Source organism: Siniperca chuatsi, linkage group LG12, assembly GCF_020085105.1.
Source record: "Siniperca chuatsi isolate FFG_IHB_CAS linkage group LG12, ASM2008510v1, whole genome shotgun sequence".
Taxonomy (NCBI): domain Eukaryota; kingdom Metazoa; phylum Chordata; class Actinopteri; order Centrarchiformes; family Sinipercidae; genus Siniperca; species Siniperca chuatsi.
Genome location: NC_058053.1, coordinates 13,199,324 through 13,271,412, shown reverse-complemented (window position 1 = coordinate 13,271,412; position 72,089 = coordinate 13,199,324). Strand labels below are relative to the sequence as shown.

The 72,089-nt window shown below is 38.9% G+C and overlaps 2 protein-coding genes across 7 annotated transcripts in view; both read right to left on the bottom strand.

Moving 5' to 3' along the window:
• Positions 1-36,844: 36,844 nt before the first annotated feature.
• Positions 36,845-61,524, bottom strand: kcnj3a (potassium inwardly rectifying channel subfamily J member 3a). 2 transcript variants are annotated; one of them, XM_044217658.1, is made up of 3 exons: positions 59,916-61,507; positions 58,605-58,821; positions 36,845-38,697 (listed from the first exon to the last, which is right to left on the bottom strand). In XM_044217658.1, exons 1-3 carry the CDS (start codon positions 60,591-60,593, stop codon positions 38,102-38,104), a joined length of 1,491 nt encoding a protein of 496 aa, XP_044073593.1. In that variant the 5' UTR covers positions 60,594-61,507; the 3' UTR covers positions 36,845-38,101. The 2 variants fall into 2 exon arrangements, with proteins under 2 accessions (XP_044073593.1, XP_044073595.1); XM_044217660.1 differs by lacking the exon at positions 36,845-38,697 and adding an exon at positions 38,704-42,351 and having other exon boundaries at positions 59,916-61,524.
• Positions 61,525-68,476: 6,952 nt separating this feature from the next.
• Positions 68,477-72,089, bottom strand: part of galnt13 (UDP-N-acetyl-alpha-D-galactosamine:polypeptide N-acetylgalactosaminyltransferase 13) — a 38,416-nt gene continuing 34,803 nt past the window's right edge. For 3 of the 5 annotated variants that reach the window (XM_044217367.1, XM_044217365.1, XM_044217366.1), the window contains one exon: positions 71,615-71,750. Coding sequence is in view for 2 of the 5 variants with exons in the window: in XM_044217368.1 (XP_044073303.1) it covers positions 71,610-71,750 (141 nt within the window). In the remaining 3 variants the exon portion in view is untranslated. Of the gene's footprint in view, positions 71,751-72,089 lie in introns of all 5 variants that reach the window. The other 2 variants (XM_044217368.1, XM_044217369.1) reach the window with 1 other exon arrangement.

Here is a 72,089-nt window from a genome sequence, read left to right as displayed (position 1 = left end):
AATTATCACATTCATCTGCTTGCTGTTTCCAAACTGGGTTATAATGAAATGTGCTGTAATAGAGATTGCTCTTGGGGAGGCAAGCCGTTTATGAATCGCTAGAGGTGCAGCAGCTGCCTTCCCCCTTGAGAGATAGAAATTTATGCTGTATACCCCGCTGATTGTTGAGAAGGTAAAGAACCAATAGCAGCATGTTCAGAGGTTTAATTTAAAGTGTGTTTCTCACTAGGCTGCTCACAACACTTAATTAAACTCTGCTGTTTTGGCAATGACAAATGCTGTGGTGCAGGAGGAAGCTGGGCTGCTGTGACTGAGAGGCTTTTGTAATTTCTTTCATGTGCAGCGATGGCCAGATCCAGGTCAGAAACTGTAGAATTAAAGAACTAAACAAGATTTAGACATGGGGAATGGGAGGGCAAGGGGGTGGGTAGTTACAGTCATTTCTTTCTTCGGAATACATCTATTTTTCTCTCTTTTTTGTGTCCTCTTTCTCATTTTTGGAAAGTTTTGTCATAGATTTATGAGGGTTGAGCTTCTGTGCCTGGTTTTCTGCGCTTATTGCCTTTCACACTGTTGTTTCCTAAGACTCGTGTCTGCTTGATAGAAACTTCAACATTTTACTGAAAGGTATGATGACTAAAATGAATAGTAGGGTTCTGCACAGTATATTGTTTCTATTATTTCATAATGGTTTGATGTTTCTATTAAGTCTCTTAGCATGACTCTTGATTTGCCAAACCATATTTTCAAGGAAGCGTTAAGTTTAAAATATGCAAGGTTTAGCACACAAAAACATCAAATTCAAAGCAGTCAACAAACTGACAGGGGGTGACTAAAGCTTTTTTTCTGGGTACAAATCCAATTCATGCCAAACAAAAATCTTATTTTGTTTCTGTAATGGTATGACTGTATTACTGTGCATTTCATGAGATCCATTTAAAAGGTGGAGCCAGTCTAGCACATAGCCATTGCAAAGCCATGCCTGCTGCTGTGTTATAAAGTCGCAGAACTCTGGCTATACTACCAGGAAATAACCACAAAGATGCCTGCGAGGCATAAACAGGAGCTGGAGCATTTCATTCAATAATGTAATCCATACTTTTAAGTAAAAGACCTCAATTCTTATGTCCTTTTTTTATTACTTGAGCCAATGGTACCACACATTATTTTTCTGTCACATGCCAATCTTTTTGCACAGACTGTATAACTGTATAAATAAATAGTAGTTTTACTGGCTGTGTAGCCAAGAAAATAAAAGGTGTTTCCCCCAACACAATCACCAACACCATTTAAAAACATATTTTAAGGCTTACATTTGGTTTTATGTAATCTTTTATCACAGTTAACATTTCCTCTTGTCATAATCTAATAAATACACCTACTATTAAACAAAGGGGGCAGAGTTGGTTATTTCCATTGTACTAAACCAAATTGTGAACACTGATCAGAGCAAAACATTAATATAGATGAACAAAACAACTATAACAGTCTTCATTATCATGTAAAAACTTATCAATTAATTTTGAAATGTAGTAATTCCACTAGGTGCATTTTTTGGGGGGGCTAATCCTGAGCATTAAATAATAAAAACAGGAGCATATGCATACAAGGAAAAAAACAACAACATAGTATTTATCCTGTTTTATATAGGGGATGCAAACAGCTCTATATGTATTTTTGTGTTCTGTAAATGCCAGGGAGACACAGCAGCATCCGTTGGAGTTAACGGTGCAGCACTTTTGTGTTCAGTAGCACAAATCATTAATCATGAGGCCGGCCATATTCTTGTAGTGCCTGTGCTTTCATTACTGGGCCTAATTAAACAGTTCTGTGAACTGGAATCTCAGATTCCTCTGTTACAGATTATCATTAATTATGGTGAAAGTGCTCAGAGATGTTGGACTCAATTATATTCTGCTCAACCCTGGCAGCGGGGTGATTCATTGTTCTGAGCACTCCACAGCCATACTGTCTCTGCTTATCACCAACCTCCACTTTTGTAAATTGGGCTCTGCCAGCCGACAAACTAAGAATTATGTGCTGCTTTTTTCATTACAAACATGTTGGAGGAGCACAGACCAATTAAGGGTGGGATATTTTGTGTGGAGTGATGAGGCAGGCATTGGTGCAGGGAGATGGGGGTTGGATGGAGGGTACTATGGGAATGAGCTCACCATGCTGAAGTTGTGGCTTTATTACCATGTGTGGTGCAGCCCACCAAGTCTATTGACTGATTATGCTCAACATAGTTCCTCAATATCTCAAAGCTCTCAGTATTGTAACGGTGAAATTAGAATTTGGACTGAATATTATATTGATATTTCTGTGCAAGTACTGTATACACACAGATTTCCATTGTCCTGGGGGAGGGTTTAAATGGAGATTTCTATTGTACTGGCAGTTATGAGTGCGTATAGCTTGGAGGAAAGTGTTAACTTTTCATAATATTTGTGTATGACATGCAACTTTTTAATGCAGCTGAACAATGTCAATATTACTTCTATGGTCTTATGTAGGGTATGTGGGGGTCCATGATGGAAACAGTGTGTGAATGGGATTATTGGCCACCCTTTTAGGGTCAGAGAATCGAGAGGCAAAGCTGAATCAAAGAGAGGCAGAAGTTCCAATGGTAAGCTTAGGCCTTAGCGGTTTGCACAATTTCATATGCCACAGTAGGTAGTGATTTTAATATATATGAAAATCAGCCGGAGCTGTGTGCATGTGTCTCTTATAATATCACCGGTGGGAGCTTTTCACTGCCTTACAAAGCAGGACAGTTTTCGTTTCCCCTCACTACAGTGTTGTCTCAGTACGACTCACAATAAGATATCTGTCTCAGTTCCATTGCTTTCAAGAATTAACGCAGAAATGAAGCTTGCAGTAAAAGGGATACATGTGAAAGCTAAACAAAGCAAAATCTCCAAAATGTCTAAATTAAATTTTACAATATCTTTGTTTCTCTCATAGTTCCTTAAACTGGTGTAATCCCATAATTCCCATGGCAGAGGAGCAAGAAATGGGATTTTTCCTTCTAGTGACATTCCGGCAGCTCATTGGAAATGTAATACACTACTTCTAAGTCACAGGTCAGCTGGCAATCTGAATTTTAAAAGGACTGTGAATAATATTCTGTTTTATTTTGAAAATGAACTTTGTGGCCTCCATCATGAATCCAATATATGTCTTAATCTTCTGGGCTCTTGAAGCCCACAGCTCTGGAAGAAGGCCTTTGACTCCTGAACCTAATAAGGAAATCACTTGTTTTCTCATCCGTCTTCCCATTTTTATAGGGGCTGACACAAAACAGTCCTTTATTTTAAAAGTCATTGATGAAGCATAAAATATGTTATATAATATTAAGGTTTTTGGTCACCTTTTTTTTTTTTTTTTTACATACATTAAATGATTGTGTTATGCAAGAGGTCTGAAGCATTAATACAACAGAAACACACACACAAAAACATTATTAATTATTATTATTTCTATGCATTTGTATAGGTTTGTGTGCACAGTGTATCCTAAAGATGAAAAGATTAACAGCTGAGCATCTATTGTTATTCTGAACTGAACATGGCTGACAGTGGCAGTGAATTTAAGCGTTAATTACACACTAACCTTTTCAGAATGGATATTTAGACACGCTGTGTCCTGCGACTCTGAATGTTCAGGAAATGAAAACATCCAACGACCAATCAGTATCTACTCACATTAGCATAGTCTTTTAAAGCCCAATGCCCCAAAACATGCCACGGAAATCCTCTCCTATTTATCTTAAAATAGCCACTTAACTATGACTGACACTAATTCTTACTACATGAAACTGTAGAAACCCCTTCATTTCCCCCTTCTGTCTCTGTCAGAAAATTACAAAAGACAGAGTTTGTGATGTACCCAGTGTGCAAATCCCTTTATTCTGTCAGATTACAGCATTTGATATGACGTAGTGCGGCATTCTGGCCTCACATGCCTGGCAGAGAGAAGGGACCTGTCAGCAGCAGAGGAGAGCAGTGCAGATCATCACTCTGACTGATCCACAGGCCCAAAGACTGTCATCTCCTCTGACTGTACAAGTCAACACAAATAAAAGTGAGGAAGCAAAAGCCATAATGGCTGGGAGAGATCCAGGCTCATTGTGGCCATTACTTTTATTCAAACCTTACAGATGACATGATGTGAAAAATGAGCCTGTGTCTAGTCGGGTGCCCATTAGTGAGTGAGCACATTATCTCCCCTTTTTCACATTGAATCTCCTCCCTGCATGCAGTGGCAGATGCTCCCGAGGAGTCACTCACATTTATGGGCTTTTGACTGCCGTACTCTTTTAAATACAGGGGCCTGCACCAGGCAGAGATGACGTATGGCTGTCAGCGCTCTTTACCTCACTGACAGATGCCTTCAGTGGATCCCTCCTTAAACCTTCTGTCTAAAACTAAGGGGGACAGCTAACCTCTTCCCTCTCAGAGCAGACAAGCATGCATCAAATTGATTATTACAGCAAAGGGGGTGATTTCTAAAAATCTCTATTTCCAGGCAATTACAGTGCAATTTACTTAAGTACAGTCTAAAGGCAATCATGAAATACAATTCCCCCAAACCCATAAGAGTGATATTATACAGGGAATCTTAAAACTTCATAAATACTGAATTTATTATGAGGATTTTGGGGTATAGATGATTGTAGATTTGATCGTTGAGTACAGTATACATTCTAAAAAGTTAATTTTTCTGGAAGTTTTGATGTTAACAAACATCAAGTCCAGGGCCCCTTTTCCTCACACCTCTAATATTCGTTAAAACACCTCCCCCAGCTGATGAAGGAAAATCAATTACTTTGTCAAATCACTGTGTTCCTGTCACATTGTTGTGGCTGGAATTGACATGACGAACAAGTGCTTCCTCTGTGCATTGTCCATCTATCTAGAATGTGAGAAGTTCACATCACATTAAAAAAAATCTACTTGCACAGAGACATTTGAACTAATATTTTAAAACACCCATACAACACCCAGACTTACTTCCTGACACAACCCATAATACACAAAGCAAAACAAATTGACGACCACTTTGAGTTTGTCATCACTTTCTCTGACAACGTTTGATGAGTTAATATACTTCCATTTAGTCCCTTGCCAACAACATACATCTGATCTTTTCAATTGTTGTTGGGATCAAGGTTTAAAATCACCAAGCGGACTAATTGGAAATGCATGAGGATTAGGGTCAGTGGGAAATCAACATATAAAAAAAATCTAAAAAGTGAGAATCATGGGCAGTATATATAGCCTGTTCTTCATTCCCAACGGCCACAAATGCACCAGTGTACAGTGTGCCACAGTTAACAAATATTCAACAGTATGGAAACCCCCTAAGGAAGGTTGAGCCTATTTGAAAATAACATATTTTATTCTACAATTGGAAATAAATCTGGATGCAATAATACAGAGCAAAGCTCAGAGGTTGTGGTCAGTGACAGGGAGTCCTGGCTTCTCCCAGGCATGAGTATGAACCAGAGCCGCTTGGTTCAATCTAATCTCTGACAAGAAACAACAAGCCTTTGGGACACCCCTGAGGTCCACCTCTACGCCGCACAACATCATAAGCAGCTCAACTCAGGGGGTTTGATCTACTGTAGCTGTCAGGGGAGAAATATGTTTCCATTTTACAACTTCAGTGGCAGAGAAGACCATACAAATGCTCCTCTATTTCCCTCACTATTGCTCACTCGTTTGAATCTCTCGTCTGCTCCTGTCAGTTTTCCTTCAGTACACACACTCAAGGGGTTCCCTGGTGACTGCGTCCCATTACTATCCTGAGACTGCTGCACAACAGAGCTGCACCTCTGAGGTCCCCAGTGATACCACTCATATTCTCACATTGCCAAGTCAAGCAGTGTGTGCATGGCAAACAGGATTTGGTAGCCAGCACAGTTTTAACTCAACCTCTTCACTTCTGTCTTTTAAAAAACTTGTGAACTTTAAAAAGATGTAAAAGAGATATGTATGCACCATACGTAACTGACTACTGGAAGGTTTGGCTCTATATTTCAGATCATTTAGACAAGTTATTTTAGCGGCCAGGTTCAATACTGTTCCCAGACTTAACATAAAGATACAGATTCAATCAGAAATGTTTCAGTGAAATCTTTAATGATGCAAATTACTGGGTACGAAACACCATCACAATTTTGATTAAAAAGTCACCATACCAGTTAACTTTCATTTCAGCAGTAATTCCACAATGTTCTTGTAGAGCAAAGCTTCCAAAAATGTCAGTTTCTTTTAACCAAAATTACAGGTTAAGTATATTAAGTTATATAATCGTTTGACTTCTGTAGTTCAAATGCATTTTTTGTATTAATCAGTTTATTGTACCAGTTTGTATTCTGTATATCATTATATGCACGTCTATTCTTTAGAAAAATCAAAGTTTATGTAAAAAAATACTGAAATCACAACATCATCATAAACCCAGCAGCAGGCAGGATACAGTTTAAATGACTTAGATTCATCTGTGTGTATTAACGGTCCAGTGTGTAACATTTAGGAGGAGATACTGGCAGAAATGGAATATAATATTCATAAGTATGTTTTCATTAGTGTATAATCACCTGAAATTAAGAATTGTTGTGTTTTCATTTCCTTAGAATAAACCGTTTTTATCTACACAGGGAGCAATACACACCAGAGATTGTACTGTGAAATGGTTGTATGTAGCAATCGCTACAGTCTGTCTGCACTGCCAGTGTTTATCCAAATATACCAAGTTACTATGATACCACAAGGATCTCAGGCATGATTGTGCTAATCACCTGACACACCTGATTTCCCGATTTACTTTCTCCATTCATCTTGAGCAAATGTAGCGACAGCTTGCAATCTGTTTGTTTTGAGTTGTCAAAAAGGAACCAAAGGCATGTATCAACATGGAATAAATGCTACTGCAAGATGTCACCAGCTGCACATGATATGATGAATTACAATCATATGTTAATCAGCCGGAGTTGCAGTAATGGGTTATTTACACTGCGTTCCATCACAAACATTCCTGGACTGTTTTCTCATATACAGATACGGATTCTTGAACAGACAGGAGTATACCAACGTTTGCAATACTAATGAACAGATTTAAGTTTTTTGTTTTTATTCTTTTTAGTTTGTTTGTTTTCCAGCAGCATAGGAACAACTAAAAATGCATTGATAAAATAAAATGTGTCTTCAATGAAAAATTAACTGAGATTGTTCATGCATTTATAATTACTTTGTTTAAATCTGACCGCCTGTTTTTGTTGTTGTTGTTGTTATTATACATATTTGTAAGACAACTGCTACCAAGACTGCCTGACAATATTGTAAACCCAATACGGTTTTCATCCTTCATCACTCACTGTATTTCTCTCTGACATGCATGCAAAATCATATAATGTCTGTGTGGGTGTGTGTGTGTCTGTTGAGGAAGGTCGGCCACAGAACAAACAGCAGTAGGTCCACCAACAAGCTCAATACTAGCGTAAGTACCTTTTTATTTCCCCAGCCACCCACAGTGTTAGATCCTGCAGTTTGTCCAGCAAACTTACTAATGACTGGAATAGCCTCACTGCTTCACTATTGTTTTCCTTACCCATAGGTGGGTGAATGAGGAGGATCTAGCAAGTATTTACAGTAATTAATTGACACCTATATTAGAATACATACATGATCTGTAGCCTATTATCTAGATGAAAGGGATAAGAAAATCAATATTTAGGTTTAAAGAGTCTTAAAAGCTGTGAGGGTTCGATATTCCAGACCTGGTCTTTTTCAAAACATTTACAGAATTAATGGATTTTTTTCTCTCCAACAAGCTATACATTTATTTTAGAGAAGGGTTGCCACATTACAGTAAATTCATTAGATAACATTTGAATGATTTAATATTTGACTGTTCTCCTGACTACTTCTCCTTTATAAAACATTGTATATGACAATATCGGCAAATTAATTCTACTGTAATTGTAATTAAAAGTCTTTAAATACAAATCTGGACAGTGAACATTAATTAGCAGCAAACATTATCATGAATCTACATCCACAAATTCATATTAGACTAATTACACCTAGGTGATGTGGTAAAACTGTATATCATGATTGTATGCAAAATCACATGTAAATCAATCAAACCGGTGTTCAATGACCTGTGTTCCACTACTATGCATAACATTAGACAAACATGTGAAACAAAAAAATATATATAAAGAACACCTTTTGTTATTTATTATCTACGGTTTGTCTGGACAACACAATTTAGTGAAAAGGTAACATGATATGATCATACCACCATGACAAAATTTCAGTGAAAGACTATGCAATAATACTGAATTTTTGCCCAAACCAAAGGCAAATGTCCTGACAGCTTAAACAAAAAAGCATTATCCATCCAGTCATGTCCCAGTAAGCATTTAACTGGGTGGATTCAGAGTTCTTCACAAAAGAAACAACACACCACCTGACCCTTTTGGTGGTTACCTGCATCTTGTCAGAGTGGTATAACACAACCCTTCCTCTGTCATCTCAAACAAAGTATATTGAACATGAAGTATAATGGTAAAGGCACATGCAGTTTTCAAGTCTGAGCTAACTTGAGGACTTTGAGGACTTGATCAATGCTGCTCATTGAAAATAACAATATTCTCATAGGGATTTATTAAATAAGTGAAATTGCAAACAAGGTAATATTTTTAGGAAATTAGAAACAACAATATAACTAAAGTAATAATTACAGTATATGAAATTTGTGAAGGGAGGCTACTGTGTGTAAATAAATGAGAATCAAGAGTAAATAGAAACATCACAAGCACAGACACATTTATAAACTATGCTACAACTAAATTGCTTCCACACTCCATGGGCTCAATATGCGATTTAAAAGAGCCTGGCGGTGGCAATATTCCTCTGATATGGTGTTTAGTTTTAATAGGAACCCTCAGCTCAAATATGAGCTGACAAACACAGCAAGACAAACACAGTCTCTCTCCGGCAATGAAATATACACTATCAAATAGACCTGTACCTTTCTGAATCCACTGTGTGGGTGAAACTAAAGCGCAGAACAAACAGCATTCTGATATGGCTTTGAGGGTGATAACAGCGTCTGACAGGGTGGAGAGAGCAGGCTTTGGGCTCGGTGCGAAAACACAACCAGTGATTGACATGATTCCCTGGCCTTAGAGAAGTTTACCTTTTAATAAGAGCTCAGAGAGGCCCTCTCAACAACCTGGTCCACGCTCTCAGACAGCAGGCGACGGCTGGGGAGGTGTATGTGCATGTATTTATGTGCGTGTAGGGGGGGGGTTTGTGTATGTGCGTGCATGTGTGCGTGTATTTATGCACATGTGTGGATGTGCATGTGTGTCAATGCCCACTTGTAACAGATTTCAATCAAGGATTTCAGCCATGCCCAAATATCCCTTCTCTTTTGGGCCAAGTTGTTTGAAGAAAATGAGTGGACTCAGGATCAAGAGCCTTTCTGGAGGAATTTAAGTCTGTTTGAGGATTATGACTTCTTCATCCTGTACAAAGCCTGCAGAGAGAGCTATATGCTAACCCTTGGAGGCCGGGCTTACCAATGCATTCCAGACGGCGATATAGGAGTGATAAAACCCAGGAAAGACATCATAGTTATGGGCACAGATCTTCAAAATAAATAGGCACGTTGAAAACTTTCCAGTTTTACTCTAGAAGAGTAATTCTTTTATGGTTTAAGAATATATCCAAAGATATGATAAATAATCAAAACAATATTGTGGATTTGCAGTAATACATACTTGGTGAAATTCTGCAAACATTTCTCTGTACTTGTAATTCATGGTTTCCTGTTCCTGCCAGAGCTCGTTTCTCTGAATTCAACAAACTGCTGCAAAAGCCACACCTCCTTCACATCTGACTTATGAATTACAATTAGTAAACTAACACATCCCCTGCCAGGTCTGATCAACATCTTCAGGTTTCAACCAGACCTTCTGCATCGACAACATGCCTGATCTGTTTCTGAGAGCTGTCACCACTGACCGAGCCTTCATTGAAAAGCCGTAATGACTGTGATAGCCACTCTACAGAATCTTCATTAGTTATGAAGCTGATAAGTGAACTATATCAGCAGCGCAGCCAGCTAGGTGTGGATCATCTCTGAAGGCAGCTCGGATCAAATCTGTCATTATTTACCCTGTTTACAGCGTAAACTGAAAGCAAAACAAGAAATCAATAGAAAATGGGGACAAATTACTGTAAGTGTCAATATTTAAGACCGCTGAGAAAAAGGGCTCTCAGTCTGTAATAGATTCTTTCCATTTACCTTAAGCTTATCGAGCAAAGGGTTTGTCAATTGCTGATAAGACCATTAGTTAGTTGTTGATAAAACAATGTAATATCACTATAAATTTAAATATAACAAATTGAGCATATTTAACAGATAACATCAACATCCAGCAATGACACTGCCTACTCTATTACAGTATATTCTTTTTTTGCCCTTCCCTTTGACATAAACTTTAATGTAATTCCTGTAGCCTACCATCAGAAAGATTTAAGTATTTACGGTGTATGACACCAAATCCACCATGTAATGTAGGTGGGTCTATAAGCTTATTATGCAAGAAACAATCAGACACCAAGTTACCTACAACCCTTGGCATAATAGACTAGGAGCATTTAACCTTTTCTTAACTAGTCTGAATTTTGCTACTAAGAATCATAGATATCACCGGTAACTTTATTATATTGTTAAGCCCATGAAAGTGTTATATAAATGACTAAATGCCTGGAAATATTCAAGGCTAAAGTGTTGTTATGCAACATGCTATGGTACACAACACTTATTTAATTCAATACTTTTAAAAAGATGCAGACACACTGATCTCAGCTATCTCCCAACAATATGAGTCTCAAGACTCTTTGTTGAGAAGGTTATGGAACTTTGTTTGACCCCAGAGCAGTGTGACTCTTGGAACTGTGGCTCCGCTGTACTTCACACTTATATCTTTTGTTCTTGATGAAGTGCACCCACCCCCATACAAAATGCAGCCAAACAGACCGAGCGAGGCGATCATCCCGGGCAAAGGAAGCCATGAACGAGCAGGAGAGAGGAAGTAGCATCTCCTACAGACAGTCGCAGCAGGGGATGGACTAACTATAGCCACATCAATGACTAACTCTCACAGCAAGGACACCTCCCTCCACTTTGAAAAGAAAATAAATTAAACAACAAAGGGGGATACTGACATTCACTGCCTTTCAGTTTATTGCACCAAATAACTGCTCTTTGTACATCCAGCACAGGATCATTGTTGAGTTCAGCGGCCAGTAAGACAACAGTGAAATGAAAAAGCATTTTATGAACAAAGTTTCCTTCCCAGCAGGAATGATGATTGCTGTATATGGATTCATAGATGAAGCAGAAAAAGTTCTCTCATCTACTGGCCTAATATGGTCATTCCAACACAGGAGGAGACCCATCTTTGTACTTCTTCATGCATTACATACACAATCAATAATGGAAAAATATACACTGCGAAAGGCCTTAGTCGCATTGCCTACAAGCGGCATTGATAAATGATTTTGTGCCAGTTATGACAGCAAGGTGCATGCAGTGAAAAGAGTAGAAGGCCTTTTTAATAGTGCAAGGCGAGAATTAAATCAAACCCAGGAGGGCCTCCACTGGAAAGGAGAGATGCTGCATCTCTCTGCTCTAAATCACAGCTCTACTTAAGCCCAGCCCTCTCTTTCCCCATTTTTCTACATTATCAGAGGAAACCTGTCACTGCTGTCTATGGGAAAGTTTACAAATCATGATTTATCAGAGAGAGGATCTTTAAACACCTGTGTGAGAAAATAAGCATCCCCTGCATTATTATTTATAGGCCAAAAAGTTTTTTAGTCTTCCTTTAAGTTAAGAAAGTATCTAAAACGTTGTACATGTATTTTTACAATGTATTTAGATTTGTATACAGTACATACATGTTTGATGAATGTCTTAAAATCTAATAATATAGTAAACATGCTGATGATACACAAAATAATTGCCATTTTCCACTATGGCCTCTGTACCTATGTAATTCATGTGCAAACAATGCACTCCCTTAAAGTCCTCAGTGTGAAACCCTGTAGAACAAAGCTCCTTGTAAAAAAAAAAGTGAAAAGTTTCCAAAGGTCAAAAATTAATCAAACTCATTACCTGTGGAAGCGAAGGATTCTGGTTGCTGCTAACTCGTTTAGCAGATTTTTAACCTCTATTTTCTTTTCAAAGGGGTGAAGATTCCCAAAGGAGCAGACGTCCATGACTTCTCATTTACAACTGGATAAGTGAATCTTAATGGCCTAGGCCTGCTTCTGGAGACACAAACATTACAGTTCTTAAAAACAGAAAGAAAAAATTATTACAACTATCTCATATACTGTATATCTAGACAAACATTAAATCATACAGCACTTAGTTTAATACTGCATTACTTATTTTTAAATCTGAGACTTTATGCCTCAGGAACCCTAAACCACAACCCAGTTTCAAGGCACTTTTGCAGTACAAATAGGCAAAGCCACACCAGCTGGGGAATGAAAATCCTTCTTACTGGCCACCAAGGCCAGTTGCTACCACTTTATCCAGTAAATACTGCAGGAGAAATCAACAGAGCGAAAGCTGTATGAGGGGAAGAAGTGAACCTTGGGTGATGGGCTCTCAGTCCACTGTCTAGTCTCTGTTCCTAGTGCAGGACTTTCTCCAGGCAGGAGCACACACACGATGACAGACAGAGGCAGATGGTTGGATACATAAGTCTGAATAAGCAGAGCTTTTTATGTATTGGAAATATATTAAGTAATCATTATTGCAAATGCCTTAAAAATACTGAGCTGTCAATGTGGAGCAGTGTGTAAATAGATGTTGCTGAGTGGAGACTGACTGTGAAAATATGTGATTAACAAAAACAGTAATTAAACATAAAATACACATACAGAAAAGTGTACTGTACACGTGCATTAAACAGTAACAAGATTTAACATGTAAACATAATTTGCAGGAAAACGTCCAATGACATGTATGCATTTCTATTATTTATTTTTGTTCCCTTACCATTTCAGTTTCATATTTTACATTTCTATACATTTGTATAGATACAGTACTACTCTGAAATAGGAAGTTCAAATTAATTTATTCTAAAATCAGGATCAGTGTAAATTGTTTTCTCACAGGGAAAAAGATAGGAGACAGCATTTAGGGTAATTTCTCACGCATAAATAGCTATGAGCCTAATTTGAGCTGATCTGGGTTGTTAGGTTTATGGCCTAAACGTGCCGAATGTTTGACGGTAAAATTTTGACTGGCCACACACACAAAAGACACCATTCAGTTGGCCAAAAGTCCCCATATGATAACACTGTGAACTGGTCTTTAAATCTGATTAAACCTACATAAACAATTCACCTCCATCCCTCTCCCCATTAAAAAAAGTTGCTTTTATCATTTGAATGTTTATATTTAATAATTAAAATCAGTCTCTGATGTAAAAAAATTCAAATTTGTTTTAACAGTTACAAAAGTAAACTGCATTTTAACAGGTTAGGCCTAGACATTAAAAATACATTTGTATTAATTGTAGTAGTATTAAAAGATTTGTTTAACTCTTATTTTCCCCACAAGAAAAAAAAAATATCACAAAAAACAAGAAAATGGTTAATGCTCTAAGGGAAGTCCAGGCTGTAAATGTGCACAATATTCCACATTATATACATGTCATTTCAGAGTGCACTTCAAGTGACGCAGTGTCAAATCTGTGTGACAGATTTAGGTGAACGCTGGTGAAGGGAGCCCTGCGTGGGGAGAGCGGCTTAGGGCTGACTCAAGCAGCCAGAGCAAGATCTCCAGCAGGCAGAAAGGAGCCCTGCTCACCGCGGAGCCGCTGCCTGTCCAGCCCACCAACACTGACAGCCAAGCAATAACCTGACACCATTGCCATCTTCTGACTACAGTCACACATGACTCTTTGTGTCAGCTTCATACTAAGTTAGGAGGTGTTGCATTTGCTAAGAGATTGACAAGAACACAAAGAAAAGGCAAAATTTTAGAATGCTACAAGGGCCAGGGTCAAGAGTACTCCACAAATTTAAACAAAACAACAAACAAACATGAAAATATCTAATACTCTGCAGACTGATTTGGTCAATAAACTTATAGAGAGGTGAAGTGAAATGAGACACTGCATGAGACACATACAGTATGTGAAGGTTTCATATGTGAAGCTAATGTTTTTCTTTATCTTGTAATGTAATGTCCCCCTCTAGTGGTGCCTGCTGTAGAAAGAAAGAAGGAGACAGCAATTCCTGCTGGTGACAAGTAACAATCACCTTCACAGAGATCATAAATTCAAAATAGGAAGATTTTGATCATAGCAGCCCTATGATTGTATTTTGATAGAAACCTGTTCATCTGAATTTTTGTAACTCTCAGAATGATCAGTGTTTTTATGTATTAAGTGTATGTGGTGAAAACTGAATTTAAATATTCTATTGTTACCTAAAGTCACTGTGACATGGGGGCATTTTATTTTAACACGTGATGAGATGTCAGAGTTTTCGTTAGTTTACAATTATTTGATTAAATTAAAATTCAAAGCTATGATGTCACTGAGAGTATGATGTCACTGAGCGCTGGAAGATCATTCTCAAATTTGGGAGCTCCCTGACATCTAGTGGACGAAATCTAGACTGCTTCCGGAGTAGCACAGGCCAGGTCAAGTTTAAAAAGCCATGTATGACTCAAACATTCCTACAGACTACCAACATGGCCAAGATACCACTTATGGTAAGTGCTGAAATATGTTTTTGTGTAGTTTGGATAAACTGATTCTTAAATTGGATTCAAATACAGTAAAATGGCCTACAGTATTCATAAAGTACCATTCATAAAGTCAACTACAACTGGACTAGCAGTCTTCAAAGACAGGAAACTGTGCTTTGCTTTAAAAGGTCTGGTGTGTAACATTTGGGAGGAGCTATTGGCAGAAATGGAATATAATATTTATAAGTATGTTTTCATTAGTGTATAGTCACCTGAAAATAAGAATAGTTGTGTTTTCATTATCTTAGAATGAGCCGATTTGATCTACATAGGGAGCGGGTCCCCTTCCACGGAGGCCGCCATGTTGCACCGCCATGTATGTTTCTACAGTAGCCCAAACGGACAAACCAATCACTGGCTCTAGATAGGGCCATTCGCTTTTTTTCACAAGTTTCACATCCACCGTAGTTTTTCCTACACGCTTGGAAAGTGAGGTGAGTGGTATTCAAATGGTTGCAAACAGCAATTTCACCACTAGATGCCACTAAATCCAACACACTGCATTTTTAAATAGCATGAAAAGTATGCCTTATAGGCATTACATTATATCATCATACCTTTATAGTATATTATCTGGAGAAAACATGACATAAATAAGTCAGCTCTTTTGCAGGCTTGGGGAAACTCAAGCCCACCAGACAAGAGCCAGTGTTGCTAACTTGTGCTTGCAGAGGTTCAATACCAACATGAGTACTTGTTTAAAAAGCTGAAGATACCCCGTGCTCAGCAGCGCTTCTCACCTGGCTGCCAGCTGGTGCAGAGCAAACCACAGTAAACCACAGTTTAACCAAGACACAATTTTATTAACAGATTATGTCAAAATGGAGCAAACTACGCGTTTCGCATGTTACTTCATCAGATTCGCTTTGTGCTTAACTGCCATCAGATGTGTCTAAATAATTAGGTGCTGCTTAGCAGAGAGTCCAACAGGTTCACATTCCTCAATACAAGTGCACTTCAAAAAGTCAATAATAGGCAACAGCAATTATAATTCCACCACATAACATATGATATAAAAATACTATATAGGCATCTCCATAAGATAATGAGCTATAACAATGTAAATGTACAAACACTGGCTACTCCACCTTCAACACCAGAGGGTTAGCAGATCCATAATGCAAACATCTATGGTACTTGTTTGTTTAGGTTCTGTGGTGCCAAGAATTAGCAAAGTTACCATTGCACATAATAACAAGAAGAAGAAGAAGAAGAAGAAGAAGAAGAACCACAGGAAATGAATCTTAACTTTACTGTGCCATCCAAGATTTTGTAGTATGTGCGAGTTGTGTCCCCCTTCCCATAATGCCCAATAAACTAACCTAAACCAAACTGAACTTAGGCTAACACAAACTAGACTGAAACATTAATCAATCTCTGACAGGCTCGACAAAAAAATTTGACACGATAGGCTTTTACATAGGTAGTATCTAATGCAGAGAGATTTATCTGAATTGGATTATATCTATATTGTACAGATGCTGCTATTATTCTGTTCACATCTTTAGCTGACATAAAAACCTTAAGAAAACAAACAAATTAAAGACAGAAAGTCCAAACTGTTTTCCAATCTGTCTAGTAATATTCACAGTCAACATTGTTGAACACAGCCACAAAGCCAGGTCCAGTAGACCTACAACTGAAAGTGTGCCAGAATCAATACAAGAGCCTCAGTTTTGTGGGGCCTAATTCAAGACTGTAAATTGTGAAAGTAATTGAGGCCAAGAAGTTGCTAAATAGAGGTAGGTTTATACAGCAGGGGCCAATAATTGTTAATTACTGAGACATCCAGGTTATAGGCTTAATAAATGTAGTTTTCACAGCCTTTGGAAAATTACCTGAGAAAAGGGAGCAGAGCTGTTGGGTGCCAAGCAATTAAAAACATATTTTTAAAAAGCTCAGGCACAGTATCAAGGCAGCAGTTGAAGGTCTTGAATATAGTACACGACAGTAGCAAGAGTCTTGAAGGCAGTGGAATTAAAGTGTCAAATTCACCTAACCAGTTCAAGTTCAATATTTAGCTGAAAAGGCTTTTTTTAATAAAATAAAAATTTAATAAAGGAAATTCTGATTGATTGTTGAATTTTCTCAGCAAATTAAGACAACAAAGTCATACATGACTTATTATTACAAAGGGCTACTGGCACTTGAAAGTGGCAAATAATGTGTGTCAAATATAATTATTTTTCTTCAAGGATAAGATCAGAGTTTTTCAAATCTATTTTAATACAATACTCACATGCCTATATGTACATTGAAAGAGTTGTTGATCATTATTCCTCCTGTTCATACTGGCCGTAAAGAGATCCCTCCCTAGCTCCAGTGTAAGAGCCAGGAAAACAAAATCCACAGGCCTCCTCTCGTGCTAAAATGCATTCTTAAGTTCAGCTGAAGTTAATATAAAGGCACCAGCAGTCGGAGTTAAACAAATCAACTAGGTATCTTCCTAAATTTGTGTTTTTACTACAAAATTCCCTCTTTGTGTTTGTTGAAATTGTCTACATCAAAATCCCTAGTAGTGTTCTCACTGATATACTTTTTTTCATTTTATCTGATCAAATAAGGACACTGCAGTGATTTTCCAAAGAAAACATAGGGATGATCTGTTAAGTATTTAGTATTAGAACACCCTTAATAGAGCCAATCCAATGCAAAATATGCCTTTGCTGTTGATGGGATTAGATAAGGCTAACTTTATTAATCCCAGAGGGGAAACTAGTTTAGTCGCCCATGCACAGACACATAACAAAAGAGACACAAGTCAAACAGGTCACAGCAGACAACAAATGAAAGACACACATACTAACACATATTCCAAGTGGATATTGGTGTAGCTCAGGAGCATGCATAGCCACTGAATAAAAAAGTAATGTATATTTCATACAATCAATCAATTAATAAATAAAAGGCCTACCATAAGTGATACACCTGAAAGTAGCACCAATAAAACAGGCAATAAATATGAAAAGAAACCTTTAAAATGAATAATTGTAAAAACAATACATATGAAACAAAACATTCAACTAGGGCTGTAATGATTACTCCATCGGTCGATTGACATAAAATTAATAGGCAACTATCTTATTAATCGATTTGTCATTTCAGTCATTTTTAAAGCAAAACAAACATTCTCTGGTTCGAGCTTTTCAAATATGAGGATTTGCTGTTTTTCTTGGTCATATATGACAGTAAATTGAGTATCTTTAGGATTTGGACTGTTGGTCGGAAAATGAAAATAATCGTTAGTTGCAGTCCTACACTCAACACATTTTGATTTACCTTCAAATCTAAGTATAGTTTGAACTCTCCACCTTTTCTAAAGTATCAAGGGTCAAACCAATTATAGAACCAGCCTCATGTACCGTTTTACTGGTAATGATTGGTTAGCCCAACACACAACAGCATAAAACAAGGCACTGGCCACAAAACTCTCATATAAAACATTTAAAAGCTCCCTACTGACCTCCTGAGGAAAAATGCACCACAGCAACCTTACATAATGCTAGTTCATAAGAAATATCGAACATACCTTAAAACTTTGCACAAAGATGGTCTCAACAGGTAACGTTAGTTAAGGGTTAACGCTATAGGTCAGTTTGTGGTCATGGCGACATCGACTTCGCCATCACGTAACTAATATAAGCTAGCTACAACATTTATGATAACTACCTGATAACGTTAGTCCTTCTTAAGTCTTTTGCATTCAGTCACAGAGTCAAACACAAAACTAAATTTGCAAAACAAAGCAGGCCGTTTACAACACATACCGCTGTTTTTAACCACATTTCCAAGTTCCTCAAGGACTCTTCCTGTCAAGGTTCCTTATCCAGGTGGGAAAAGAAATATTCCGAAAAATGACTGTGACCAAGTTTGACCCGTTGCGACCCTGCCATTCAAATATCACAGCCGGAAGTGACATACATCTTTGTTATTCTTATAAAATGCGTCAACAAATTTTAAATTTAATTATCTGGCTAATTTACCTAGTCGTATTGTCATTTTTTTATTATATTACATACATTAATATTTTTCGCTTGTCTCTTTCTGCTGTCATCTTTGTTTGCTTTACTAAACGTGTCTTGTATACTAATTGCTAAACTATACTATGACAATTAGTAGCCTATGTAGTAAATACTGTATAGAATTAGTATGTACAGTAATATGGATTTGGGACACACACTGAATTTGTGTGAACTAGCTCCAGCACTTTCAGTTCAACAGAAATTTCAGCTGCTTTCATTACTAAACGTCAGCTAATAATTCAACTGCTTTTGTCTCTTTCTTTTCAACTGACAATTCAAATGCTTTCAGCACCTGCACTTCAATTGCTTTCAGTGTGTAAATGTAAACATGTAGAATTACACTTCAGCTGGTTTATTCTCTTTAACTTAAAGTTCAACCACTTTAACTGACATTGTAAAACACACTTCATTCAAACTAGACAGAAACAAAATAAAACTCACCAAAACCGTCTTTGTTAGTCTTTCCACTGTTCCAACAATGACCAACTCTGGTTTGGTTTAAATAATTCTTTATTTCACCGCGTTTGATGAGAAAAGAACCAGGCGTTATACCGCTCTCCTCACAGACAAACAGTTTCACACAGAGGGACTCACACGCACGCATGGCCAGTGTGGCTCTATGAACAAAGCACAGAGAAGCTGCGATAACACAGGAAGAGGGAGTGTGATGTCATTCTCTGCTCAGGACGCCATTACTCCACCATATCTTTACATAGCAAATAGTTGTTTGCCGCTACATTAATGTTCAGAATCACAGATACCGAACCTTTAACTACTGTCACATGCTGTTACATACCAACCGACACTTCACGCTTCTCCTGCACTTCTCTAATACTTCACTTTAAATTTTACAGACGCTTTCATCATTTGTGTCAGTTAACTGATATTTCAGCTACTTTCATTTCTTGCTCTTCAAATGACAATTGAACTGTTTTCATCTCTTTAAACTACTTTTTATTACTTTAAATTAATTTATCTTGTTATAGTTACTGTAATGCTAAGAGATAGTCAAGTGGTAAACCTTTGCTCCCCACAAGTTGAGGTCTACTCATCTAATTGCTAGGCTCACTTTCTCCTAATATCACACAGTTATATAAATACTGAAGGACATTTTCACACAAAACAATTGCTAGCACATATACTCCCATTGTAACACAGGTACAGCAGGGCAAAGGGACAGAAAGAAGTGAACAAAGGGACAGTTTATACATACAGCATGGGCCTACTCCCCAAACCAGGACAGGTGCCTTGATTTGGAGCTGTGAACACAGGAAATATAAGTCCAAAGTAAAACAAGATATAAGAAGATGATGCCTAAGATGGTAATTGACAAGTACCACCTACTGGGTTATAAAAATGATTAAGGAGGACCTACCGGTTGATGTGTGCTGTGTTAGGCTTCTTTAGCATGTCCAGTGAGTTGTCAGAGTAACACTTTCTTAAATATTCAACAAGATAATGAAGAATAAGTTAATAAATATTAACAACATTAAGTACACAGCTCTGCTGAACTACAAACAACATCAGCATTTCTAAATCTTATCATTCATGTTGCCTGTCTCTTTAATCTATGCCAAGGTCTCTCAGAATGGCACAGCTAAAAATGTCTGACTTTAATGTAAAGTCCATTGTCCATCCATCTCAAAAAAGTTCTGCAGTTCTCTAGTGCTCTATAAAAAGAACCTGATAACCTTTATGTGGACAGGAGGGCGCTGTCAGTCATACTACTACCTGTCTGGATTGATGGAGGCGAATAATGAACAGTGACATATGGACTGAAGCTAGCAAGGACCACATTCAGTAGACTACACGAGTCTGCTTCGTCTGCAACATGAAAGTGGCTGGGGAGAGTGAGATTTGAGGAGAGACCCTGGAGGATAGCAGGGGACATCATGCTGAGGTCACCAGCTGAGCATCCCCAACTGAAATGCCTCAAGGCCAGAGGGAGATGAAAAAAGAAAGCAAGATACAAAAACATGTGTGTTTGTTGACTGGCCTCCACTAATATTACAATATAAGTGGGAATTCTGCAGAGAGCAGGCATAGACACCAACAGCTTACTTTCACCTATAGATTGTACCATCCTATAGACTTTTCTTAATAAAGAAATACTACCTAAGCTGAAGTGCGTCTGCCAGTAATGTTTCTATAATTACAGAAACTGAAAATAATAATATTTCAACACAGTTCTTCAGTTTGAACTGTGCAGAGATGTTGACAATTCTCCTTCTGTGCATTAGATGGCACTATTGTCCTTATAATGTGGTGGTTAATCCTACAATCAAATCAGAATGTTCTCAAGTCAGCATTAATGAGGCAAGCAATCAGCATAACTGATAGCAACAAGTTGAAGACAGTTTCTATTTTAATCTCAGCACTGTGTATTGTGGTAGGCTTATAATATGGTTACAGTTTTGTTAATGCAAGTTTCAGTTGCGATGGATGGCATGTTCATATAATGACTTGACTGCAGAGCAAGTGAGAAATGCTGTCAACACCATGAAGATCCATTGAATACAATTGGTTTGGAACATGGTTGTCACATATCCTTTCAGCAAATTAGCATCTGGTTATTACAGTAATTAAAACAGTAAATCCTCCTGTGAAGATTATGAAACCGATATCAATAGATTATGTTGTTCATGTTCATAATTAACTCAGATGAAAAACACATCAAGGCAAGATGCACCTGCATAATATTTGGTGATGTATATAATTTGACATGCCTCTTTTCTTGTGATACCTCCTGACTCTGTAAAGGCTGGTTGGTTTGCTTCATGTACCTGGAGTTAATATTGCACAAGCCCAGTGTTTTCATTTGAAATGAAGATGCATGGTGCTAACAGGCTTTCATCCTGCAGCCACTTGTTGCCTTCATGTATTCTTGGTGTACTGAAAGATTACCTTGCATTCCCTTCCATATTATACATGCTATAGTTTCCCAGATCTATGCAGCAAAGTGTCTATATTGTGTTCATGAATTATTTTATATTATTTGATCACAGAGGAATGTACTTTGAAAAGACAGCTCATGGTAATCCTATTTGATTGTAAATATCTGTGAAGGTAAATGAAAGTGTCAAGACGGACTCATTAAAAATGATTCAGAAAGCAGGAGAAGTATTGGTGTGCAAAGCATATAAATACAATATATATAATAGAAGAAGCAAAGAAATATATATTTCATCAAATATTTCATGTGAAGGCAGCCGGTTAGATGTACTATGCAACTGTACAGATAATTTAAATTATTTGTTAATTTATTAAGCACAAACACTGACTTCAATACTGAGAGTTTGCCTCTTTTGCTTGGTTGCTTTTTAATCTATATTTAGACTTGAACAATGAATGCTTCTCTCTTTCACTTGCATTTTAAAAAGTGATTATATTTTATGTAATAAGTAAGGTTTTTGATACAATGCCCTATAAACTCTATGCTGAACACAATGCATTAGGTGTAAACAGCATGTCCAAAATGACAAAAACATATGTTGTCAATATAGGCTGTATAATTGCAACACCTGCTGCTTTTAAGCCTACTGTTTAAAGGTAGGTTCTGAAAATTGATGAATCTCACTACAAGATTGATGTCCTCTTGGAGCAATATGATCTGAATTATTTCTCCACGAATTTGAGATCAGTTCCAGGCGTACAATATGAACAGCATGGGGTTTTGTGCAGGAGAGAGAGCGAAACGCTTTCTTGCAAACCCTACAGAGCAAGGTGGCCTGCGCTCCACATCAAAATGGAAAATCTTCTACACCTGACAGAGCTTGTCTGACAGGAGAGCTGTGTCTCATTATAGGTGACTCATTATCTGCTGTTCTTGGTGTGTGTGTGTTGTTTTTTTCATGTTCTTATATCCCGATGGGGACTTTGACCTGACTGCACACCAACCAATGGAGACTTGTGTCACTGTGGGGACAAATATTGAGGTCCTCATGGGTAGAGACTACTTTTTGCAAGTTAAGACTTGATTTTAGGGTACGGGTAAGGGTTAAGGTTAGGCCTTTAGTTGTGAAGGTAAGGGGCTAGGGAAAGCATTACGTCAATAACTGTCCCCCACAGGGATAGTGAAACAAATATGTGTGTGTTTGTGTGTTTTCCTGTGCATCAGCATGTGAGTGGTGTGTGCACATCTGTCTGATATGACATTTTCCCTTTGAGCATACATGACAATTGCAAAGGTGTCATGTTTTATCTAAACACACTGTGACCATCAAAGGGGAGGCAAGTTTTATAAATTGCCCATAAAGTGACAACAGGGAGAATGGAGGTCAGCGTTTACAAAATGTGACAATCATCTGACCTTTACTGCATGTCCGTTGTTGTAACTCACACACATCCTCACATTTTCTGTAAAAATGTGACAATCTCTCTCTTTCTCTTCCCTTGAACTTTCCTCCTCTATATGTTCACAGACGTATAACTCTCTCTGCTCTTGCTGTGGCTCTGCTTCACTGGAGAAACCTGTTCTCAGCCCCCAGTTTTCTGATTTAAATGGGTGGCATGGATATGTGAGCAAAATACCATGTTTTCATTTTAGTGGCTGTAAGGATGATATTAATTAGCATAATTGCAATGACCATGTGGACTGAGATTATTGTGTGGCTGCTAGGCTGTCTGTTCTATTGTAGCTCCTCTTAGAGCCTGTGGATTGCTCATTGACTCACCCAGCAGTAGCGTTTCCTAGCAACGCCTCTTGAATGTACTGTACAGTACTTCCCCATCTCATGGGCACCTTTAATAATCTGCTTTGCTATTTCCATGTAAGCTTTGTTAAAAGATTTATGGTGCATTTGAAACTGTGCTTTTTTTGCTGCAGCTCTTTTCAATGTATGGCAGTAAACAGTACATATTCATAGGATAAAATGTAGTTTACAGCGGGGCTTTTCCATGCATGCCTTTCTATGACAAGAGAATTAACATGGTGCAAGAATGTAAGGACTCCAGTTCATACAATGAGGGGGAAAATGCTGACTAGCGTTCATAGCTTTGAATGAATTGCCCCAGAATGATAGCAGTGTTCTCCAGAAGAATGGCTTTGATATGGGCAATTTCATTAACTGTACCGCACTCCTGATAGACAGTTTTAATAAGTGAGGATAATTTCACTGAGGGCCCTCGTTGTCATGACGAAGCGGGCTGAATGCATACATCATGGTGTTACACAATGCAGCTACGCTTTGGCCTCAATCAGGTATATTCTGGTGGAGAAATGCTGCATATTTCAACTAATAACTAAATGCAATAGTTCAGGATCACAGGTTCACAATATCAGTCTATAAAAAGAAGGAGTACATACGAAAGCTGTGAGGTGAGGGCAGTGGGAATTGGGAAAGGTTATCTGTTTGCAGTTTGATGTGATGAATCCTGGCATTACATGTATTGTTGTTGCCTGAGTCCGGGTGTGAAATTTATGGCCCATATAGAGGCTCCTCATCATGTGGCTGACAGACAGTATATATTCTCCAGGACAGGAGATCATGACTCCTGATGCCTTGTGAAATTGCGACTGAAATCTCTCTGAATCACCATGCAGGGAATCTGTCTGCATGTGGGTTGGCATATACTATAGACCTCAAAGCTTTGGTCTTGGCATGGAATTGCAATATATATGCCCCTGTGTTTTTATATTTTTATTTTCCAGCCCCTCACCTCCATCACCTTACTTTTATCCTGGGTGATATATCTGGAATCCCACCACAGTTATTCAAAATGCCCTGACCCAGCCCTCCATACATAAATATATTCTTCAGGGTTTTGTCATATCAGCTGCTAAAGTCTCCAACTAACTCAACATGTATAAATATTAGGATCTACAGCTTCTCAGCATGCAGCAGGAAGCCTCTCACGAGCGCAATGTGTTTTCCCACACTGTGTTCAGCTTGCTGCTTGTCCACCTCTTCACATTGTTTTGTTTTATTCATGTCTCATATTGAAGTTCCTCTCCAATCATCCAGAGCTAACCTAGACCCGTGAATGCCGCTTGACTGCAGCATCCAACATCCTTGTGTCAGACCCAGAGTTAGCTCCTCTAATTCTGTTTCAGTTCCTTTTCTCTCTCTCTCTCTCTCTCTCTCTCTCTCTCTCTCTCTCTCTCTCTTTCACCTGTTTCTGTCCAGTGCTTTTCCCTAAGGTGAAGAAAATGTTGTCTCCCATCTGGCTGACTTCACAGCAGACTGACAGTCTGTTGCAGTCCTCTTGTGAATCCCTACTGCATAGAATTCAGCCCACTGCCAGAAGCCCCACTGAATCAATCCAGGCATATTTCTTTTAATGCAACCACAAACAGACACCTTGTAAAATTTGGAAAAATTGTACTTTGTTGAAGAGAAAAGATCCTTCCTTATCCTAGTATGGGTGACATGCAGCACATTACTTGCTGTCTGTATCTGAATGGACCATTTTATTAAGTGTCTGTGATAATAAAAGATGTTAACTGAGTGTGCAGTACAGTTTTTTTCCCCCTTTGAATCGACAGTCATCGCACATGCTTAATCGCTCTTTAGCATCAGTGACTGCGGGGAAGAAATGTCACACTGATATTACCCCACTGAGATAAGATTCTCTTCAAATCTGTGCCTATATTTAATTTGTTTAGCCCCCCTCAACATCACATTTGGAGCCACAGTTTCACAAGGGTTTCTGAAATCCTGTGACTAATGGCTGAGCATATGGCTTCCAGCAGGAGTAAATGTTTTCCCTCAGATATTCTCAAAATGTATTTTCTTTTAATTCATGTTCATAATACAACAACTGGACATTGTTTGTTGTAATTCCATGATCTGATTGAGAGAATTGTAAAATTTCATATCTTTTGTTTGAGGGTTGATTATGTTTCTTACATATAAACAATTTCAGATCAAAATGTTATAGTAGATGTGCAGCATAACACTTTACAATGCAACCCTGCAGTATGTCTTAATTAAGCCATTAGGAGGCACATTTCCTGGATGTGGACATGTCTGGTGTTAATGAGCCACCTCTGCTGTCCACTGTGGTTACTTTCAAGGCCATGTGGTTCTCTTTGGGTGAGGATAAAATGAAATGAGGAAGCATGAGTCAGCAGTGAGAATTCGGAGAAAGGTGATTAAAGGTAGTAGTGAAGGTCCTTTCTGGGAGCAAAAGATTAAGACGATGCTACTCTCTCATCTTCCTCAAAGCCAGAGCCATTTGATGTGGCCCCTACAGGATGCTCGTCCAGAGCCAACATTTCTCGGCAACAGATCACAAATAAAAATACACATATTCAAATATGTTTTGACGAGAGTGGCTATCATTAGATGATAAATTGAAAGATTGGCTTGGCACAACACAGAGTGCATTTGAAATTCCTCCTGCTGAGGATCTGGCGTATGTGATTGTATGTGTCCGGAGCCAAACATTTGCAAATATATAAAGTATCATAATTCTTCTGACACTGGTGTATCAGACATTTATATAATGCGTGCATTTATTACTCCAATAACAGTGAAAGCAGAAAACATGTAATTTGAGCTGAAATGATTAGTTGATAAATCAATTAGAGAGACAGAAAATGAATTGGTAACAACTTTGATAATCAATCATTTAATAAGCAACAATTACAAATATTCTCTGGTTTCAGCCTCTTAAATTGGAGGATTTGCTGCTTTTTTTCTCTTTTAAAGATTTTGTTTTGCATTTTAGCCTTAATGTTATTTTTTCAATAGTTCTTTTTAACATTAATAAGGCTCAGAATGATTCCTGCATCCCTGGAACACTGAGACTCTCCTGTATCCATTCATATACAGATATTTGCCCTTTGTTGAAAACCTGTGCACATACAGGCAAAAAACTCAAACAATGTCTAAGATATGTACTGTATAGTATGACTAACATGCAAATTGATGGCATTTCTGAGTATTCCAGCTTATTCTTAAAATAACAACATAAAGCATAACATGCCTGACTGACATGTAGTGACCCTGCTGTAAATAAAGGACAAAGAAAGACAAGAGGACAAAAGAAAAAGCAGAGGGTTAATTAAGTGTCAGTAGAGATGGACAGGAAAAAGGAAGAGAGAAGGGGATGACATGCAACAAAGGTCCATGGCAGGAATCGAACCAGGGGAATTGCAATTACATGGTTGCCACTTGGCCATTGGGACACACTCAACTTTTTTTCTGTTTTATATCATTGTGAATTGAATATATTTGGGTTTTGAACTGTTGTTTGGACAAAACCAGCAATTTTAAGACATTGCTTTCGGCCTGGGAACTTGTGCTGGGCATTTATGTATTATTATTTGAATGAGATGGCAGGTAAAGCTAAAATCATCCTGACCCAACAAACTTTGTTTAAGCCTTTGGCTCTTCCCTCTTGACTTTGCTTGGTTTATCTGGAATACACACAGTTCCTGGGGTGACAGGCCTTAAGGACTTAAAATGTATAATCCTTCAGTTGAAAGCCTTTTCCCCATATGGTGATAATTTGTACCTTATCAGAGGAAGGTCAGAGCCTGTTCAAGAAACCTACACAAGCTGCTTCTTGAGATAGCTTGTTTGTAAAAATTCTGTTCGGTGTTGAGATCATAAAATGTGTATGTGAACATGTAGTTTATGTGTACAGTATGCGTGGGTGTACGTGTTGATGTGCATGTTTTATATTGTATATAACTGAATCAACTGTGTTGACTGTATGTATGAGCAAATGTGCCCAAAAGGCCTATTACATATTCTACTTCCATATGTCCCTCATATATCTCTCAGGGGGATAATCATATTAGAGTGAGTCACACTTGACCTCCCTTGCAGAGGATTTAAATAGATCATAAATACTGCTGCAGTGTGGTCAAATTACTGATATGTTACTACAGTAACATGTCACATGTATGTTTGACAATGTGCTATTTGGATAGCAAAGTGGTAAAATTATAGAAGGAAGATTATTCATGGTCATTGTCAATTTTAGAGGCGATGGAGCAAGTGATTCAGATAAAAGGTTGTTTTGAAGGCATTCATACAGCCAAGGTCTCCCTCCCTCCTTCCTTCTTTGCTTTCACTGATTTCCTGATGTAGAGATGGCCATTGTACTGTACTTAGATGATGCCATTAGCACAGATACATTAAACATGAGCCATGAGCCGGGCACTGGAATAAAATGGAACAGATGGTAAGCATATTTTGAGCTGAGCCAGAATGAATAATTCCCTCAACTGATGACACAGCAACGCCAGCAACAGCTTTAAAAACTCCCAACTTGTTGTGAGCAAAGTTTTAGTTTGTATATTCAAGTCATCTTTTTTTGTCTCCATGTCACAAACCTTGGAATAACACATTTTAAGAGATTTTTTTTTTTTTGACAAATGCAAAAACATGTCAGTGTGAAAATTCTAAAAGAAAACACTGAAAAAAATCACAACACCTACAAGCTCATCCTTAATGTAATCCCTTTAGTTTGCACTCCCCTCACTCACTGGGATGATCTGTGGTTTACCTTTGTAAACAAGCTGTTGCTGTGTGTGACATTCTGCTTTTACAGCAGCTTAGCTTTCCAGGTTCAGACGCTGAATGTTTGTCCTTGAGGGGACAGTTGCCCTGAGACCTACCTGTCAGTTTAAATAAGAGGTTCCAGAGCATTTTGTAGTACATTTCCTGAAAGTACTCAGGGTGTAATCCATTTAAAAAAAGTACTATGTCCTAATAGAATTTTTTTCTGCAAAGTGAAGGTAATGTTTTCATTAAAGTTTCATGTAAAACCCTTTTATATTTTTTGACCAATGCTTTGACGAATTACTTCTTCGTGGAGTCAGCAAGGGGTCAGTGACATGGTCGAGCATATTATGTGGAGGGTCAGATTTTTTCCACATCAGCTCACATGTTCAGGAAAGGCCCTGGTTTTTGTCACTCCACTGGTCACTGACAAATCAGGGAGTGACCTTGTACTGTCAACCATTTGCTCACCACTGTCTGTAAATTACAATTTTGACGAGCAACATTAACTCCTTTTAACAGCTCATTGTTAAAGTCTTATTTTGTTTACTTTCTCTTTCTCGAAGATGATGGGCTTTGACATTCGACGATAAGGCAACCCCCACCAAACCACCATGGTCATTAGTTTTCCGGCGTGGGAATATTTTTCACAGTAAAGTTTTGTTTGACTGTATTATGCATTACAGTTGCTGAATGATTTATTCCGTCTGACAAGTAGCCCATAATTGAATGTAGCCTTCAAACGCAATGCTGTGAAAGCTATCACACTCACCCACGTTCGACTTCATTGCCTCCAGGAAGACTGCCCCCCATTCTACCCCAATTTACATTGGTTGTCTGTGCTATTAATTTCAGTGTAACTCTCTAATAATGAAATTCGGTGAAAATGGGGAAAGAAAAGAAGGGTCAAATGTAAGTTTGAGCAAACCAATTAGGTGGTGTTTCTCGTAAGAGTTTTTGTTTTTAATAGATGGGCAGGCCAATCATTCAGTTGTCTGGACTTAAACAAATGAAATGTTTGTTCTTAAACTCTACTCACTCTGACTCTGACTGTGGAATAGAAACAATTAGCCTATTCAATTGGGAAACTATTCATGTGTTTAAGTGATACAACAGTATTTAACTTCAATTAAAACACTTTGGTGAATTATCTGAGGCAAGTTTCCTTTTGCTACACCTCACACATACAGGAACCTTTTGTCGAAGGTGAACTTACATTCTTCAGCTTATCTTTATCTTCACTGTCCTAGTCCCCATCACCTATTGATCTCCCCAGTCCTTAAAAACACCAGCAGGGGAAGAAAATTAAGCTCTTTTGTGCTTACATAACCCCGACAAAAAAAGATAGGGAAAGAAAACAGTGTTTCATTCTGCAACATTTAGTCCAATCAGCTCCCTGAGGCTGAACGCCGATGGGAGGCTTGGCTCCCGTGGTGAAGGAAAGTGGAGGCTGAAAGCTTGCTCTATTTTTCTATAGCATCAAAAATGCATGTGGGTGAAGTGCATTATGAATTACATGCAGGGCTATGTCTAACAAATCCATATATCCTATAAGCACATGGCTGTGCAGCATCACAGTTGACTGACTGACTGGCATCTTCATCATGAAGCATCCAGCGTGGGTTATTAATGGTTTGAAGAATCGGATTTGAACAATTAAACTGAAGAGACGCAAAAATCAGACTTTTATTGTTATCTACATGTTTGGTTGCTTGACAACAATGTATGCAATAGCAGTACAGATTCTTCGATAGTGATTTTACATTGTTGTTTGTGATTCCTTACCTGTTCATCTGAGATTAATAAATGTTAGCATAGTGAATATTAATTGCACATTTATTGTTGTAATAACTGCAGAGTAGGTCCAAAAAATGGGCAGAGAATGCCAAAATTCTGTTACAATCGCATATTAGCTAACAGCCAAGTGTTTGTGTACAGTGAACAGAGTTTTTTGGCAGCATGTAAACACCTGACTACCTGGGGAAGATTCCAACACTGTTTACAACCAAGGTACAGTAACAAATGGAACACAGTGTAGACTCCTGAAATATTCATCCCACTGCCACAGCAGATGTTGAAATGGCAGCAAAAAGACAATAACGAAGTGAATGACCAACAGCAGAGACAGAGACTTTGCCCAGCCAAGTGAAACCCTTGATTCTACTGTGGGTTTTATTCCTGCTGCTCAAAATATAGAGAGGAGTCATGAATCATAATATCCCTCCCATAGAAAACATACAGTACATAAAATAAATCTATGTTTAACATGTTCAGTCCTGGCAACATGCGGATACAATGTAGTCTGGTTGCAGTTGCTAGGTAACAAGTGCTTCAGGGGGAAACCCTCTTTATGAAGTATTTAAAACGCATCATTAATTGCTAATTTGCAGATAGAAGTATTTGAATACTTAAATACCATTACCCACGCAAGTGACAGCTTGTGTGCATTTAGCTTTATTTCTTCACATAGTTTGGATTTTTTTCTAAAGCAATACAAGCATTGATTGTGAATTATCTCTGTGAACGTTTGACTTTTTTTTCCAATCAGCCGTGGATGGGACACTGTATTGTACTGTAGCTAGATCAAAAGCCTTCATGTATTGTATGTCACACTTGCAGAGGAACAGAGGCACACAGTTACGTACAATCTCTTTCTCATAGCTCCACATTTATCAAACAGTTGCCTCCACAGCCAGAGCTGGGGATGCAGCCGAGAATCCACCACCCTCGTCTGAACATGCTTATTTTTAGCAGGCATGGATTGTGAGAGAGCACTTGTTTTATTTCAGTCCTACAGGCTCTGCCTGAAGCACCACAATTATTTGGTGCCCTTCGAGTATGCAGAGTCATTTTCCTCAAGCCTACATCCACCACATGGATGAACAAAAGGTGGTCGGATTTATGAAGGTTCACTGCAGCTCACAGAAACATTCCTCATGGCCATGGATAAGCCTGGTTTTTGCTCATTCTGCAATATCACTTCAGTGAGTTAAATTCATAACTAGAACTGAACAACAATTTGACAAATATACACACATTAAAAACTTTTTTGAATCCTTTTCTTTTTTGTTTAAATGCACAAAGAAGTAAAAGGTACAAAATCATTACACACAACACACACACACACACATAAGAAAGTATATTAACCTATAAATCATTTTTAAATGCCAAATTACTATACTAATGAGTTTCAAATCATTTTCTGCTGAGGATCACATTCTCAACTGGGTGGCATGCAGTGGCTTCCCAAATCGGATCCTGCGCTGCCCTTGCTCTCAAAGCAATATTTTTGGCAAAGGAGGGCGACAGTTGCTTACTGATCTTAAAGCAAACATGAAATGGAAAGGAGCAGATAAAGTGAGCGTCGGGCAAACAGGCTCAGTATTCTACAGAGAGTGTGGGCTCGGTGTGATGTGTCCTCCTCAGCTCCTTTTTCCCTGCGCTGTTGGCGACTAAAGCAGAGAGAGATTTTGACTCAGGTGCAAACTGAGCTGTTTTGCAGACGCCTACACCAGCCCGTTATCTTACAAATACAATACACCAGAGACAAGGCATCTGTTGTGGCTCTGCATGTGTGTGTGTGTGTGTGTGTGTGGGTGTGAGGATGTAAAAGTATGCAGGAGTGTGTTTGTGTTGTGTGTGGAACAATGGAAGACAAACAGATGATGGATTTTTGCTTTACTTCCACCTTTCTGTTTCCATACATAATGCAAACTCCAAACAATATATATATATATATATATATATAAAAGGGAGAGATTGATTCCTGTGAAAGCGTCAGAGTGCAATACACTGCAGTGTGCTGTCTTGGTAACAGTTGCACTAGGCTGTGGCAGCTGTTTCCCCACTGAATTAACCTATTTGTATAACCAGGATGGGAGCTATAAGGGATGAAGAGGGAAAGTGTAAATGTAAAACAAGTCATGACAGAATCTGACAAGAGACAGAAATATCCTCTCTCCCCCCCTGGTGTTCTCCTTTACACTCTCTCAACCATTTTAATCTCCCCCTTAATACCATCCCTTCCAGACTCAACTTTGATCACTGTCATTTTGCAAAGTTACAGGATTGGAAGGATTGAGACAAATGCATTATTCATCCCACACACCAATTTGGTTCTCCTCTGCTGTCTGTAACGCACTTCTCTCATCTCCCTGTCAGTTTTGTCTTCTGTTCAGTTTGCTCTGGCATAGGACAGCACTAGTCTTTCAGATCTGTAATGGACTGCAAAGTTCAAACCAAAGGAAAATATCACAGAATCACACAATTTAAACCCTTTAGAGAGAATATAAATAAATAATACAATTATAATTTCTAATTTTATATTGAAATAAATTGATTTTAAAGAACACAACACATTACTGGTAAATACTTCAGGAGCCACTGCAATTAAAATGCATTGGAAATCACTACAGAGGCCTTGAAAAGTTGATTGACTCTCCAGTCAGATGGACTAAAGACTAATATGACGACTTGAAGGAGATCGCAATGTAAAAGCTCTTGACAATCCAAAGTATGTGGCAGTGACAAAATCTGACTGTCAGTCCAAGAAGTTTACATTTATACCCAACAGCTGGTCTCATACTGACAGATGACTAAATTACATAGATCTACTGGATTTTCAATGTGTGATAAAACACAAAGATAACTGGAGTGTTTCTGAAGTCCCCCTACACCCACTGGTGATCTTGGAAGAAGAATTTTTAAAAGGAAAAAAATACGCCTTCATCCATGGGTAGCATGAAGCACAAAAAAAAAACAATTTTAGGCACTCAATTGACTGTTCACCAAGTCCTGCCCCCTTAGTTACTGTTGCTACGCTTGTTAAGCTTTCGTTCTCACAAAGCACATACAGTATGTAGTTAATAGTGATAATGGGGGCAGATTTACCACTTGAAACTCTCAGTGATTTTTAAAACAATGGGTCCTTGATTTCAGGTAGATGTAGACAAACACAGGCTTCTTTTTTCTTGCCGGCGACCGTCGACTTTAAGAAATGACAACTGTCACCAACAGATAGTATAAGCTGTAGCTAGCTAGCTAATTAAGCTAGAGTTAGCTTCATGTGTTGGTTTGTGCTGTCTCTGGCTAACTTTTTAATGTTGCCTGCTTATTCTTTTTCAAATGAGAACCTTGTAACAGGGTCTTGAATATGCTCTTGATGGCTACTTAACTTGATATAATGCTAAAAGACTGACTCTAAAGGTGCCAATATGCTCCAACAGAAGCGCTTGTCAGATAGTCTGACATCCCCTCCCCCCACACCACTGCAACGTCAGAATAGGAGAGGCTGTGTCTGACGATTTCTGTAACTTTTACAAAGCCGACGGTGCGGAGGTGAAAAAGTAAGCAGGGTTTGAATTTAGTCTCTCGCAAGCTCTCTTTTTTCGCTCTTTACACATCAATTTTTGTCACTTTTCATGTGGAAAACAAAGTGCAACAGTATGAATGGCTTCCAGGAAAGACTGAAAGTGTGCATGGTTATCCTCATATTTAAATAATCTCAACCCTCTCGCCAGCGGCCAGCTTTTCCCCTCTAGTGAGGCTGTTCAGAAACGCTATAAACACTTTGGCTTTCCAACGTGGTTGGCAGACATGTCATACAACTACAACACAACAACTAGTATTTTTGGGCATAAACCAACCTTAAAGCTGCATGTCCCAGGCAAAAAGTCAGTGTCCTTATCACTTGATGATCCATATAGAAGACATGGAAATATGGAAACAGCATTGTTCTTGTATTACAGTGTAGAGCTAGTTAGTCCTAGTATTATATAAGGAAAATGTAAGATTGGACTGTCATTTCATTCTACAACATAAGCTTGGTTGGCTGCTTAGCTTACATACTTTGACAAGCAGTAAAGATGATAGATTTATGCTTTCTTGCTCATATTTTCAAACTGTATGTTTCACTTTTAACATTAAAGGAGAAAAGCTTTAGGATGAGGACTAACCAATGTGTTGTTGCAAACATAACATTATATCAGACGAGGTCGGCACGAGTTGCTGGTGTTTGAACTTCTCCAAATCCAATAGAGCCGGACAGAGCTGCTAATGTTAGTTGGTTATGGAGAGGAACAAAAAAAAAGAATCACCATCCAAACTCTATGTATAGAGTATAGCTCTTACTACACCCCAACAAACACTGCTTGAACATGTGGAGAAATCCAATGCTTGACAGGCCTGCCATCACCAATATGCAATTGGCACACTCTTTGCTTACTCACAAGCCCATATTTTGCTTTTTATCTATATCCATCCACTTGAGTGCCTGGAATTTCATGCCACACCCCACCGATGGAAGAAGTCATGTTTTTTCCTTTTTAAAATTACATGATGCAATGGTAAACCGGGCTTGTTACATTAGTAAGGAAACAGCAAACCACTGTAATGGTGTGAGGACATTTGTCTTGTTTCACAGTGTGCCATGCCAACACCAACACAGACAGTTCTGTCTTATGTTGCACTACTCTTCATATGTGATGCGTCATGTATCATCCCATCTTCGCGCTGACCGATATTGATGTGGCGCGAGAAGTGAGAGAAGTGTTCAAACTGCCAGTCAGCATGCCATATTTCATTTTGAATGTTCAATGAAGTTTCACTCTCATTGTCTTTTTTAACAACAAAGTAGAGTTATATTTGCAAACTTCTAGCTTGAAAAACTATTTCTCAGCAAGTCAATAGATTTGATTGTGGAGTATTTAGGAGAACCATTTGAATTTAATAGACGTTGTGAAGGGAAATGGCATATGCTGCTATTTCAGTGCAAAATTGTGTTTCATTTGTCCTGTAATCAGCAAGCAATGCCAGCTGTTTTCTTTGCCACAGGCTGAGTCTGTGTCAGAAGTTATTTGTCAAGAAACCTGATAATGGAAATGATCAAAACATCTCTCAAAGAATAATTTTTCTCTGGGATGCTAACAAGATTTTAAACTCTGAATAACCCTTTTCTTGCCTCCTACTACAATCCTCCCACATTTTCCAAATACACTTGAGTCAATTATTTTAGTACTGAAATGTTATTTCTGTGGAGAGGCATTAATGGCTCTGCTGGAGAGACCTCACATGTCAAAAGACAACAAAAAAAGGACTAAATGACATCTAGAGCAAAGCTCTCCTTGGTGACAAAGGCCGATTGTTTTCTGGCAGAGCAAGTGGTGATTTAAGGTGGCCTAAAGGGATTTGCACCCCATCTCCAAGGAGTCAGAGGATAATGCCTTCAGCAGTTTTGATATTCTGATCCATCCCATGGGTTTATTTGAGAGATTCAGAAGAAAGGGCTATCCCGAGGTAAAGACAGAATTAACCCAACAAACCTGTGATACCTACAGTCCTGGCACTGACTTTATTTCCACAAGTCCTGTAAGGTATCTTGTGAAATACAGTTATTATTTACACAGCGAATTTGACAGCAGCAAAGAGTGTACTGTGAAATATGAACAGCAGCAGTGATTACACAGGGTATGATCAAAACAATAAAAGCACCAGAAGAAAGGACTTCTCGCAGTGCCACTGGCTCTATGTCGATGTGGGATCCTTTATCTGGCACAGTTTTGGTCCAGATTTAGAAATAGATCACATCAATTTGCAGCCCTGCATGTGTTGTCAATAAGGCAAGATAAACGTACAAAAATAGAATGAGCAATCCATTGTGAATGTTGTATCTTTCGTTTTTTTGAAAAAGGTCTGCAGACTGTACCACTGACTCTAAAAAGATACAATCGTCTGCATCTCTGCCCTTGAGATTTTTGACAGGGGTTTGGTCCAGTTATCTACTAGAGCACAAGTTTAGTATCAGTTAGCATCCAAGTATATCATTTTTACTGGGGCTTTCTGTCTCAGCTCATTAAATGTATACATGCACATGTGCTCGGGGACATAGAGAAATAATTTCCTTGAAAGAATTATATACATTTTGACATTAAGAGGACATTGATACCACTCTCATATCTGTACTGTAAACATGAAGCTACAGCCAGCAGCTAGTTAGCTTGAACAAATGGCTTAAACAAACAATATCACATGTTAATTAGTGAGCTTTAGAGGTGCTGGTAGGTGGACTTTTTTTCACCTTTGGACAGAGCCAAGCTAGCTGACCAGACTTTATGCTAGGCTAAGCTAAACGCACACTGGCTGTCGCTATGTATTTTTTCTGTACAGACGTGAGCATGGTATCGAGCTTCCCATCTAACTCTCGGCAAGAAAGCAAATTAGTGTATTTCCCACATGTCAAACTATACCTTTAAGGTCACTCAAAATTGTAACGTGCACAGTGATTTGAATATGCTTAGCTTCGGGCGATGATCAGACTTATTTTACGGTGGTAGATGCACCTGCACAGGCCCACGCCACGTCTTTACAATGAGGTAAGAGTGTTGTGGGTCTTCTATCATTTTGACCACCCCCTGTAATTATATTATATATAAGTATATGAATAACATTTTATTGAACTGAATGGGTAATGCATGTATTACATCTAGTCAAAGTAGCAAGATGCTAAACACTTATGTTAGATCTTTATTCCTGAAGAGATTGGGTATCATACAATGTCTTTGATGCATTTAGAGAAAACCAGATTTCATGGCATGGATTCAGTAAACAGAATGAATATGGGGCTGTGGTAGACCCTGTGGCTATATAAAGATTATAGTCATTATAATATTATTGCTTTCATCACAGAGGAGGGAGATTATGGGCCCTTAAGACAAAGGTTACAATTTCCTTACAGGCCCACCTAAATCTAACCAGTAACACCTAAGTTGAAATTCTAATGGAGTGTTTTATATGACCACACAGGCCTACTGTAGATTAAGTTGATTTTGTTATATAATGAAAAAAAGTGATTGCACAGTACTGAACTACTGCCCTAAGCAGTTAATTAATGACAAAATGCCCATAAATGCTTTCTAATAACACAGGGTATTATTATATAATGATTGCTTTGTGCTTATCAAGTAAAAGTATTGACTCTTTCAACTTAAGTGTTACTTTAATAAGCAAGTGAAAATTGAGTAGCATTGTGCCCAGTTCAGACAGGTCATATGATGCCAATAATGCATTTTCAAATGTAGAATGCATCATCTAGCAACATATTCTGCATTTGATCAACTAATAAAGTCATAAAATTTCACATGGTAAAATAGTCTATATATGAAATACCAAAAATCCAGCTGTGAGCAAACATGAAAATGGAAACAAGGTAATATAGTTAAGGCTAAACATCTTTTTCTATTACCTTTGTATAGCTAAGTCAATAAGAGGAGCATGCAATCAACATAACATTGGCACAGTTTTACATTAAACAACTAAAGCAATCAACTCAAAACAAATGTATGTGTCTTTCGTCACCACAAATTAGAACCATGTAATGTAGGTTTTCCACGTCGTATGGCTTTGTGCAATTTTTCACTGTCAGTAAATTCAATAATGAAATTGTTTTTGTAAAATAATATATCAACAAATGTCATGCCAGAAATTATTGAGATTCTGTTCTACATGCGTTGTTTCTTACATGCCAGATTGTCCTAATTGTACATCATCCTAAAAAAAATATCAGAGGTCTTTCATCATAGCATGTACACTTACATCCAGGGACAAATGTGCTCAATTCCATCACCCTACTTTATATAAGGTATTTGTGCACATATTCTACATTTCTTTTAATATAAGAATATTGTCCATTAATAAATTAGGAATAGTACAAGGACTTCGGGTAGGGGAATAAAGGTGGATGGCATAAGTTAAAATATGTTGCCTGCTTTATGTAAAGCGATCTGAATTCATCTTTCTGAGTTTGGGCGGCAGGTGTCCGTCCATCCTGCCCCCTCCTCCCCCAGCCAGTCGCTGCAGCTTGGGAGGTAAGTCTGCCACTGACTTACTCATTGGCTCTGAGCTGATCTTGGAGGCCTTACCAGCCTGCTTATCATCAGAGACACCGGGAACAGAGCTGATTCGCTGCAGCTTCATGGGCAGGTCTCCAAAGCTGTAAGTCATCTCTGAGGTGGTGGAGCTCATCCTTAGTAGCTTCTTGGGCAGGCCGTCCCGCCCTGTGATCTTCTGGAGCTTGGTGGGCAGCTTGGTGGTGCTGTCATTGTCCTCCAGGGTCTCCAGGCAGTCCAGAGAGCTGTTCTTCTCCCCACTGTTGCACAGGGACGGAGCCATGAGGGGCGAGGAGAGGAGCAGAGCTTCCTCCTGCTCCTTCACACTGTATGGAGGAGTGGGCACCTCGAATGTGGCGTGGAACTGAGAGTAGTCCACCTTAAAGAAGCCTTCCTCCAAGGAGATAACCGGGAAGAAGCGGTGTCCCCACAGAACCTCGTCCTCGGTGTAAGATGTCCTCGCTTGGCAGGTCATACCTGTCAAAGAGAAAAAAAACATAAAGACCATCCACTGGAGGAATTGTCAGATTTATTTCTTCAAAAATTATGACAAATTATGTGTCATTGTGTTGCCAAACACAGTAAAGACCAACATTTTAAGATGAAATGTTTCATGACTCTAGTTCTAAACAACAGAGCACTGATTTAATTATATGTTTGGCACTGTTCCATAAGAATCAACAGTAGGGTATTCACCACGATTCTTGCCATTTTCAGATCACAAAGCAAACAATATTGCAAACAAAAGTGTCTCAATGAATATGTACTTACTGTATTACAGAGCCAGCTGCCTAAATAAAAAGCTTAATTGATTTTTCAGTCAAAACGTGATGTTTATGAGCAGTTTCCAGCCTGAACTTAAGTTATTTGCTGTGTGTTTTATAAGAATGACTAATTATTTAATCATAAAAGACCCAATTCATTTTGAAATGACTGTTCATAAGGAACTGCCAATGCACTTGTCATATATTCACAGAGTAAATCTGATATCAATATATTTATTAATAGTTTTTAATATTTTCTGTTTACCTGAGGTTCCGCATTAATGCATACAAAACAGGTTAAAGCCAAGACAGAGAACAACCCATAATATTCTGTGCTTCTAGTAAAAAACCACAGGTTTTTTCCATATCACCTCTTATGCTACTTAACAGTTCAGTCCATACCTTAAGCTTGGCTAGTAGCTACAAAAGATAGAGGATTAAGATAATCAAATTGCTGGAGAGGCAAAGCCACAGGAGTAACGGCTGCAGAAAAAGCTTCAGGAGGTCTAGCTCACTCTAAAGTTTTTTTGGAGCTTTCTGACACAATGAAGGGAATCCAATTTAATCCAGAACACAAAAAGATACATACAGTAACTGTTACATAACATTGCTCAGCTTGAGAAAAACCAAAAGGAGTGTGATGTTCAAAACGTTTGCGTCGAAACAATTCTGTCATTTTGAGATTATTTAATTAAAATAAAACATCCTATTTCGCATGTTCTGGGTTTGTGTGTGTGTACCCGTAACTATGCTCTGCTTAGCACAAAAAAGCAGATTATGATACACTCAAAAATAAATTTTCCCTCACAGGGGACTCTGAATTAAATCCCTGCTTAAAAACTCCCAAATGAATGCAATTAGCAAAATCATTTGAATTAATGATCAACAACATTTTTTTCCCATGCAAAGTTATTGGATACTTATTAGTGATTACTCGTCACCATTATTGAGCAGCTGCTATCATAGCTGCCTGTGCATTAGTTAACATTCGGCTGAAAAAACTATTTTCATTTCTTACTGAAAGAAAAACTATAATTAGGTTTACATCTAAAACAAACCACTAAAGTGGTTATATCAGTCCAAAAAGCCCTTATTTTAGCATAGAGAAATGGCTGGGAGTCCTCATGTTAAGACTTGTTGAAATCCATTAGGAAATCAGTGACTGCAGTAGGTTATTATCACGTTTTAATTACCAACTTAATATTGTTCTAGCAGCGATAGTTGGGTTCAAACTAAGACGAAGCAGTGAGATGTGGATGTCATCATCGCAACTAGAGGCATCTGTGATTCCACCCGATTCCCAAGGTCATAAAATAATTCACTGATAACAGCTCTGTACACAATCGCAGATGTGCAAGAGACTGAACATCAAGTGTGTTTGGGGTATTCAAAGTATTACTTCTGCACTATTGCCTCAGAGTCCCGGAGCCTTTAGGCATATGGAAGTATGCTGCAGTGAATAAAGCAGGCAAAGCTAATGAGAACTTTAGGGCCAAAGTGATTGAGAGTTAAGTGTGAATGGAAATCTTATTGCATTGTGAACCTTTTAAGATGCCTCCAGCCAAAATATAGTCACCATTTGATCATCGACAGGCTTACATATACTGATTCTGAGAAAACTGGGGTGTAAAATGCTTTCAGTTGTGATTTATAACAGCAACTTAATCACCACCAGAAGTCAGCCATACAGTACCTGCTTTATCAAATAGTACAGTCATCGCTGCAATGTTAACTGGACATCCATACAGTACATACAGGAGTGAAGAAAAAAGGTTGGAACAAGTGAAATGAAACTGTGCCTGAGGCAAAAGGTTGCCACAGTAATACAAAAGACCCAAATAGCTTCATCTTACATCTATTAATAATGCTCTATTGTTCCTGCAGATGGTGTAGGAGTTGCTGTAAGACCTTTGGAAACCCATGAACCCTGCAGGCCTGGGGCTGAATCCCTATTCAGCCTGATTCTCAACACTCTCACTGATGTAGATGGTCTAATCAACTGTACCCTTCTTCATAAAACTAACAATGGCACTAGACTTAATCATGGTCATTAATATACATTTAATTTCCATACGTTATTCAATGTTTGATGCCTGAGCCAAGCACAATTATAGACATGATTGCATGACACATGTACAATTGTGTTGCTAAAGACCAGCTGTTTCTGCAGCACCCACATTCATGGCACTGACACAGCAATGGTAACGAACTGTGCGCCTCGACTTTCACTGAGGCCACGACACAGTTCGATTTGTGATGGAAATTGTTATGTAGAAGAAAAAGATGTTAACAGAGTACAGTTAAACAGCTAAAAATAGCCTGAGTATAAAATAATAAGAAATGTTCTGTTACTGAATAAAATTCCTAAAAATAGGAATCCAGTCAAATGCGAATACCCATGTCGGTGTGTATTTCGTATTACTGGTAAAGGCTTATGTAACTCTAAAATACACGCCTGCCCGGGACTCAGTGTTTCTATGGAAACAAAACTGTAGGAATGTGTGCAAGCGGCAGCCATAAACCTTTTCACTTCTGAGTCAAAAGTAACAATTATAACATAAAACAAAAGTCTCTCTTTTAGATCACGACGGTAAAAGAAAAACTGCTCAAAATGGATTTTCCACTGAGGGCAGGGTCAGATGATCCATATGGCTCCAGAGTCAGATCACAATGGTTTTACTGTCCCTGAAACATGACCTTTTACAACACAAAACCGCAGCTCAGAGTGCCTTTGTTTTTGTGGGTAAATCATATATTTTGGTGACTTGTCATCAGTGAAGGCCAGAGCTCATATTACAAATATCAACATTATTAAAGCACAGGGTAATTTTCTCTTCCTCTATCATCTATCACTCTTACAGTATATTGCAGTGTTTTATATCCGTGTCATCTTCATGGCACCACATTCTGTATCATATGAGCATTTTGTCATAAACACACACACAACGGGGGGATCTATCCTATCCTATCGCCGCTGCTGTTTGCTGCTGGGAACATGCGACTGCAGAACATCACACCTGTGAGGAAGAAACACCTCAGATGTGTGGTGTGCAGTGTTGTCACTCCCAGCCAGTTAGGGGTGTTGGTAACAACAGTTAACATACAGTATGTGTCAAAAAGTGAAACCAAACAAGCACTCATACAACTTCAGATTACTTTCTGTACACATTTTTTATACTCTGTACTAGATACACCTGGCTATGTCTTTATTTTAAGATTCTTTTGTGGTGTTTTTCCCTTTACTTGATAGAATATAGAGAAGGGAGAAGGGGTGACATAGGTTGTCAAATCTTACCAGGAACTTCGCGGTCACAGTGTGTGCATCTTTAACCACTCATCAACAAGGTTCCCCCGCACGTGGCTATATCTAATGCAATCCAGTATAACAGACAATAAACATGAGAATATACATGGCCTGAAATTGCACATTAGTAAAATAATATACAGTAAATCACTGCTATTCTGTGTATATTGTGTACCTCCAAAATGTCAACTTTTAAAGAACCATGAAATACAAGATATATTTCTTACTGTTTTTTGGGCTCTTTGAAGCTTCATACTGGCTTTCACCCATGATGATCAACACATTCCAAAAGATAAGAATGAAATTTACATATTTAAGTATTGATATACTAGAATAAAATCTGAAAATGTTTATCAGTTAATCAAGTCACTTGAGATTAAATTAATCTGCAACAACACTGCAATCAGCGAATTATTTTTTAAGCAAAAATGCAAACTATTCAGCGGTTTCAGCTTCTCAGATTTTCTGTTTCGCTTTTTGCTGTATAATAAGTAAGTTAAATATCCTTGGACTTGAGCAAAAAAACAACTTGAATGCGTTACCCTGGGCTCTGGGTGTTTGTGGTGGGCATTTACAACTATTTTCTGATATTTTCTAACCCCAAAAAACAAATTGGTTTACAGAAAAAGTAATTGTCAGATTAATTGATGATTAAAATAATCTTTTGGTCCAGCCCCAACCAGAATCAACACAATAAAAGCAAATCAACACATAAGTAGATTCATTCATTCTTCAACTCATGAACAATAAAATATACAGTTAGCTCTATTGGGGGAAAGAAGAAAAAACCAAGAGGGGAAAAAAAATCGTTGAAAAGACAATTCCTCATTCAGCCCATTAGGAGAGAAAATTGTAACTCTGTGGATCCATTACACTTCTAATTTCAGTAAATAGTTATCTGTTCCCTTCTGTGACTCCATATAAGCCAATACCAATACATTTCAAATTCTCAATGGAGTGGACCTTCTCAATAAAGTGCTGCACAATAAGAGATTCTGTACCACCTCTGTTACAGACTCTCTCGGAGTGCATACAGTACATACATGATCAAATAAACTGTGTGTTGACTTACAGTATCTTATATTTCTCACCACTTGGACAACGAAAAACCTCTTTGTGCAGATAATGATTATGCAAATTACTTAATTCAAATCAAACAACCTAAATGGTGGAAGAAGTGCCAAGTAAAAGTAGCTATTCAACAATGGAAAAATAATAATTTCTTATAATTATAGTCCTGCATTCAAAAAATTAAAGATGCACTATTCAGTAATTTTATATTATATATTTCCAGCAGCAGTAGGAGGGAAAAGCTCTGATAAACCCACTGTGCACTACTTGTTTGTTTGTTTACTACTTGTTTATCATATTTGTTTGTGACTGTAGACAAATTAATGAAATCTAAAAGTGGAGGTAAGAATTACAATCAAATTATGAGCAAATAACTTTCTTGACATGTTGCACGTTGCAAGTATTGTTTTTGCGTGGAAGTGCAAGCAAGCAAAAAAGAAAATTATACTAAACATCCTGTACATCAACAAAAAGCTTAAATGGAGCTTATATATAAATATATAAATATAAATAAATATATATATATATATATATATATATTTATTTTATATATATAAAAAACTTTGTCCTTCACCCTCCGCGGGTGGTCTCATCCTTCGAGCTCGGGTCCTCTACCAGAGGCCTGGGAGCTTGAGGGTTCTGCGCAGTATCTTTGCTGTTCCCAGTACTGCACTCTTCTGGACCAAGATGTCTGGTGTTCTTCCAGGGATCTGCTGTAGCCACTCCTCCAGTTTGGGGGTCACTGCCCCGAGTGCTCCGATGACCACGGGTACCACTGTTGCCTTCACCTTCCAGGCCTTCTCCAGCTCTTCTCTGAGCCCTTGGTACTTCTCTAGTTTCTCATGTTCCTTTTTCCTGATGTTGCCATCACTTGGTATTGCCACGTCAACCACAACGGCTTTCCTCTGCTGTTTGTCAACCACCACGATGTCAGGCTGGTTCGCCATTACCATTCTGTCAGTCTGGATCTGGAAGTCCCACAGGATCTTGGCTCGGTCATTCTCTACCACCTTTGGAGGTGTTTCCCACTTTGACCTCGGGGTTTCCAGTCCATACTCAGTGCAGATGTTCCTGTACACTATGCCAGCTACTTGGTTATGGCGCTCCATGTATGCTTTTCCTGCCAGCATCTTACACCCTGCAGTTATGTGCTGGATTGTCTCAGGGGCCTCTTTGCACAGCCTACACCTTGGGTCTTGGCTGGTGTGGTAGATCTGGGCCTCTATTTCTCTGGTGCTCAGGGCCTGCTCCTGTGCAGCCATGATGAGTGCCTCTGTGCTGTCCTTCAATCCAGCCCGCTCTAGCCATTGGTAGGACTTCTTGATATCAGCCACTTCAGTTATGTTCCGGTGGTACATCCCGTGTAGGGGTTTGTCCTCCCATGATGGTCCTTCCTCCAGCACCTCTTCCTCTGTTCCCCATTGCCTGAGACATTCCCTGAGCACGTCATCTGTTGGGGCCTTATCTTGGATGTACTTGTGGATCTTGGATGTTTCATCCTGGATAGTGGCTCTCACACTCACTAGTCCACGGCCGCCTTCCTTACGGCTAGCGTACAGTCTCAGGGTGCTGGATTTGGGATGGAACCCTCCATGCATGGTGAGGAGCTTTCGCGTCTTAACGTCTGTGGTCTGTATCTCTTCCTTTGGCCAACTTATTATTCCCGCAGGGTATCTTATCACTGGTAGGGCGTAGCTGTTTATTGCCTGGGTCTTGTTCTTGCCATTGAGCTGACTTCCTAGGACTTGCCTTACTCGTTGGAGGTATTTGGCCGTTGCCGTCTTCCTTGTTGCCTCTTCGAGGTTGCCATTTGCCTGTGGTATTCCAAGGTACTTGTAACCATCCTCAATGTCTGCTATTGTTCCTTCTGGGAGTGAGACCCCTTCTGTGTGGACTACCTTCCCTCTCTTTGTCACCATTCGACTGCACTTCTCAAGCCTGAATGACATCCCAATGTCAGAGCTGTAGATCCTGGTGGTGTGGATCAGTGAGTCGATGTCCCGCTCGCTCTTAGCGTATAGCTTGATGTCATCCATGTAGAGGAGGTGACTGATGGTGGCCCTGCTTCCTGAGTCGGTATCCATAGCCAGTCTTGTTGATTATTTGGCTGAGGGGTTCAGTCCTATGCAGAACAGCAGTGGGGACAGAGCATCTCCTTGGTATATGCCACATTTGATGGATACTTGTGCAAGTGGCTTGCCATTGGCCTCAAGGGTGGTTTTCCACAGCCTCATCGAGTTCGCAATGAAGTGTCTTAGAGTCCTGTTGATGTTGTACATCTCTATCTCTCTCTCTCTATATATATATATATATATATATATATATATATATAATAAAATAAAAACTTCATCCTTCACCCTCGAGCTCGGGTCCTCTAACAGAGGCCTGGGAGCTCGAGGGTTCTGCGCAGTATCTTGGCTGTTCCTAGTACATGCATTTTTTCATAAAACTATGCCTACAATATACAGGTTGTGGGATATATGATCTTTTCTGACTGGCCAATGTATACCATAATCCTACACAAGTGTGAAATCCCTTCAGAAGTACCTGATCGCTAAAGTTCCCCAGGCAGTTTTCTGCTCTCATACTGTAGGCAATATCCATGTGACAGCATGAGCGGCATTAGAATAATCCTCTGCTGAATCCACAAATTCAAGACAGAAGTAAAAAAAACGTTCATCTCATTAAAGGTAAATTCCAGTGGGGAATGAACAAAAAAAATCAGAGAAGAAACATTTTCTGCATCGATGCGTGCAGGTGTTTCACATGCTGAGATTTTCAAAACAAGAAAACCAAACAGAATTTCAAAAAAAGAAGTGGACTTTGGAATAATAATAACAATTTTTATTTATGTAGTGCTTTTGAAAAGACATAGTTACAAAGTGCTTCACAGATAAAATAGACACATACAAAAACAAGTATACATATATACAGACAAGTACATACATACATACACACAAACAAATACATATGCATGATACATAGTCAGAATTAAAGCACATGACCAAAAATAAACATAACTAAAGGCAAAACAGAGCGTATTTATGAAAAGGTTAAACTATAGAAATGAGTTCTGAGGGGCTTTTAAAAAAAACAACAGATTCAGCAGATCTGATGGAATGGGGAAGGCTGTGTGGGAGCTATAACCGCAAAAGCATGGTCCCCTCTGGAATTAAAATAGGAACGGGGAACAGATAAAAGGCTGACAGCTGGAATAGGTGCTCAACAATTCTGCTATATATGCAGGCGCCAGGCCATGTAAGGCCTTGTACGTAATTAGTAAGATTTTGAAGTTGATTCTGTGTTTAACTGGAAGCCAATGAAGGGAGGCAAGAATTAGTGTGATGTGTGACCAACAGCTAGTTTTTGTTAGCATCCTAGCCGCTGCAATTTGAACGGGCTGAGAAATGCAAGTAAACAGGGAGCTGCAGTAGTCTAAACGAGAAAAGATTAGGGTATGTACTAGAAGTTGTGTGTTTTTGGATATATAGTATAGGTTTGATTTTTGCAATATTTCTCAACTGAAAAAAGCAAGAAGTGACTATACGGCACTGAAATGGGATGTCTGTCTGGACATTACGGGTGCTTTATCTGCGCTGTACACTATGTACAATATTTCACAGACTCCCAGCTGATTCCATTATGGACTGAAAAAAAGCAAAGAGGCAGAAAGAATAAACTTTGAGATTTAGATGCCCAAAAGCCATCTCAGCTTGATACTCTAAATAAATGCACTTCTTGTTGATAGCACAGAGCTGGCTGCTTCTCTGGTCTAACAAAGTGAAGCAGCTGCAGAGTCAGCGGAGTGACAGCAAAGATAAAATGGGTTCTTTGGGGGCTGGAATAGAAAAGCACTGTAAACTTGGAGGCGGCCTACCAGTGTTTCTTGATAGTAGCTGAAAAAAAGAAAAACCTAAGTGGTATTCACAGACTCGGTCGTCTAAAAGAAGCTCATCCAGGTTGCTGAAGCCAAAGGATCATATCCATTTGGTGCCTGGCTCAGTTAGATTCTCAGCTGCAGATCTACACTTGACACACTGAGGACAGAGTAAAGGTCAAGGGGCAGACCTGAGAGCAGAGATCTATTTATTGCAACTCTGTCAAATCATCTAGGCAGTCTCAATCTGGAGGAAAAAAACTCAGTGCTATTATATGATTCAACAACCCATGGGCACCAAGCAAATGACACTCAAAATTGACGCCTATGTGAAAATGAAGGTTTATTCAAATGACTTCTTTAGATGAACCCTCACAATGCGAGTCACTTAAAAAGGTGGGCGTCGAAGAGTTCTTTGCAACCTACTATTTAGTGACAAAATCACAAATAACCTCCCTCTCTCTCTCTATGTCTGTCTGGCTCTCTCCTTCACTCAGTCACTCAAATGGTCACACACACACACACACACACACACCCACACACACACATACACACAGCACACACATACAAACTCACTCACGAGTGCAGTGCTGTCAGCAAAGTCCCCTGACAGTCTATCACTGCTGTGGAAACAGCTCAAGTGTTATGTATGAGAAAAACGCTAGCAAAAACAAGCATGAGAATCTGGACGCTGCATACAGAGAGCACCACCACCACCACACAACACCGTCCAAGAATCCTCCTGATCTCATTGTCGGGCACTCGCTGTGGCCAAGGCTATCCACAAAATGCCTTTGCTCCATTGCTGGATTGTGAGGAACAAATTAAGTGGAGACCATTATGCTGTTCCTCATTTTGCAAAACAGGAAGCATAATTCCCCTTTGTCTTCTTTTTAGGATCTGTGTTACAACATATTAAGCTGCTGTGCTGAATACGGTAATGGTAAACTGAGGAAGAGGAGAATATAAAGATGCTGGGTGGTGTGTTTAAGCTTGAAGAGAGAAAAGTTCAATTCACAGGTCTGAATAATATGTTTCTTAGTAGTTTGGCTTTTCACCAACCCACTTGTTATTCTTTTCAATGAAATGTTACAAATGATAGAACAAATTGTACCTACAATAAAATAAAATAAATCTTTTTGTGACACAGACACCGCTATTGTGGCCACAAGTCCTGTCTGATCATCTGTTTCTATGGTGACCACCATCGAGTGGTAAAGTGTAGGAAAATCCACAAGCATTCAGTGACCTGTTTTTCACAGTTTGACTTTTTTCAAAGAGAGAAATATGTCCCCTCCCTCTGTTAAATACTGTTTTAGTGTGTTATCTATATGTGACGGTGGCCTCCAGTTGCTTGCAGCTCTGAGGTTTATTCCACCCATACAGCACTGGCTGAGCAACGAGAACAAGGAGGAAGCTGATGGAGGAAAAAGGCAGGGGATGTGCAGTGCTGTGGGGGAGGGGAGAGCCTGGATGCTGAGGCAATTGCTTGAGTGTGGAGGCTGTTGGGAAGGGAATAGCAGCAGGGGCTTCCAACCATCTCCACACAAGGTGGGGTTTCAGGCAGGCTAGGAACATATGGCTGTAGGCCATCAACACAGCCAGGAGAGCACATTTTACCAAGAGAAGGCAGTGCTGAATGCTGCTGTAAAGGGAACCAGATGAGCAAAACGGCAATCGATGGATTTCCTTTAGGCCAAACACCCGCTACTGGTCATATAGAAAAACTCACACTGTGGATGTGTCCAAACCAACTGGGGCTATGAATAATTTTCTCTTCATTATAAATTGAGCGCAGAAATGATCGGGGTAACTTGCTGTTAGGAAAGCATTCCTATTGTTTTTTTCAAGTTTGTCACTTGAGCTCGAGGGCAGATTATTCCAGTAAACTAACTCAAGCACGTCTGAGTGACAAAATCAGAGAGAGACATCCCAGAGGAGGGTCTTGCTAGAAGGCAAGCCTTAAGAACAACATGTTCATGTGGTTCTGTGCTTAGGCCGCAGGATTGATTCACCTGTGCTTCAGGGACGGTCGCAGCACCACCAATCAATGCTGCCAGTGACCAACACTGAAAGTGCATCTCAACCTTTCTCATAACCTCTTAAACAAGTGGAGCCACAATATTATCTCAATTATGAACATGTAACACTTTGCCCTGAGTGTCCATCCTCCATCCTAAACAGGGGTTTATAATGAGATCTAAAGTTTGTGTTGTTAATAACCAAAAAAAGTGTCCTTCTCACAAAATCATGGCATGCACATCTTCTGAGACAAAGGCAACCAAGACCTAGTCAATTATTTCTAACTCTTCGTAGCGTAACGAGAAAACTGAGACACTGTTGGCAAATGCATTTCTGGTGCTTTCGTCACACAAGTTCACCCCAGGTCTGCCGCCACACCTCCTCTGCCAGTGATTTATTGCCCTCCAACAGGGACTTGACAAATCCCTAAAGACACAATTACCGTGCTCCCCCTTGGGAAGCCAGCACAGTTCATCTAAAAGGGATAATGAATCCAGGATGTCATAGCTGGTTCGCTGCAATGCCCATTAAGTGGAGTTCATCCCCAGTGCAATTATTGTATGTACAGTAGACATGCAAGGTAAATCACATATGCATTCCTAGAATACCCTTGTTTGTTTATCTAAAATTAGTAATGCTAATTTCAGTGTTATTCATGCAAGCTAAACCACACTGCCTTTGTGCAGAACCTAATGAGTAGTTGTTCAGCAGATGCCAGTATACATAAAATATCATGAACACCTTTATAATCAAGTAAAAGTAGCAATACCACAATATAAAAATCCTCCATTACAAATAGTTCAAAATCTAACTTAAGTAAAAGCAGAGAAGTATTTTCAGCAAAATGTTTAAAAAGTCAAAGTAAAGTTGAAGGTGAAGCTAATGTAATTTCTTCTATAAAAATGCACTGTGTTTTATAAAATTAACATATGATTTGTATGTAAAATCTTAATCTGCAAAGTAGCTATCAACTACAACAGTCAACAACTGTAGCTGAGTACAAAGTACAATACTCATGTCTGATACATATTGGAGTTCAAGTAAAAACTAGCAGAAAATGGGAATCCTCATGTTAAGTACAACTAACTTTTGTGGGAATTATCATTTTTGCATCACAATTTTCATTTTCACTGAAAAAAAAAACTATAAAAATCATGATGTGACATTTGTTGGGGTCTGAACCAAACAAACATGTTTTCTTACATCTGGAGAACAAAATTTATAGACCAGGGAATCTCTGCAGCACCACAGTACTTCATTATAATGCTGTTTTGTCACACGTTTTACTTTTTTCAAAAAAATTGCAGCTTCTGCGATTTGGATATTGCAATTGGCCATATTGTGGTTTCGATAATATTTCAATTAATTGTGCAGTCCTATTCTACAGTAAATGTACAGTGCTTATTTACATTCGACCAATCATGGAATTTTGATGAACATAATAAATAATAATACCATACTGTCTATGCTATTTAAAGATTACCAGGAAAGTATATCAGTATATTATTGTATTCATATCCAGACTTCATGTATCGCTATCTTATCATGACACTGCAAACATTACCCATGCGGAAATATTCAAGGCAGGTAGTTGGAAAATGTATTGTTAATTAAGTCAAATGAACCAAAAGCATGAAATACATTTTAACAAGAGCGCTGAAAGGTTTCCAACTGGTGGCTTATCGCTACACAGGTGGGGCTCAGCAGGGACAGCCACTTCTCTCCTGAGTTCTCATCCTGAGCACATTAGATTTAATTGGAAACTCCCACTCTCACCTGATCTGCAGCTTTAACTCCCCCCACTGAACCCACGTTAACCCTTTGACCCGCAGGGCCGTAGCAGAAAGCACAACACCAGGAAGAGAGGACACGCTCTCAGTGTAATGATTCAGAATGAATTATGGTCAGTTTCTCCAGAGGACTTTACAGTTGGCTCATATCCGGAGGTTCACTTATGCCAGTGTTTACTTAAGGTCTGATGCTCCTGACGTCAGGTGACCCCAGACCTCCGGGGCTATGGCCTCTTACTCATTTGAATGAAACTATTAGGCCTCTGGCGCAACAGAAAGCACTCCATTTCATTTCAATTACTGCCGCTGATGATAAAACACAGATCGGGCCATGACATTGGCTGCTCTGCTAATCAGTGGCAATAGATGTTTCCAATTAATTATGCTGGCTGGCTTTACTACTAGACAGAGTCTGCATCAAAGCAATGATTACTCTTAATTTCATTTTCTAAATATACGCTTTATGTACATTTGTTGCACAACAAAAACTTAATTGAAGCTATGATGATAGTATTACATAACACAATTCTTTTTACACAACCCACATCAGGTAATTACTTATTTTTATAACCTAAACTGAGTGGCAAGAGTCTACTTAATGCCTTTTTATTAAGAGTTCATATATTTGATCATAAATCTTAAAGATCTAATTCAAATCATAATATGTCCTGCTTCTTTTCCTAAAACTTTAATACTGCACAGGTCCAAAAATAGTCTTCATTTAAAAGATGCAGTTGCACAATTTCAAATATTGAGCATACAGGTAGGCAATTCATTATTCAAAGCTGTTCTCTCCAGTCACATACTGCATTTATGCACACAAAAACACATGAATAAACATTACAAGTTGATCCAGTCTATATGAACCTAACCCCCTGCCACCCACACTCATTTTAAAATGAGCAGATAGCTGGGATATTCTATTTTTTATTCCATAACAGTGAATCATAGGAAAGCCTTGTAGCAGGAATGAAAAAGAGGGGGCTGACAGAAATCTTTGAAAACAATCAAAAATCAACGCACGACCTTATCGAAGAGAAGAGAAAGCGTTTTTGATCTTTTGGCCATAATTTGCCTCATAACCAAATCAAGAGATGAAATGTGATGCTGTGTTTCATGTACAACACACATTCAGTGGAAAATGGAGATTATCAGTTAGCTCAGTAAGCAGGGTGTTTGCCTGGAGTACAAATGTGCTGTGTCACCAGAAGAGTGAAATAAAGTCTAACTGAAATCTCTCTGAGCAAACAAAGACAAGCATTTAAATGCACCAACACCAAGACAGCTGAGTTTATCATGAAGCAAACTTTATGCCTCTAAATCCTAAAAAAAACACACGTCAACTTTGCTAAAAATCTAAATTTACATATTTGCAGCATTTTATGAATTTCACGGCAAGTGTAATGATCACACTCCACACATTTGCATGAAAGTCACATCACTCTGAAAAGAAAAAAGGTTTATGCTGATGATACAGTTTATGCTCATGAATCATTGCTTTTCATAGCTGATGAGTGAATTTAAAAACACTTTGCAGAGCTTGTGAAGATCTATGTTTTGCCACCATGTTAGACCCCAAACGCTAAACACAAAATTTCAGGTTTAGACTAATGTGCTGACAGACTTTCTGTTCTGTTAGGGAAATGAGTTCTCCATGAAATAAATCATCAGCTTGTTTATCTTTGTTAGTTATTATTTATCTAATGTGAAAACTGCCTGGTCTTAAATTAAATAAATACACATTAGATGTGCAACATACAGGAGCAGCAGCATTCAGACAGGAGTGTTGTGGTGTAGCCGCATCCTGTACAAATCCAACACTGAAAATCATGAAATGAATGTAGTTGCAATACACTGACTCGTTTCATGGTTGGAGGAACCTAAACGTCTGTTACTGGCAGCTACAGTTTATTTTGGGTTCTCAAGAATCAGCTCCACTAATGAACAGATTGCCTCTGGCTTGGTATTTAAGCCTTTGTAGTGTTGAACAGCATTGCTGGTGTTAATGGGACACTTATCTAAACTTCTGATGTATTTTACGACTGCATGTAGTAGTTCTGAATCAGCTGATGAGTCAAAGTCAGGTCATCATCAGCTCTGTAATGGTACAATGAAAACTACACTGCAATGTTATTAATATTGTCACTATTTCACAATTTGTTTTCGAATTATTTTTCACACTAAATCATAATAAAGCTTATATATTTAGAAGAGGCCTTTTTCGTGGAAGACATTTTGACATGTCACAGGTGTAACAAAAGCACAGGTGTAAATAAAAAAAGTTCCATTTAGCTGCTTCAGTTTCAGGGTCCTGGTATTGTGCATGCTGGTTCACTGTAACATTAAGTACATTTCCATCCACCTGTTTTGATGTGCATTTTCAAAAATCAGAGTAAAAAACTCAAAATATTGCAAAAACGTTCTTGGCTGAAGTGGAAAAGTTGCCATATCAATAAAAAATAAATGCAACACAGTGTGATGGAAACAGACTTAGCAAATAAGTCATGACGTACATGAAGCATGCGATTTATGGCGGATTCAGAATATACGATATTTTTATCTGTTACGATGGTCACTGTGTCAAATTAGGAGATTATAGAGTCATAAATTCGTGACTTGGGTGAGAGACATGACAGACTACACGTTGGTGCCCGACCAATCATAGCTTGTCGTCTTTCACGACACGCGTGATGTGGGAAGGGGCCGACTTCCGGGAACAAGAATGTAAACAAACAAGCGGTGTGTATGATACTGGTCTTGAGTTCGGAAAAGCCTAAAAACAGAAAGAAAAAACGATTGTGACCTTTCCTCTGTTTCACAGTTCCAACTAGCAACACCAACAGCATCATTCCACTTTGCTTTGCCAAGTTTGCAGTTGTGTGCGGAAGAGCGCTCTGTGCTCCTATTGGTCAACACGTCGTGGTACTTTGGAGGACGTTGTGAGGCGTCCTAGATGCGGTGTCAGTTGTCATCCGCTATGAAACGCTAGACAGGATAAAACGATCGATTGTTGCGCTCAACGCCCATTTTTGTTCGTGACACCCTATGTCTGTCGGGTTGGTTGATATCGTGTCGTCTGAACCCGGCATTAAATGTCCACAAAGACTAAAAATAGCAGCAGATGAAAACATCAGATGGCAACCTTCCTCAAATTAATACATGAAGCAAACATAAATGCAATATTTCTACATTTCTACATTGTTTTCCACCATCTGAGGTTTGACTGGCGCTCTCTTAATTACGTCATCATGTGCACGTGCCCTCTTCTTCTGTAATGTATGGCTGGAGAATTAGTGCCGCCAGCTGTTAGGATAAACCAGCTCCTAATATTTACATAACAGTAGTGGATGGAAACACGCATTAATTTTCTTTTTCTGATTTTCTGGAAATTTGGTTAAAATTTGCACTACATTTGGATGGAAACCTGGCTACTGCTTACTGGGTCACTTGAATAGAACAGAGCCATTGTTAATGTTATTAGTAACACCTGTGCTTTTCCTACAACGACTAGTCAAAATGTCTGCTGTAAAAAAACAAAAACAAATGACCAATTGAGTTAGAAAATTAATCAAAGGCCCTGCGCAGACACACAGGTGTTTTCAATCACACTGTCCAATTAGATCACTAGCCAGGTTGAAGTTGGGTGGAGCTATGCTGGAAATCACATCATGTAACCGAACTCTATGGCCCAATAAGAATGATAACAGGATAAGTTGTCCTGCTCTAAACAGTGCTACAAAACAAACAGGGGAGTCTGGGAGTTGTCAATCAAGCCCACTTCTTACATGCCAACACAGTCCTGAGAAAGGGTCTCATCAGGCAACATAAGTGAAAAAAGATGTGTGGGTGGACCATAAGTGTGTAATAGCTTTTAAAGGGTGACATTATTAGCTGATATTGGCTTATCACAGAATAACCCTGCGTCCTAAAAATTTTATTTACAGTATATACTACTAATTTGTTTTATCAATTATGTTCAAGGGTAGTTAGCGCTAAATATATGTACAGCATGGTACTCGTATTGACGTGTTCAGGGTGGACGGTGGGTGTACAAAGCACAGGACATTGACAAAAGAGACCAGAGTTTGCATCCTTTGTGCTGCATGTGGTTATGTTTAGGCAACAAATGCACTTTGGTTAATTCGTTTACATGTTAATAAAGTAAACATGTCGTGTCTTGTATTTTAAGTCACTTTTGACTTTTCAATATTAAACCAAGATCAAGTGCTTTGATTACCTAAACATAACCATAAAAAAGACTTAAAATGCTTTAGTTGCAAAAAACGGATATTGTATTGCAAGAGGGGATATTGTGGAGTAGACTAATGAAATACAGTGTCAAAAAACATTTTTCTGATACATTCAGAATGAACATTTTGCTACTTGCCAGATGTGTTAACTCCAATTTTCCATCATGTTGATAAAAAAATGTAGTTTGGGCAGCATCACATTTCTTACAAAACGTATTTGCTGTTGCAAATAAGTAGTATATAAAGGTTATTTCTTGTGCAGAGATATCTGCATTACATATAATAATTCAAATAAACAATACTGAGACAACAGAACAGAAACTGTGATCAGTTTCAGCAGACTCCCTCATATCATTACTGAGCAGATGTTACTGCACTGCAGACTCTGTGAGAATTAATAAGCTTATCGTTCAACTGTAAAATCTAATAGGTAAATTTTTTTTGTTTGTCAAAACTCCATAATGACAAAATTTGAATTTCTTGTATACATTGTATTTATTAGTAATTGGTATCAGCACTATACCCAAAGATCCAATATCAGCTGGGCTGCAGTCCTTACTTGTTATTCACTCAAGCAGTAATAAATTCCTCTTTTGTCATGCCGGCAATGTACAAATAATGCAGAAGTAACTCAACTTGGTGTTACTGTGCTGAGAGTCACATCAACAGAATCACACAGAGCCTGACATGCATATTTGCTCTGTAGCCAGCAACACTGTAGTAACTCTAAAAACACTTATAGGGGAGTGATGTGGTTTGTGTTGCTTGTATTGATTGTTATTGTGTCAGACATTATCCCTGTTAGTGCTGTTAACTCAACCAAAACTTGTTACTACAGACTTCTTGTTTGTGCTTTTTTTTTTAACCTACAGCTAGCCTGTTTTTCAGGGCAAGCAGTCAGACAGCATGTACAGTACAGTGTATTAATTGCAACGTGATGTAAAGTCAATTTATCCTCAGCTGCACAACATCTTCCCACAGCCGCGTCAGAAAACCAACTCGATACCACAAAGCCACAACTGGCATTACTCCAGAAGAAAATATGCTGCTACCAGACAACCTACATGTCTCATTTGGAAGGTGCATCATACTGAGGTGGTGATCAAAAACACCTTGGGCTCCTATTCAAATGGAATGAGGAATAGCTCATACCTTTTTATACAATGTAGAGGTTGTCAGCAACAGCAAAATGGAACAATTCTGGGCTCCTACATGCTGTGTTGCAAGACACGCTCCTTTTTTCTTTTTTTTTTCTTGTGCGTAAAGAGAACTTCATTCAGTCCAAAATATTTTTCTGTGATCACGGGGGAACAAAAGGTCACTATGTTAAAAAGGGTACACTGTTGTGTCTGTTATTATCTAGTAGGAAGGACAAAGAAGCCAGTGATTGTGTAGCTTTAATCTGCAGTGGAGAGTATTTTAACTTGTGTTCCAGACAGTAGTTTTTTCACACATAACAAAAAAAAGAAAAGAAAAAAGAACAACAACAACAAAAAAAAAAACATCGAGTTGGGCAGCTTCTTCACTAGTAAACAACAAGCCTCATAAATATTTCATCCTCTTCTTTCTCTGCTGTATCACCTGTTCTGGCAAGCGCTTCATAGTACAGTAACGCCTCCGTGTGCTTTTCATATTTGAGAAGAGATCTTCCTTAATGCCAGGTGATGTCAACAAAGCAATTTCATTTCATGTTCAGCATCGCATGTTTGCCTGGTTTATTACTGAAATTGTGTTATGATTCCTATACCATAGAAATAAAAACCTAAGTTTAGGTGCAGTGCTGCAATCCTGAATACTCAAGGAGAGGTTGCCATGGAAACAGAGTTACATTGGCCAGAAATGAAAGCGTCTGAGGATTTAGACTTTCACTGTACATACATTTTTAACCATAGATTGTATCTACATCAGTCTTTCCAACAACTTCACATAACTACAACTGATCCTCGATGCACAAATGTCTGTGAAGTAAAAAATGTGAGTGTAACAATCCCAGAGAATTAAGCCCAGCCGGTTTCATTAAAACTGAGATTGTGACTATTATAAATGAAGCCGATGTGTTGACACATGCTTCTGTGACAGTCACTGTAAAACTATAAATACCTACTAAGACATCAATGATAATTCAATCACATCGCTACACTGAATATTTTCACACCTTAAAACCAAAGCAACCTGTTCACAGAAGCAGGCGAGTTCAGGTTAAATAGCTTACAGTTACTCTCATAAGAAACTTTACAACAAATTTAGATCATTTTTGCACCACCTGTTTATGGGTTATTAACTGAATTCATAAATAATTAACTAAAAGAAAGAAACAGTGTTCAAACACTGAGCAGACCAAATTTTGTGGGCCGTATCTAACACATCCGTGTACAGCATGCTTGTGAATATGTCAAGTCTCATCAAAATGCCACAGCATGAATGTTGCATGTCATAAACTGAAGAACCCGTATTGTACGTCAGATACGTCTCAGCTGCAAAGAGACTTTAATAAAACTACACTAAATCACTTTCAAATCTATCCATTAGGAATTGAATATCTTCACTAATTGCTGTCAGCAGCGTCTGCCTGTAAGCCTCCATGTCACATCTCCATATGCTGTTTTCTCTGAACCATTCTATTACAACTGCTCCTCTGGTCACTCTATAACACTGAAGGAGCTCTCCCCACACTATATCAGCTGTACTGTTGAATTCAAAATGACCACAGTGGAGATTCAGGCTTTACTCAACTTGTGGAAATGGAATTCCCTAATTCCAAAGGGACCTTAGAAAGCAAATTATTATCCCCTCTAAGAATAGCAGCCACAGGGTAAGTGCTGTACAGGCACAAAGGCAGAGGAATGGAATTTGTTTCAGATGAGAAAATAACCTAACGTTAACCTGCTGGAGTTTGAACCTGTTCAATGTAGCTTGCTAATGTAGCTTGAAACTTCCCAAAACCCAGGTGGCGTTTTAATGCATAGACTAAAAAAATGTTTCACTTAATACCTGCGACACAAAATCAATCATCTATGATGTATAAATGCTAACCACTGCTATTATTAGCGCCTCTGTTGTTGTTATTTTTGCCACAGAAACAAAAATCAATAAAATGCAATCAAGAGGTCAGTAGTTAATATTATCACCTATGAAAGAGCCCGATCCTATTCATGAGATTTGTCGCAGAAAAAGATATTGCAGCAGCTCAAAAACATAAAGACAATTCAACATCCCGTACATTTAGCCTGCAGCCACAACATGCACTGAAACAGGCAGCAGGCTTTAATAGCAGGCCTACATAAATGCAGGTTTGGGGTTACTCACCTGTAGTCTCTACTATTCCTTCTAGTATCACCACAATTTCAAACTGCTCTGTTTGCATGGACCTCTGGGAGAGGTCGTAGAAGGGGCTTTTGGTGTCAATCACATGGCAGATCGTGAGTGGTGAGACGAGAAAGAGCTGGTCTGCCCCGGTACTGAAACCCACATCCAACTCCAACTGATCCAGCGGAAGAAACTCACCCTCGGGCGTCTGGCGAGACTAAGGAAGCGTACAGGAAGAGACAGAGACAGAGATGTTTGGTGAGGGAAGGAAGGGGTAAGACAGACTTATCTACTCTGGCTTATCAAGAGCCTTTGTGTGAGCTTTTCACATTTTATATGCAATCAGATCAATCCAATCATCAGTCTATCAGCAAAAAATACTATTATTATAATACTATTAATATAACGACTTCAAAAGAGGCATCAATTTATACTGCAAGAATATCCACCTCAGCATTTGATTTGATGTATTACTGAGTGTTAAAATGTATCATTTTTTTAAACAGCTGAATCAAATCAACTGGTTTAAATTTCTTGATGCTGTCAGGACATGGAAACTTGAAACAAGTAGAATGTTTGTCTTTCTGATAAAACAGTTTTAGTAATGTGCTAAGATGGATACGGTTGCAGTGTGTCTTTGGTAAAACTTACCTCAAACTTTATGGGAGCCTACATTTAATCTCCTATACTATCGCTGTATTCCTTTTACAGTACATTACCATGATAATTGGTGGATATACATTTGCATTGTGGAGCATTGTTTAAAAAACGTTTGTGTAGGTTTACTATAGACTTATGTGAAGGTTTACAGCAAGGAAATCCATAGATGATGTTCTCTTAATAAGGGACAGCAGCACATTTACACCAAGTTGTAACTAAGGACCACTTTGTCACAGTTTTTAAAATGAGCGTACGAAGAACATGTTCTTCTCAAGGTCTGATGTAGGGACACATTGTTGTGGTGAAGGCCACTTGGCAAACTTGATGGATTATTTTTCCTCTATCACTTATGCAAAATATACAGTAGAATTTGTGAAACAGATAAAGGGCCTTCTGTGATATGGCTTGGTCAAGGATTGCAATTGGTCTTATGGTTTCTTATGGTCTATTTGTATTATATGCATCATTGTATTAGTCAAGAATGTTTGGAAATTAAAATTAAGCTTTGTCTATTAAATACAGTCAAATGCAGTCAACAGGAGGAGGCTTAACTGTCTATGTGGAGGCCCTTCAGTAAACATGAAGTGGGCCATGATAAACAATGGGAATAGAACAAAAATAGTGGATGCCTCCCGACTAAAAGTCACTTACTTTCAGCAATTTGCAGCGGATCTGTGCAGACACCATATGGCTGTTACGCAGGTTGCCGACCCTGAACATGAGAGTTAGTTTTCCATCTCGCATAGAAATCACCGCATGTTCACTGAACATCAAAGTCTCGGCCCTTTTCTTGGGCTGAGACATCTTGATAAACATGCAGCCGATCAGAAAGGCATCGACGATCGATCCGAGGATCGACTGGAAAAGAAAGAGAATGATCCCCTCGGGACATTTGTCTGTGATGTATCTGTAACCATATCCTATTGTGGCCTCGGTCTCTATGAAGAAGAGAAAGGCTGAGGGAAAGTTATAGACATTGGCCACACATGGAGTGTACTTGTCATTGTGGGCTCTGTTGAGGTCTCCTCTGATGTATGCAATGCACCACCACATAGAGGCCATGAAGAGCCAAGCGACAGTGTAGGTGAGGATGAAAATAAATAGATTCCAGCGCCATTTCAAATCTACGAGTGTTGTGAATAAGTCTGAGAGGTATCTGCTGGTTTCACCACCCAGGTTCCCATGCTGGACGTTACATCGCCCGTTCTTGTCCACGAACCGCTGCCTCTTCCTCTTTTTCTCTGGGGGATGCTGATTGAATCCAGACCCGCTAGATGAGGTGGTCACTACCTGATAATCGTCCCCAAATTTCTTTCGAAGTGCAGACATACTACGATGACAGCAGCGAAAGAAACAACAAAGGATTCAATGATTAAAAAAAAAAAGTCTGGGTTGTAGCTAGTTGCTGCAGTCGTGAATGCCCGTGCGCAATGTCTCCTGTTTGGAAATAAGGCGATAAAAGTGCGCTGTCTTCGCTCCAATTAGTCTTGCACCGTCCACTTTCGCCACGCACTAGTGTTGGTACACTCTACAGCCATGAAATATCAATAATGTACCAGTAGTTTACAAACCCCGAAGACAGAAGCCATATGAAAAAAAAAATAAAATAAGCGACGCACAGGATAAGGTATCCAAACGCGCCAGTCGCAGTCCAGGTTTTACAGGTTTATCAGTTGCTGCGTCGACTACTCATCGCCCGTGAAGGTTGGGGCTATATCGACCTGTTCAAAACTGTACTCACAAAGTAAGTTTTCATGCGAAAGTTCAAAATCCTTTAACGGCCCATAAAACACCAATATCTTTGCGTAATTAGTCGCTGGAAACGGTTTCCAGGATGAAACGTCTCTGTGCGCACTTGCGGCTGTGTTGGAAATTATTCGGTTTCCAGTCCTTCCTTTGTGATCTGTATACATAGGAGATGAATTGCGTCCAAGCATATGACTGTAAAAAATGACAAGCCGGAGGAAGAAAATCACTGTCCCACTGTCGTCATTTTTGGCTGCGCGCATCGACGCTGATTGACAGGCTCTTTTCGGGCACCTATTCCCCTTTCTTAGAGAAATGTCGACTAGATTCTCATGGTTCAGCGGTAGAGATCCACCAGATGCTCCTTTGGCTGCTTAGATCCTTCTTTCCCTTCGATTTCCATGCGCGGCTCCTGCGCACTTCCACGTTTCCAGTGATGCACTCACTGCTGCCTTGTGGTACTACAAAGACAGACAATTTGGAGGAGGAGGGAAGTGGGTTCGCCTGATTTGACAGTTTTTTTTTTCAAGTGATCAAATATGTGAAGCTGCAGCCAAGATGTCATGATGCCTTTCAAATAATCACACTGAACGCCACATTTTAGCCTCTAACAAGCGAATGAACAGACCTCTGGCTCTTTGTAACATTACCAAATTGGTTTATATAATATTCAATTCTAGCTCTGATAAAAATAGGAACAGAAAATAACAGCATTTTAGCCCTCATTTCTATGTTACAATGACACTGCCAGAAAGCATCCTAGTTCCATAATGCTGAACAAATATATTTCCATTGTTCACCTAATTTTCACTACAATATATCTGTATTTCAAGGAAAAGTCCTCCCATCTGTAGTGGACATTTACAAATACACCTTGTGGTTGTTCTTCTTGTGGTTGTGGGGTCACCTGTGCTAACAGCCACTAGTGACCCCACTTTCCATCCCATCCCCCACTTTATTCTGTGAATGCTCCACACAAGAGATCTTAACAGGGTAACAAGTTCTGCAGGAAAGCTGTTGACACTCACAGCAAACTATATTAGATGGGGGGGGGGGATACACCCACACCATAGTTTACCTCTCTCCACCCCTCTCCCTCTCTCTTTCCTTCTCCACTCGATAATGTGGCATTGTGTGTTGTTCTGGCAATATTTCTCCCTGCTAAAAGCACAATTATCACTTAATCAAGAAATCAGTGATGACTGTAGCTTTTGAAATTCACATGGCAACCAGTTTTAGCTGGAGACATGGGGTCTCAGCAACGAAGCAGTTTGGGGATTGATTAAATTTTCATCACCATATACAGTCAAAATCAGTAGATAAATGAATGAATAATAATCATGTCATGCAGCATCTGATGATCTTTTATATGGCAAAATATACTGCAAATATCTACTGAGCTCACAGGGATCAATATGTTGTCAAGTCAGTCTGGTTCCAGGCGAAATCTACCTCTCCTATTACCCTGTAGCTCCCTGTGGTTTGCTGCATGATATTCCATGTCCAGTCTGGGCCCAGCATGCCCTACTGTACAAATGGTAGTTTCTAAAAACAGCACTAAGGCCTGACATAACCGTTTCCAAATGAACGATCGCATGGCAGCACAGTGCAACGTTGATGTGCCTCCAAGTGCTGTCTGCAAGGCTCTGTGATTCAGTCCTCTAGAGGGGGACAGACAGAAAAAGATTTCCCAATCAGTCACCAGGCCATCATAATTGCCAGGTGAACATTTGCTACAGCTTCTGCAGGACTTTTATAATGAGTGCAGGGGGACACAGGTCATCCACCATGCATTCTGGCCCTCATTAGGAGGAAAAGGCTATTCACATATTTGCAGAGCAAAAATAAGGCTATTAGTTTGGACTGGCCAACAGCCATCCAGCCGGCACCCTGAGCTAGACATTTTTAATTGCTGTATTTCACAGATATACTCATTGAAACAAAAGTTTTTCCACAACTCTTGTCAAAGTGTCTGTCCTGCATGTATATTAAGAAAAAGCAATTAACTTCAGGATGCAGTGGGCTGTTTGATGACACAATCTTTCTGCATTACTGCATAGTTTTAAAGCCCCTGAACACTTCAAATCAAAGTATTTCTCTATAATAGCAGCCATGACTGAATATGTTCAAATAAAACATCTTTAGTTATTATTTATTTACAGTTCAACAGTCAACATCTCAGCTAATTTGTTTCATCAGGACTGTGTGGATGTGGTGTGATTACATTTGATTGACAGTGACCGAATAATCCAAACTGTCATGAGATTCAAACGTTACTAAATCCTGATTGGTGCAAGCTAAATAGGTGACATCACCTTTTTCTAACTAAGTCCCGCCCACTTCAAACCAGTGAGAAGAGCTCAGAGGAAAAAAAAGAAAAACAGAAATCTCACATGTGAAATAACCAAAATGTTCTAACATTGGCAGAAAACTGTGTGATCATACAGGGCCCCATCACTCATGATGAGAAGTTTATCAAAACAATTTTTTTCAGGGCCTTTAAGTGATACGGCAGTAAAATGTATGTAACAAACCTGGTTACAGAAATGGGTTATTGTCACATGCAGTTTATTTTTCTTTTCAAACCTAGAGGTATTTTCATGTGCTTCAAATAATAAGATCCCATTTCCACGTGGAATCATTTCAGGATCAGTAATAATCAGAGAATGATCAGTCATAAGGGGGTCTATAGAAACCCTTATTTGAACCATCATTCATCAACATTCCCAACCCCACAGAAACACTTCTCTGATTCTGCTCAACACATAAGCTTTGTCACCAACAGCTAAAAACAAGAAAGAGGTTAAGGTGCGGGCTTGTTCTTGTCACACACCAGGAGGCAGCTGATGTGTAACACTGTGCACTAAATTGGAATGTATGCAGATGAGCTCTTATCTAATAACGGCTGGATTTGGAAAAGCTGCACATTTTGCTTCTGCAAAGTAAAAAGGTTGTTTTAGCATCATCCCCAGAAAACGACTGCTTTTTCCACAACGAAACACCATCGCCATCATTGACCCTTGTACTGTACATGGTTGGCACTTCTTGCAACAGCGTGTGTCACATCTCCGTTAGTCAATGATCAGAAATACTTTGCTGATCTTCTGTAACCCATTTCATAAAAATAGCCCGGGCAAAACCTGATGGGCGGGTGGGGATGGGATTGATTTATTAATCTAATCAGACCAAAGTAGGACACGAGATGCATTTGTCCTCCTCTTTGAATCAGCTAGGATAGCACTTCAGGTCATTCTCCGAGAAGATCAGCCAATCACTTCAGACAATCTTCTCTAATTTTCCATCTTCCTTTATAATCTCAACAATCAGAGACAGAGCAGGGAAAAGCGCCTCAGCTTTGATGTTGGCTTTGATGGATTTGTTCTTCTATTTCCCCCACAAAATTTGTGACTTCCTCACAAAAAAGTCTCTGTAATCTTATTTTGCTGCTACAATATTGATTGCTGAATTTTAAACAAACTGTCCTCTTCTTATGGAAAAAATTAGGTTTTAACATGATCTGAGGCATGCTCGTTGGATGCTGAAGCACTAACAGGCTCTCCTCCATGCTTGGCATGTAACGTCAAACCATGTGGTGGATGAGCAGAGCTGCATCTCTAAACCAGTGATTCCATGGGGTACAGCAATTGGGTCAAAATATGGAGCCTCCAAGGGACATATGAGATTGTCAGCATCTTGTGGTAATCAAAGGACATTACAGCCATTCATGAATGACAGTGAAAGAAGCAGCAGAATTTAACCAAAAACTGAACCCTAAAAAGCATCTGATAATGAGGATCATACCTCTTATAGCCACACACAGTCAGATGAGGAATCATTATAGACACAACCCTGAATAGGTACTCTTAAAAAGCAAATGGAAATATTGTTCTGGTGAAGTCAGTTGTTTTTTTCTTTCCCCAGCTGAAGCAAGACCTTATTAGGTGTCGCTGTAGTCAAAAATAGCATCAGAACAGGAGTGTTTTGTGGAACAGCTCCTGGAGATTGATGATTGATTACTACACAATTACTGCTGAAAGCAGCAGGGCTCCTCCTCCTAATCACTGCTTTCATCGCTAAAAGGAGACTATCACATAGGAGAAGCTTGTTACAGCCACTTCCTCCCTGCAAATCAATAAAAATCGCTCAAGAGATTGCAAGCATACATCAGAAATGTCTCATTTGAATCCCTAGGCTGGCTCTGCACATTTGAAGACAGATACTGTACATTATTCTGTTTGTGTGTGTGGGTGGGTGGGTGTGTGCCTCCCGTGGCAGTAGATCGGACCGCCACTAAGATACTGGCCTCAAACCATGTCTAATTAAAGCTGCTTTTTAATGCCGGCGCTCTGGAAATTCAAGTCCCCTCAACAATTAAGTGCAGGATTTCTCCTCTGGTCTCCAGCGAGAAGAAAAGGCACATCCAGAGTGTTGATTATCCCCCCTCTCTTTCCCCCACTCTGCCTCTACCCATTATTGGATTCACTTAGTTGATGTAAACCCATATATTGAGCAGGGAGGGACAGGCAGACAGGGCATACAATCAAGCACACCAGAGACACTTGGAGACAGAAAGTGTATAGCATCGTATTTGAAGTCGAGGCACGAAAGTGTTAAGAGCTTTTTGTCATGATGGTCTAATGGAATATGGTTAGAGAGACAATCACATAACCAGAAGGTAAGAGGTTCAATTCCTGCTGCTGTGTCCTTGAAAGGTGCCCTGGATAAAAGCATCAGCAAAATAGGTAAAAATGTGAGCTTTTGTTTGAGGTACACAACAGCAGGGTGTCACATTGCCTGGATTTTACTCTTAAATGCATGGGTGTTTTGCCGAACATTCCTGCATATCTCATACATATGTGTCATGAACTGGCTCGCGGTTCAGGCAAAGGAGGGAGAGCACACAAACGGCTGGAGGTCAAAAATGTAACAATTTATTAAATAAAATCATTTACAAAAACAAATCAATGAGATGTGAACAATCAGTAACATCAGTGATGTACAGGAGTGCCGGGGTAAGTGGAACACGGCGTAAGATGTCACATGCTAAAAGAAGGTGGTTTCATTTAAATAACTGTTCGAGGCCCAAAGAGGTAAAATTATCCAATATATAAAGACTACAAATTTGAGTAGCAGAACGTTTTTTCATCTCACAACACTCCAGATTTATGTTGTGACCCTTTGGAGGGGGGCCAGACCCCTAGGTTGGGAACCACTGGACTAAACTACCTAACTGTGTAAAATAGTAAAAACTAGTGGCACTTGGACCAGCTACAACAGTAAATTTTTACTTATGCACTGATGCTGATCTAATAATGTAATATATGATCATTTATCTGTCGCAGGGGCCAAGTACTTTTACTTTTGATACTTAAGTACATTTTTATCAGCAAAATGTACCTAAAGTACACTTTTGAATGTAGGACTTTTACTTGTAATGAAATATTTTTAACATTTGTTGTAATGGTACATTTACTTCAGTTAAGGTTTTGAGTACTTCTTCCACCATTGGTTGCTGTGACGTAAAGCAACATGAAGAAACTTCTATTGTTAGTTTGTATGCATTGATACATATTGTTTGGCCTCATTATTGCTACACATAATGAGTCCAAACAGGAAAATAATATTACCTGCAATTCCAAAACCTATATTGTGAAAAGAAACTATGACTCTCTACCTCAGGTTTCTAAGGACCCTGTGAACATTTTGGAGAAAAATATCAGGAACACTAGCAAATTGTTAAAACAAGTTGTTCGGGGAATAACTTAAGAGCTTAACTGAATGAGGGAAATAGACAGCACATAATATGGTCCTTGGTATCTGAAGACCAAAGGTATGCATTAAAGGTTTAAGACATAGCCAAAGTTATACATTTCCTGAGCTGAAATGAGCCCACGCTTTATATAGTTGAGAACTGTGCAGCCTCCATGGTGAGAAGCTCTGAACATGTGCTACCTTCGAGAGCCACAGATAAAGCCTCCATTAGGGCTATTATTTTAAAGCATCTCACCCCTTAATGGACTCCCCTGGCCCAGTCACAGACCTTGTATCTTATCCTCACAGGCCCAGTTAACCAGCCTGGGTTTTGCTTACAACAGGTGTGAGACAGCAGTCAGGGCCCCTGCTGAGAGTGTGGTGAGGTGCTGATGTGCTGACAGCTCCACAACAACTAGGCTATTAATACTTCTGCAATGGCTACCTTGGAGAGGTTTGCAAATATTTATTAAGTATAAAGCCCAAGTGAGGGAAATTAAAACATACATTATATATAAAGTAAGTGAGTATGAGTTATTAAAAAGGGAATACTTTTCTCTGTGTTCTCTGTAAAATGCAAACTGCTTTTTTGGCATTTATTTTGTGCCATAAACCAAATAACTTTGTTTTTCAATTTGTCAAGAGAGAAGTCCAAATAATTTTGTAATGTTGTAGTGTAGTAAAATGATTAGTCGACTAAAGGTGTAGTTTGACATTTTGAGGAAAAACACTGGTTAGCTTAGCTTAGGATAAAGACTGGAAGCAGGGGGACACATCTAGCATGTTGTTTTCACACTTTGGTTTTTGTACATATAAAACAAACAAGATATAACGTGTTAATTAGTGAGATTTGGAGGTGCTGGTAGGCTGATTTTTTGTACCTTTCAATAGAGCCATGCTAGCTGTTTTCCCCGTTTCCAGTCTTTATGCTAAGCTAAGCTAAGCAGTTGTGGCTTGTAGCTTCATATTTAGAGTACAGACATGCAAGTGGTATAATCTTTTCATCTAACTCTCAGAAATTAGTTTTTTTCCCCAAAAAAAAATGTCAGAGAAATAAGTTTGAAGAATGATGATGAATGGCTCATTCAGTCATTTTTCTAGCAAAAACGCTGGTTCCAGCTTCTCAAATGCGTGGATTATTTGTTTGTTTTCTCTCATATCACTGTAAACGGAACATCTTGGTGTTTTGGACTTTCGGTTGGACAATCAACTAATCTGAAGAGGTCATCCGAAACTCTGGTAAATGGTGGACATTTTCCCAATTTTTTGAAATTTTATAGAATAAATCCATAATCAATTGATCAAAATACTGAGAAATTAATCAGCAATTAAAGTAGTCATCTGTTTGTTTGTTTGTTAGATATTCCCTGTTCTGTATCTCTATTGCCCTCTAGCTCTCCTTTTTTCTATGCCCCATTCAGGAAGAGTAATTTTGCCTCTCAGATTTGAACAAAGCCAGAATCACCTGAAAGGTCTTCCTTGCTTAAATGTACAGAATAATGAGCTGTACCAGAAGCACCTTCATCAGCTGACACTGGCAGGCGCCTTTACAGATACTGGACAAAAGAGGAAGATTGCATCCATTACTATGTACGTCTTACAGTATCCTGCTGTACATGTGTTGTCCTCTAACGGTCACCATTGAAGAGAGGCTGCAATTTACCACCTTTAAAAGCCCACACACTGAAGCCTTGGTAATGAGATGTACGGGGGTCTTAAAAGCTTCAAGAACAAGGTTTATTAAACAACTGATGTATTGGTGTGATGTGCTAGTGTTCACATTTTCATCAGTTGCTTGACACCGAAATTAATGCTAAATCTATGTTCAGTCAAAGTTTGTTTTGTTTTTTCTACAAAAAAGGCAAAATGTACAAACAGGTAACATCACTTTGCAACCAGTACATTGAAACATTACATTCCTATTTTAACACCATGCACTTTAAGATAATGAAAAACAATAAATGCGTGTGCATAATACAAAAGAGATGATTGAATTTTAGTCTGAATGCCAAGCTGGCACTTGGCAAGGATTCAGTATTCAAGCAGCATTGATAGTATTTCACCATTAGTTGCTCCCTCATGTATGCTCGCCTAAGGTCCTTTAGGTAGTCTGAGAATTGGTTTCATGGGGCCGATGATTTCCAAAACACACCGCAATTTCAAAACCCAAGTTAAGCACTGGTTTTTATTACCACGATTCCAAATAAAACACTGCAATATCTCGTGATCTGTTTACCATTCAATGTCTTTTCTCTGAGGAGTGTTCAAGTTTTACAGCATCTTAGAAAAATAATTGGTTCTGTATGTACAACAGCAATGGTGATAGAAACATGTTAACAGCGTTATGTACAATAACATTTGTTGCCTGATCTTGATCAACAATGTAGTGAAAAGTTGCATTTGCTGATGGGTGAGTATTGATATACTGAATATTGACTTTACTGTAACTAAATGTTTGAACAAGAATTAATATGAGATATGACAATTATTAAAAATCAATATGCAGTAGTTGTATTTTTTACAAAAAAAAAAAAACATTTTCCTTTTTCAACACCAAAGTCAATCATCTAACAACCAATTAACCAAATACAAAACAACTTTCTAAAGGCACACTTAACTATTCGGCTCCAAGCAATTATGATTTCTCAAGATATTAAAAAGAATTTAGCAACGTCTTAGTAACAGGAATCTGAAATCCGAAATCTAATAAAGGTGATGTGTTTTTAGTAATGACGCTCTCAGATAGCTGTGATAATACAGTGCAGTCAAAGTGTTTCAGAATACAGTCGTTATCAATTAGGAAAACTCTTACATTCATTCAATTATATCTACTCAGAGCAAAGTCTTGATTACTTGCTACTTCCTTTCCCACAGCCTTTCATTCCTTCAAACCGCCTGTTATAAACTATAAAATAAACTATTAAATCGAAAGGGAAGATGTTATATCTGCACTCGTCTTGCACCATAGTCAAAATCTTCAGCTTATTTTTTTTTTCAAGCATCTCACAAAATCCACCTTAACTAGAGCCCAACCAATAAATCTGCAGATATTAGCTTATTACAGATATATTATTATGTGCCTATATGTCAGTGAATGATTAACAAGAAATTGCAGTACTGAAATGCCAAAGATATGTTTGAGGTAATTTAGACATGTGACACGTCTCCATTACATAGTTTGTCCAGCGGAGAGCACTGGTAAATAAACATGCTTAGTACATATTTTGTTCACAATTCTTTAATAACCAAGGGATTCTTAAAAAAAGTGTTGTTAATGTTATTTGTTTATGTTAAAGTCGAACTGAAATAACAAGTATATATATATCCTTTGTGTTTGTCTGAACTTGTGTACTTATTTGGTTTCTAATGACCAAAAGGAATACATTTTCAGCTTTATTTATTTTTCTGCAGTGATAGCACCCCCCCTACATTAACATTCTCCAGGGGATGTGAATTTTTGGTATGGACCATATACAGTCTATGGTACTGACTGACAATGGTGGTACTGGTAATTTGATTGGTCCAATATCTGTGTGGGTGGGAACTCAGACTAGTTCATATTACTTCGAGCAGCCACAGGGGCAGTTCACCAGCATGGGGGCGGCGTTGTTAGCTGTTGCTTAGCCTCATCTGTGTTTCGAGCGCTCCCTATGTTACTCCATATGGTACTCCATATCGTGGGTCGAATCACAGGGTAAACAGAGTGCTGAGGTTACAGGACTACTTGTTGCTGAGTGGCTATTTTCTATCACCACAACTGGACCCATGAAAAAGAGACAGCTAATGCTAGCTAGACCCTCTCCTTTGTATAATGTGGGAAACACAATGCTCGAGCAGGTGTTGATCCAGCTGGTGTTGAAATAACATGAACAAGAAATAACATCTAGTGGGAATTAGTTCCAACGTTAGCAAGCTAGGCTAACTAGTTTACACTTTCCGAGTGGAATACAAACTTAACAGCATGTTAAATTTTTATTCCCTTTACATGAATGTTGTAAAGGGACAGTTGGCTTCAATCAGTTTTGATAGCCAAAACTATGTGGGCTTGTTAAAAAGGGTAAAAATCAAATGTCAGTCGACCGTTGGCATGGGAAATGCCCACCCAGGGGCAAAATGGAAAAATATAAATAATAGTGGCAGTATCATTATATTTTATATTTCCTTGCACCAAAAGTGATGAGAATTAAATTTTCAGTTCGACTTTAAAACCAAATATCTGTATCAGCTTCACAAATCCAGCATTGGTCGGGCTCTATTAACAACATCCTGTTATTTGAATGGAACTCAGACACTGATATGGAAAGATGATGAGCAGAGGTCATAACAACAGTCTTATTTTTTAGATTGTACCTACAGTGGACACCAATGCACTGCATGTACAAAGAACAAGGAAGGTCATTTACAGTGCAGACCATCGCAGAGACATGCCTTGCAATAATCTTGTTATATATGCTCTTCTGTTTAATTGTTTGTCCAGCAGTTAAGCAGCAGTCTGAGCAGCACAGTGGATGCACGGCTAGCAGCTGTCAGACACAGCGGGAATGCTTTTTCAATGTTCTCCATGCACAGACCTCACACATCGTTCTCCCTACTTGTACAAGACGAAGTCCCCAAAGCCACAGCTTGTCATGTCCCCTGAAGGTGCAGGTGCAACTTCTTATAAAACCTGTGGTGAGCTGTAAAAGGAGACGACTCCATAATGGAAGACAAGCCGCTGCTGCCTGGATCTCTGTATTTGCTGGCCAGGCTGTTACAGGAAGAGCTGTATGATAAGCGTGGTAAGAGCCACCTGGTGAGGACGTGAATAGCCAGGACGGGTTGGATGAGGACAGAATTGGGGGGGGGGGATCAGACGCTCAGGGTCATGTTACGGAGCAGCCACTGCTGGGAGCGGCTGCCATTGCAGTCTCTCAGGGTGGGGACCATCTTGTCCTCCTCAGACGGCATGTCCAAACACTGGTTGCTGTTCACATGCAGCAGGGTGAGTCGCTGGAGAGAGAAGGACGCAGACAGAGGCAATTACACAGATGTAAACATGTACAAATTAATGTACAAACACACACAAATAAGCACTTTATAACGTATTGTCTGTTTTGAGAGTTATTTAATGTTGAGTTTTTCAGTTATAATTTCCCTCAACCTGCCTTATCGACTGTACTTCAACTCTTCTGTGGAGAAAGTTGAATACACCTGCATGATTAAAATGAACCTTCAGACACACTTCAACTATTGATTTCCCACATTTCACAAAAATAGCTCTCAACCCAGTAAATGGCCTGCTTGTTACACTCTTAACTGTAGCAAGAAAAAAAACAATGAGAACAAGAG

What these genes read in the sequence shown, in the direction of transcription:
- kcnj3a (XM_044217658.1), bottom strand. Translation starts at nt 60,593, where the DNA reads ATGTCTGCACTTCGAAAGAAATTTGGGGACGATTATCAGGTAGTGACC. An exon ending in TCCGCTGCAAATTGCTGAAA is followed by an intron (nt 58,822 to 59,915) that starts GTAAGTGACTTT and finishes ACGCTTCCTTAG; the next exon opens with TCTCGCCAGACGCCCGAGGG. An exon ending in AGGAATAGTAGAGACTACAG is followed by an intron (nt 38,698 to 58,604) that starts GTGAGTAACCCC and finishes TCTCTTTGACAG; the next exon opens with GTATGACCTGCCAAGCGAGG.